The 60948-nt window shown below is 37.7% G+C and overlaps 2 protein-coding genes across 5 annotated transcripts; both read left to right on the forward strand.

Annotated features, from left to right (window-relative positions):
• The first annotated feature begins 5966 nt into the window (after positions 1–5966).
• On the forward strand, positions 5967–31478 carry LOC149812742 (indigoidine synthase A family protein). 3 transcript variants are annotated; one of them, XM_089991526.1, is made up of 14 exons: positions 5967–6105; positions 7883–7988; positions 8674–8784; positions 9619–9701; positions 12699–12758; positions 12856–12916; positions 13111–13217; positions 14802–14879; positions 25596–25664; positions 29639–29684; positions 29781–29901; positions 30429–30514; positions 31028–31111; positions 31216–31478. In XM_089991526.1, exons 1-13 carry the CDS (start codon positions 6049–6051, stop codon positions 31105–31107), a joined length of 1065 nt encoding a protein of 354 aa, XP_089847652.1. In that variant the 5' UTR covers positions 5967–6048; the 3' UTR covers positions 31108–31111; positions 31216–31478. The 3 variants fall into 3 exon arrangements, with proteins under 3 accessions (XP_089847652.1, XP_089847653.1, XP_089847654.1); XM_089991527.1 differs by lacking the exon at positions 25596–25664; XM_089991528.1 differs by lacking the exons at positions 14802–14879; positions 25596–25664.
• Positions 31479–38957: 7479 nt separating this feature from the next.
• Positions 38958–57525, forward strand: LOC149812743 (indole-3-glycerol phosphate synthase, chloroplastic-like). Of its 2 annotated transcripts, none has more exons than XM_089990775.1 (10): positions 38958–39251; positions 40277–40516; positions 40609–40785; positions 41789–41863; positions 41957–42001; positions 42083–42247; positions 42821–42899; positions 54299–54381; positions 55442–55510; positions 57338–57525. In XM_089990775.1, exons 1-10 carry the CDS (start codon positions 39093–39095, stop codon positions 57419–57421), a joined length of 1176 nt encoding a protein of 391 aa, XP_089846901.1. In that variant the 5' UTR covers positions 38958–39092; the 3' UTR covers positions 57422–57525. The 2 variants fall into 2 exon arrangements, with proteins under 2 accessions (XP_089846901.1, XP_089846902.1); XM_089990776.1 differs by having other exon boundaries at positions 38958–39236.
• Positions 57526–60948: the final 3423 nt, after the last annotated feature.

A 60948-nucleotide genomic window follows, 5' to 3' on the forward strand; every position in this document is an offset into this window, starting at 1 on the left:
TCTCTAAAGAAGGATTGGAAACGAGACGGGGTGGGGCAAGGTGAGGATGGGGTGGGACGGGGAAAGTGTAAGTCTATCCTTGCCTCCATCCCAGCATGGTTTTTTATTTTAACCATCATCCCCGCCTCCATCCCTGGTCCAAACGGGACAAGGAAGGGCACGGCCCCGTTTCCGCCCGGTCCACTGCCATCCCTAGCTAGTGCATCACCTTGTGTTGAGACGTTTGTGTTGGGACTTTGCAAGTTCAAATCTCATTGGCATCATTGTATAATTGGTAAGGGTCTGCCTAACAACAGCTTGCCTTTTAAAAAAAAAAAATTGCCCATAAGAGCTTCCCATACCTAACTAGCCAGGTGGTCAGCTATCAGGGCGGATCAGGTGCAATCACATTGCACACTTTGAATTCTTTGGTTCCTCAAAAAAGTATAAAATAAAAAAAATACAATTGTTGGCTTGGTCACCGTAATGACGGGTGTCGCTTTCAAGTGTTCTCAATGAGAGTCTTTGTGGGTCTCATTAGTGAAGCTCTCTCTCTCTCTCTCTCTAATCTGACATCTCACCCGAATCCGATTTTGTTTAGTCAGATTCAGTATCTAAGTCCGGATCCAATTAATAATCGAGTCTGGATTCATTATTGGGTTTGCATTTGAGTCCAAATCCAAATCTGAAAAAATCCGAATCTGATTATGTGTACTAGTTAGATATGGATTTGGTTTTGTCAGATTCCATCCAACACTGAGTCCGATTGTCACATCCGATTAGGTCGGACCAGGTAATGGCTAAGTCTGACCCTATTACATCCCTAAATGCAACTCAATAATATAGACCATAGTGACAAACGTTAAAACGGCAAAATATAGTTTTTCAAAAACTCATGAGAATTTGAAATGTTTTCATAAATCTTGCATTTTTTGGCAAAATCTATGCAATAAAAAAATAAATTAAAAAATATATAAATTATTTTTTATAAGAAGATATTAATAAATTTATTTAAAAATAAAAATATGCTGTTTTTCACTATAAATAGCCATTTAAAACATAAATATCGCATTTAAATCACAGTATTTACGTTTTTTCATAAATCACGCGATATTTTGAAAATCTTGCAAGAAAAATGTTGTTTTAAATTTTCAGGCAATTTCTCACGATATTATCGCGAGATTTTTCATAAATCTCACGATATTTGTCACTATGATATAGACATACAATTTGTACTTTTGTCACTATGCCCTTTATTTTGAATCACCCACTTGCAAGGTAGGAACATCGAGCCCTTCAATATTAACAAATGAAGTAAGGTGTTCATGTATCCTTTTATCTGCATTTATATCTTTGCTTCAATGATTTTCTTTTGACTAATTCAGTAATAATTCATTTTATTTTTAAGCAGTTTTGAGTGGTTGAACCTAACAAGCTCAGCTGCTCACTGATCCAAGCCTTTGGTATTCAGTTGGTCCACCAATCCATTAATGTTTTCTTCCTTTAGCCAACAAAATACCTTTAAATTGATTTGTTGATTATAAAGTTGCATGTAAAAAATAAAGCCTTTATGATGGCATGATGCCACGTGTAAAACCTTGGCTGTTTTTTCTTCCAAAACACATAACATTTTCTGCTATTTGTCTAAAGGAGTTAAAAGTAAAAACATGAGTCGGCATGACTTTTGACATTAACATACATTCGGGCTCAGCTCGCTTACCATTCAACCTACATGGGACTCGTATCCAATGTTGTCAGTATCGGTATGGACACATTTTTTGAAATGCCCCATAATTTTTGAAATCCTGCTCATATCTAAATTTACAAATGTCCAACTTCTTGAGGACTATTTTACCTTTTGCACAACTTTTTGAAGTTCGTGCGATATATCGCTACATTCTTCAAGTATCCAAAACTCTCACTTAGAGGCGGGTTCGGGTTGGGCTTAAGCCAACCCGTTTAATAAACGGGTCGACCCGCGTAACCCGTTTATCAAACAGGTCGGGTTCGGGTTGGGGGTATGCCAACCCGCCAACCCGGCTGACCCGTTTAATAAACGGGTTAGGCGGGTGGGTCAACCCGCCAACCCGATCCGTCAACCCACCAACCCGACCCGCGAACCTGAAAACCCGTTTACCCGACCCAACCCATTTATTAAATGGGTTGGCGGGTCGTGTCGGGTTACCCGTTTATTAAACGGGTCGGGTTCGTGTTTGCCACAGCCGACCCGTTTAATAAACGGGTCGGGTTCGGGTTGAGGTATGCTGACACGCCAACCCGACTCGATTGCCACCCCTACTCTTACTAAAAGATAGATTCACATATTTCTTTTGGCGTACCCAAAGAAATCTGCATAACCAAATCTATAAACTTTTTATACTAAAACCTGTCAAAACTTCACAAATATTTTACTAAATTCACATATATCGTCAAAATTATGATAATGTCACCATGAATGTGCACAAAAGCGCTTAACCTCTATTCGTCGGGCTGTAAACAACTCGATCAGGATGCAATTCAGACTGCAGATTAAGAATTGGTTTAAAAAATACCATTTTAAAAGAGTTTTATTTTTAAATATTTGAACCTTAATTGGATGAGATCTTACTAGATAGACCATGCGTCTAGTTGGAAAGTTTCTTAAACTAGGATAAGATCATCCAATTAAGGTCCAAATATTTACAAATAAAACTCTCGTTTGACCACCGATTCAGCTGTATAGGCTGATACCGATACTCAAGTGAATCGTTCCCCCAAAAAAAAATATGTGAAAATCATAACGTGAGACGTGTTAAAACCATTAAAAATATTTAAAATCAATTTTTATATTTATTAAAAAATAGCCGATTCAGGGGTGAAGCTACTTTCATCAGCCCATACAAGCCGATAGGCAGGCACCGATGCTGATAACATTGCTACTATTGGCATTTCTAACCGTCCTCATCGTATTGTTTTCTCTGACATATATTACATTCAAACCTTCCACAAAAATGACTATACGAGCTCACATGAGCCTGGCCAAGCTAAAATCAAGTGAATCGACTGATACCAATTCTCGAGTGAATCGTTTTGAATCTGCTAAAAAATAATTAAAAAATATTTCATATCAATAAGAACATGACATGTGTTAAAAAAAATCAAAATACTATTAAATAAAATTAATTTTAAGCATTTGTGTACATTTATTAAAAAATAGCCAATTTAGGTTAGTATCATATCGATTTTCTGCTGATACGATACGTATTCGCCGACACTGGCAACAATGGTTTAAGGTAAACGAGCTGCTTGTAGCCATATTTACAAATTTTGTATCTAGCAAGATTTATAAAAAAAATTGTGAATATATCGTGAGAAATTACTTGAAAGTTAAAAATGGTAATTTCTCATGATATTTTAATTTCTCACAAGTTTTTTTGTCAAAAAAAAATATTTTCTTGTAAAAAAGTATTTTTATATTTTTTATTTATTTTATTGTCAAGATTTTGCTGAAAAACCCTAGATTTTAAAAAACAATTCAATTTCTCGCAAGTTTTTGGCTGCCGATATTTTGCCATTTTTTAAAGTTTTCACTCTATGAATTATGACAAAGAGTAAAACATTTGTGTCTCGTATCCTTATCCGTGTCTGTGTGAAAACCAGGTAACTTGATCACGGCCATTGCCCAAAAGGCAAGTAAATAAGTGGAGGTACTGTTTCTGGAACGAGACAGCAGGGCCGATTCCAAACATAGAGAAATTCATTTTCCATCGAAGCTTACACATTTATTAACGGCCCCAATTTCATCGTGTCTCTCCCCCATGGATTCGGTGTCTCTGTCACTGCTGCTACCTTCTATTTCAGAGAGAGTGAACCATCGTCTAGAAAAATAAAAACTGAAGAAAAAAAATTGAAAATTTTAGCGGGTTTAATATGTGTGTGTTTTACTTTGGTGGTTGCAAACCAAATATGGTAGTGGTTACATCCAATCCGAATCGGAACTAGGGATGGCAGTGGGGCGGGGCGGGGCGGGGGACAAGGTTTCCACCCCCGCCCCGCCTCCGCGGCGGGGATGGATTTTATCCTCCACCCCCGCCTTCATCCCCGTTTCATGTCCTCCACCCCCGCCCCGCCCCGGCCCCGCCCCGTCCCCGTCCCCGTCCCCGTCCCTGCCCCGCCCCGGCCCCGCCCCGTCCCCGTCCCCGTCCCCGTTTGTCAAATTGCATCCCTACTTAGAAATCATTCACGTTAATATTTCAGTTAATGATAAATGAATTCATCCACATGGAAAACAGGATCTCCCCGCCTTCATAGCCCAGACAAAAATTAGATTTTACTTATGCCTAGTAAACTAATACATAACATCCATGGATCATGCTCTAGAAGATATTGAATGGACTCAGTTCCTCATCCTCCAATTTTTTCTGAACTGGAGAATATTATTTAATAATTAGAAAAATGAATATGCAAATAAGTTGATCTGAAATGTTAAAAAAAATTAAGCCAAATCAAACAACCACTATAAATGAAAAAATTAACCTATTGAAACCTGCTTTATAATCACAGAAAAATGTGTCCACTATATGAGAAGATTTGACAGCACAAGCAAAACCACAGAGTGCAACACAAATTTAAAACATGAAGGTCCAGAAAGAAAGCAGGATGGAAATATTGCCCTTATGCTTCTTCAGAATGTCAAGCAAAAGCCTAGTCCAGTAGCCACGATAACTTAGATTACCAAGATCGGAGAGTGGTCTCTCAGGTGTCCCAACCTTACATTCTTTTTTTGATAGTTCATACGCTGACAAACAAACAATGCATCAACCATGTCAAAAGTTGTTTTTAAGATCTCAGAAGATGTCAAACAATGCATCAGCCATGGAAGGAGGGAGAGATCGTGTCGGCCAACGGTGGTCGGTGTCGGCAAACGGTGGTCGGCGTCGGCCAACGGTGGTCGGCGACGGCCCAGCTCCAATGATAATGCGGATGGGGAAGGAAGGGGAAGAGGCGACGGCCCGGCTCGGCGACTCCAGGGTTAGGAAATTAGGGAAGGGAGTTAGGGTTAGTAAACATGTAGAAAAATATAAAGGGTTGGGGGCGGGGATGGGGCGGGGCGGGGTCGGGACGGGGATGGGCCGGGGGCGGGGCGGGGATGGGGGCGGGGCGGGGGAACGTGCTAGTCCATCCCCGCCTCCACCCCCGGACGGGGATGGATTTTAACCTTCGTCCCTGCCTCCATCCCCGGTCCAAACGGGGCGAGGTGGGGCCCCGCTTTCCCCCGGTCCACTGCCATCCCTAATCGGAACCGTTTACATTCCACAAACTATACTAGGAATGGCAGGGGCGGGGCACAATGTCTCCACCCCCATAGTGACAAATATCGCGAGATTTATGAAAATCTAGAGATAATATCATGAGAAATTGCCTGAAAGTTTAAAACGGCAATTTCTCGCGAGATTTTCAAAATCTCACGAGATTTATGAAAAAACATAAATACCGTGATTTAAACGCGGTATTTATATTTTAAGCGGCTATTTATCATGAAAAAATGTGTGTTTTTATTTTTAAATAATTTTTATTAATATTTTTCTTATAAAAATAAATTTTATATTTTTTAATTAATTTTTTTATTGCCAAGTTTTTGCCGAAAAAAATGCGAGATTTTATAATTTTTTTTTATTTCTCACGAGTTTTTGAGAAACAAGAAATTGCGGTTTAAAACCTTTGTCACTATGCTCCACCCTGCCCTCTCTCAAAATCCTATCCTCCATCCTCACAAGGGTTTTGATTTTAACCTCCATCCCCATTTCATGTTCTCCATCTCCAGTTAAAACGGGGCGAAGTGGGGTGGAGCCCCGTTTCTCTTATCGGGGCAAGGCGGGGATTGAGGTTTTGACTTTAACCTCCATCCCCAGTTTCAACTGAGCGAGGCGGGGCGGGGCCCATTTGCCCCGGTCCACTGCCATCTCTAACATGCACTACCGAGGACGATCCCTCTTTCTAATATACCGCGAACGCTGTTCCCTGAGAAAACCAAAACCCTAGAAAAGCCTCTCCTAGTGATTCCCTCCCAAACTGCGGAAACGCTCGGAAATGTCGTCTCCCGTGTCGAGAATCGCTACCATCAACGGCCATTTCCAACAAGAGAGGGTAAAATTTTCTCACTCTATTCCCTCTTCTCTCTTGTTCTTTCCTTCTCCCCCGAAATTCCCACATCTTTCTTCTTCTTCTTCTTTTTGGTTTGTCCTTTTTTCTCTGCACGATTTGATCACTAGAGGATGCGGATAAGTCTCCGGTAAAAACCGGGAAAAGTTTGGAATAAAAGAAGTTCCTTTTTATCTTCAGATATCTCGGGATAATCTTGTGACGTGATAGGATAGATCACGAACTCACGAACTTGGCCATGATAGACTATTTGATGTTTCCAGGATCTTTCGTTTCCCGAAAACTGGAGCAAACAATTATGAAGTTGTGGTATTCTCAAATTAACATAAAGTTGAAGGACATAGCGTACTCTCTAGCAAAAAATCATAGGCGTCCGCTTCAACTGATCAATCTGAACATGCATATGCCTTTGGAGTGGCTAGTTTATTAAGAATTGTACTTTGAATTGAGCGGGGTAAAATGTGGACAACCCCTATGTTGTAACCTCCCTTTTTTGCCGTTTTGGGCTACACAAGACATGTAGATCAAATCCATAGGGCTTGATCCACAGTCAAATCATAAAATGTAAAAAAAAAGTGGCTTCTACTTGAGAGTACTTATTCAATTGAGTGTGGCAATTCTCTCTCTCTCTCTCTCATATAAATGTAGTCATAGTCACTAGAATAGGAGAACTATGGTGGGAACCATGATTTTCATGTTTTTTTGTTCTTTTCTCTTAAATCTAACAGTACTTATGTGATCTACATGCTTGGTTTTATAAGCACCCCATCCTGCATAATCTGATTGTGTTGCATAAACACGATATTTTAAGGCTTTAAAATCAGCTGCTCATAATCTTCGCAAATATTCAAGCATAAACAAATCATATTTTTTATTGAAAATACATGGTCCGACAGTTGATTCCTATCAAATTCACCATGCTGAACACATTGACATGGATGAATTTACAAAAAAGGTGTTGGAAATGCCCAGTTCACATGGTAGTTCTGATATTCTAGTGACATATATAGATATATATTGGGTTTATCTAACATTAAACTAGTTGTATTTAACATTAGATAGATTAAGGTTTGTAAAAATAACTAAAATACCCTTAAAAGAATGCTATTTTGAAAAATGCATAGTTACTTTTTGAGGTAAAAAAGGTAACTTAAATAAATTCATAAAGTTACTTTTTTGGAAAAGGTGTTTGCCTTTTCATTTTCCTCCAAGTTCAAAAGATCTATAATACCTCAAAAAGTAACCATGCCTTTTCAAAAATGCCATTCTTTTGAGGGTATTTTAGTCATTTTAATTTAGTTAAATGTAACTAATGTTAAACATAACTAGTTTAATGTTAAATAAGCCCTATATATATGAAAAGTTGTAGTTTCTTAACACTTTTTTAGCCTACCTCTAGCCTATCATGAGAAAATGGGTGTTTTTAGGTTGTTTTTTGCCAATTTGACCATGTAGATGTGTTCAACATGATTGATTTGCTAGGAAATAACACTTGGATCATGTTTTTTTGATAAAAAATATGATTTTTAAGCCTTGAATATTTATGAACATCTTGTACTGTCGATTTTTAAACCTTATGAAAACATACATGCATGTCAAAATCAGACGATTCAAGAGTCGATTCGTATAAAATCAAGCATGTAGAAATATAACACATCTGGAAAAACCCTTCAAAAGCCTGGTAGGCTGGTGGTAGACCAGAAAAGTATATATATATATATATCATATATTTTTTTCTTATGGTGAATAATGACCTTGACAGGGTGTGGACATCAGCAGCATAAAGTTAAAGGTAGCACCAATAGTTTCTGATGCCTTATCACGGGGGCTTCCGGTTGTTGCCTTGGAGTCTACAATAATTTCTCATGGTATTTTTAAATAAATATATGACATACTGCTAGCATGCACTTAAATTAGGTTTTTCATTTCATGGGCAATCATAGGGGAGTAGCTTTCTTGATACTATGCTACTTGGCAAACTCAAAGATTCTGTTTGTTGTGGAAACTGAGGTTGAATCTGTTGATTCTTTCAGGTGCACAACAATTGAGTTTGAATTGTCTTTCAGCTAACATTCTGTTACTTTTGTATTGAAAACTATGAGAGTGAATGATCTGATTCACTAGCATGTTAGCCTGTAGAACCTTGCATTTATTATAAGAGTGCATGAACTTGCGTAGTTGTGTATGATGTCCTCAAACTTTGAAGCTATGGCAGTAATTCAATTCTGTTACGTTGTAGTGTTAGTTGTTAATGATAGGAACACGTCTTTATTGCTCCATATGTCTGGGATGCATGAAAGACTGAGGCTTGGTTTCAGTTAATGAAAGGGACAAATATTTATTACTCCATATTGGGATGCATGAAAGACTGAGGCTTCATTTTAGATCACATGTCTTCGTGATGCACAAATATGCAAGTTGTATGTGTATTCACTTCAGTTGCTGAGTATGTTGTATCATGAATAAGATAATACTAACATTTCGATTCTATTGACTGTTGTTTGTCAAACTCATTGTTTCATCACCTTGTCTTCTTGCTTTCTATCAATGCAGGAATGCCATACCCACAAAATCTGGAGACCGCACAAGAGGTTGAAAAAATTGTTATAGATAATGGAGCTGTTCCTGCAACAATAGCTATACTCAATGGTGTTCCTTGCATAGGTCTTCCCTGAAATCCTACTTACACAGAGTTGTATTTCTGTATTATTTAAAATATTTCTGAAGTGCTTCTTTTATTTTTTATTTTTAGGATTGTCCTTGTCATGATTTCTCTATTATTTTTTTTGCAATAGAGAACCATGATTTTAGTTCTTAATCCGTCTTTGTAGTCTCAATAAATTTAACTATCATTGTTGGTCACAAATCTGTTATTTTTTTGTGTGCTCTGTGGGACAACATGAAATGGGAAATGATATGACTTCTATTTTTATATCATCCATATTTGGGGTTCCTATTTTGTGCCATTTAATTTTGAATCCTTTGATTAGTTGAATATGAGTTTTGGCTAATATGTTATCACTATCGACGTCAAGATATTTTTCCATATGATTTCCATGAAACTCTATAAGTTTAAACTACCTTTGAGGTTTTGACAGATGTTAATTCTTTTTCCTTGAAAGCTAGGTTTTCTTTTATGTTCTTGATTTTTTTTATATGAAAGCATTGGAGAGCATGTGCTTGTGTGATGTGTCACCTTTTCTACTGAAGAAGTGCAAAATATTGTGGTGAGTTATCATCTAGACACATACCAGGTTTTGGTCTGCTAGTATACATGTTGGGTTGAGCTACAATGCTATAACTGTGTCTTACGTCTAACGAAAATGAGGAAAGTGAAGGTTGCTTTTGATGTTAAGATATTTAACTTTGGTTAACAATTTGAGCATCTTATCATCTTTAAGTTTATGTCAAACATGAAATGTCCTAAAATCTTGATCATTTTCTTTAGTTTTGGGGGCATTGGTATTGGTTGTTGATGCATTTATTCTTGCTTTTCAGGTTTGAATCATGAAGAGTTGGAATTACTTGCAAGGCTTGGCACTAAAGTTCGCAAGACTGCTCGCAGGGACATCCCCTATATCGTAAGTGGGTACAGTCTCCTCTTTCTATTTTTGTTGCATCTTTTCTTTTTGTCTATTATCTGGTTCAGTTGTATTACCAAAGTTTGGTTTTAATATTGACATGCAAAATGTAAATTTTCTAAAGTAACGTATTCTTGAACTAAGGGTCACTAGAATATATGTTAACTGAAGATATGTGAACCGGAGTGTGAACTAGGCATTTCTGACAATTTATTTGCAAATCCAACCCTGCAGATGTATTTGGCATGGTCCATTTGCTAGGAATTAACTGTTGGATCATGTATTTTTGATAAAAAAATGTGAATTTTGGATGCTTGAATCTTTATGAAAATTCTGAGCCATTGATTTTCAAGCCTTAAAAGGTCCTTATGCATCATAATCGGATGATCCAAGAGTCTGATTATATAAAACCAAGCATCTAGATCACATCCATTAGGTGAAATTTAAGAAAAAATAAAAAAAACCCATGAAAATCTCGGTGAAAATTTGTTTTTTCTTATAAGGAACTTGGAAGATTTGTTGTGTGCAGAGACATGAGCTATTTTCTAAGTGAATTACGAAAAACCATTTGTTTTATCACCTATTTATTCATAACCACCTAATTTTTCTATTATCATGTTTAACCATTTGAAATTTCCACCAGTGGTTGTTCAGTTGACCATGATTTGGTCAACTAAAATGACAAAAATCCCTTGTATGTTACTCAATTAGTAAAGTTTAAAAAGTTAACATCATGCTCTGGTCAGTTGTTTGAGGTGTATTATGAAAAGCCAGGTGATTAAATGTAATAATTGGAAAAGTTAGCTGTCATGTAAATATGTGGTAGGTCAGGTGGTCTTACATAAATTAGTTTTTCTATGCTTATGTGACAACATAGCATCTCTCCCATAGGGATATGTGTGTTTTTGTTGGGTAGAGACCTGCAGGATATGTAAATAGAACTGGTGCATAATCTAGTAGTAATTGGAATTTGACTACTGGCTGATAGGGGTGGCTTGGGTATTAAAAGGTTAAACCATGGTTGTAAGTATCGTATCGTTATCCGTATCAGTCGGGGCCAAAGTAACACCATATCATATCGTATGATAAACGTATCATAAATTTTTAATAAAAAAATTCCAAAAAATAAAAAAAGATCAAGAAAACAGAAAAAATTAACAAAAATTCTAAAAAAATCATAACACATGAAACAATGATGAATTGCACAAAATGCAACCATAAAATCACATTTATGTCTCTATTAGCTACACAAGACATCATAAAACATCAACTAATATAGAATCATAAATAATATTGCATGCATATCTCAGAAGAACAATGTCACAAGACTCATACTTTCATATTATATAAACAAAAACAAAATAACCAAGTTTATGAAATACGCTAAAAAAAAAGATACGTATCGCACGATACGGTACAATAAGGGGGGTGTATCGTACAATACACCCGATACAGGTACGGATACGAGTGTGTATTGTCTTGTTTTCCCCTAAAGTAATGATACTTACAACACTGGGTTAAACATCATCAATAAAATGTTATTATCATGATGGTGGTGGAGTTTATGCAAATATATCAAGCCGTGGACCAGAGTAATAAAAAACAAATATCACTTGGAGGATAGCCGAGGGAGATGGGTTCTGAATAGTATCTGGAAACAGGACTCTGGTATATGGATTGATTGGACAGGAATTTGGGAAGAATTTAAATACTCCGTCAAGCCTCAACTTGGCTGGGGTGGTTCCTTGAAATTTTGGACTGATAGGCAGCTTAATACCATAACACTGGTTGAGAAGTATTCTGCACTTTTTAGTCTGGCTAGATTTCCTAACAGAACAGTGAAAGACTGCTGGAAATGTGGCAAAGGTTCAACCATCCTGTAGTCACTTCTTGGGTGTCAGTATCGTCCTGGTTTGCAGACACAAAAAAAGTCTATAGGCCTCCCATAGTGGTTATGCTATTTATAAATATGGGTCAGTGATGATGTTTTTTTGTATTGGTTCTTTAGACTTATGGGGAATCACTACTATAATTAAATTATATAAAACACATCCATATACAAGTAATTGGCCGAAGAAAAATGAAAATGGAGATTGCTCTATGCAAGCATGTACTTTTCTTGTGTTGCATTAATTTTTCTACACATGTTCCAAGGACAAAGCACCCATTCGATCAGAGGGCTTGAACCCTCTAGCAACCTAGGCCATTCGTATAACAAACTTAGGTTGCAACTTGCAATGACATTCAGCCTATTTGACCAACTTGAATAGGTCCAGGTATGGATCTGTCTGGATAATTGAGTTAGGCATGATGTATAGGCGACCACAGGCAACTTTGCAACCCTTCACTAAACACAACTCATGTTACTAAGACTAACTTGATTAACACAAGAAAATTAAAGTTAGCATAAGGGGATTGAATGGAGGGGACTCCAACTCCCTCCCGAGGGTTCAAGCTATTCATGTAGAGGTGGGAAGGAGAGAAGGTGGAACTAACAGGGGCAAGAATCACCTGGAGAGGGGGAAAGACTTAACCCTGGGAAGGACTCCTATCCACATAGATCTCCAGTTCTCTATGTAAGGTTCTCATCCAATCAATCAAGTTTAGGCAGTTTCTTTGTGATTTTCACATGCTTGGACCAGAACTTAGAGAGGTTACCAATCCACATCTTGTTGGATCAGCCCTGACTAGGTTCAGTTCTAGATCTGAGCCAGCATGATTAGGGTCCTACTTTGGTGGATCCAATCATAACATCATATAAACTTCTAGAGCCTATCTATGTAGATGGGTAAATTTTCAGTGTTACGTGAAGGGATGTAAGAATATCTAGATGATGCCCTTGTTTAAATTTTTTCCTGCAGTTAGAGCAATGTGAGCTAATATTTAGTGACTAATATTTGACCTCAAGGTTCACTAGATTCTCTAAATTGGTAAACAATTCTGCGTTATGCTTACTTACTGGTTACATATTTCTTCGTTGTGTACATGGGCTGTTAGGTTGCAACTGGGGCTAATGGTGCAACAACTGTCTCTGCAACCATGTTTTTTGCTGCCAAGGTAATAACTAACATGTAATTGCGTCTTGTCCTTGTAAGCTCCCTTTTCCTGTAAATGTTTTCTTTTTTGTCGTGAACTTGGTCAAGCTTCTTTGAAGGCTGGCATACCTGTTTTTGTCACTGGAGGCATTGGAGGTGTGCATAGGCATGGAGAAAGTAGTAAGTGCTCTCTCTCTCTCTCTCAATTTAGGCGTTTATCAGTTTGATAACTTATGCTTTTAAAGTTGGAGGTTCATTTTTCCTAAGGCTGGCTTTTCTTCTGATATCAAAATAATTTTTGCTACCAGTTTATTATTAAGAAATTTGCAGAGTATTAGATCAAATTCATGTTATCATTTGTTACATGCATGTAGCAATGGATATTTCTTCTGACCTAACCGAGCTTGGAAGAACTTCAGTGGCGGTGGTTTCTGCTGGTATAAAATCAATTCTTGACATTCCAAGGACCCTTGAATACTTGGTATGTACAGCATTAGCCTGATCTGTGACTTGATGGTAATCTATTAATGGATATGCATAATTTCATAATCTCTACTGGAAATCTTTATGTTTTTCATGTTACTTATACACATGATTTGATATAACCTATCTGTGCAAACGCACACACACATGGGAAAATCTATTGTGGTTCTGAAACTACAATACCAAATGGTGGTCACTCTCTTGTTTGAATGGATCTTGACACCAAACGTTAGATCTAACCATATAGATGTGCTTAACATTGCTTATTTACTATATTTGTAGCTCTAATCATATCCAATATTCCATAAGATTCAATCTTGAAGATGGTAAAGAATTGATGGCTTACAAAACATAACACTGCAGGCAACTTTAACACATGAAAATAGTAAAAGAGCATGTTAAACATATGATCCAAAGGTTGGGTTTTGCTTTTGGAGATTAGATCTATGAAAATCAAGGGTACTACCATGCGTTTCAATACCATACTCTATATTATGTGTGGGTGTGGGTGTAATGTAAAGATTTGATGCTATTGAAGGCATGAACCTATTCAGCTAGAAATCATAGGTTCAAGCTTTATCAACTCAATGTGAACACATAGATATGTTCAGTATGGTTTGTTTGCTAAGGATCAAACCTTGGATCGTGTTATTTTGATTTAAAAATATGACTTTAAGTCTTGAAATTTTAGTGCATTGTGGGTCATTTATTTTTGAAGCCCTTAAAAACCTGCCTACATGTCACAATCACATGATTCAAAACTCATTTTATACTAAACAAACCTTGTAGATCACATCTATAAGGTCTGATCTACAAAGAAATCTAAAAAATATGAGAAGATCATGAACCATACTCATTAATTCCATGCCTTCAATAGCACCAAATATTAACCCATATGTATATATGCTATTTTTACGAGAACGTGACATGTGGCCCTTTTTCTGCATGCCCTCAAACATTAAATGCTAAACGTATCATATGTCATGGTGGGGTCATTTCTCATAACTAAATGCTGAACATTCAGCATTAAAAGCTCAACATACAAGAAAGTCACGTAATGAGTTTTTTGGAAAGGTGAGAGCTATTCTAGAAAATTGTACCAAAAACAGGTTGATCTTTCACTTATAGTTGTCAAAAAGAGAAGATAATGATTGCTGCTAGTACTTCCCTGAAATTGGAGCTTGCACAAAGCCCTTGCAGTTGGACACATTCTCCCCTTGGAAGACCTCAAGTTTATAGGAGAAATCAAGCCTTAAAATTAGTCACTGCTCTCAATTACCGCCCTCACAAGGGGACTCCTGCAATTGCTATGAATTGAGAGAAGGATGATAACAGTGGGATGTAAGATGGGTTTTGTGGTTGCAAGTCATTCTTTCTTTTCTGTAAATTAAAAAATTCAGGTATGCAGTAACATTGGAAGTGCATTCTTTTGTTGCAGATGCAACATTATAAGTAATGCATATGAAGTACAAACACAAAACACATGCACATGCATGTGCACCGACACTATAAATATATTTATGCAAATAATTTTTTCCCTTTTCTATTATATTCAGATTAACGGTGCTTCTTTCAACTGTAGGAAACACAAGGTGTTACTGTTGCTGCATATAAGACGCATGAGTTTCCTGCATTTTTTGTTGAATCAAGTGGTTGTCAGGTTGTAGTCCTCAAACCTGGTTTTTGATATTTCATTTCTTTTAAAACTGAAATAATATGGTGTTATTTGAAATAAAAGCAGGTGAGGAATCTATTGGACATTTCTATTGCCTACTGAATATGTAACTCAATGCTGTGGATGCCTGGCCAAGTTTTCATTGTATCACAATGAATAAAATGTTTATCATTATTGTTCCAGAGAATTTGAAATTTCTTGTCAAGAGCTTCATCTGATTTTAAATAATTTATATGTCCTTGTGCTTGTGATTATTGTTAGTACATTTCTAAAGTATCGCTTTTAGGTTAAAATAAGATGAAGGCCAAAGTGCTTCCTGTGTTAGACTTTTTGAGTCAATTGATTTAATAATTTAAAATGATCAATGACAATGGGAGATTTCAAGCCAAGCTTGAATTTACAAGTGGATTATATAAATAATCACAATGAGTAGTGCTTAAGATAGCATGCTTGTCCTTCATAAAGTTATTTACTTTTCTATATTGGATGTTGATCCACGGAATCTTGATAATTTCATCATGAATAATTTACATCTTTAGTTCATCCATATTTACACATGATGAAATTATTGCATTCTGAGAACCTCATGCAACTCAACCAGTGTTGTGAAAAGCGTTGAGGCGTAGCGAGGCGCTCCACCAAAATTCGAGGCGAGGCGCAAAGCGTAAGCCTCAATTTTTTTTTTATTAAAACTTAAAAAACTATAAAAATTATCTAAAATTATAAATAAATAAGAAATGCTTTATTGATGAAGCAACAACCAACAAAAAATAAAAAATCTCAAATAAATATGGAAAAAATATGAGATTAACATGTAAAAGTAACATTAATGCAACAACTTGATCTATGTAAGTATCTAGGAAATAAAATATGAGCATTCATTCAATAAAAAATTAACATTAACAACATCATGTTATAATTAGAAAATGCATGTTAACATTAATAACCAAATGTTAATATATTTATCTAAAACTCTTCAAAATGAGAGTGTTAACATTCATAATTACAACTCAAAGACCCCAAAAACATATAAATGGCCATAGCTCTATAATATGAATTAGGGCCTAGGCTCTTCTTGTGTCTCGTCATCATTAATATCTAAGTCTTCAATGTCCTCATTTGAGGAATCCATATAAATTGGTTCTCCTTCATCTTCATTCTTTGACTCTTCATCATCTGCACTTTCTTCCCCCATGTCCTCGGTAACTTCTTTTGCTTTTCTTTTTCTTTCAATAAAAAATCATGTATTAAATATTTATGATATGTAATTAAAAAAATGCATTTATATTCATAGCAAGGTAAAAGGAATATAGCTTTACCTCGATCTCTTGAAGACCTGACTTGCCTAGAACCACTTTGTGAATCATGAGGTGAAGTGACTTTTGAAAAGAAGTAATCACTGTGTATATGTCTGACCCGATCCATTTATATATTGGATCGGGTCCAGACCCAATTGGTGTATATGTAACTAACATGTTTAAAGGGGTATTTCTGTACCCTAGTTTTATTCACTTAATACATTTAATAGAATGAGAGGTGCATCTGATAATTGACTGAAACCCCTTTCTTTGAAATCTCTCTCTCTTTTTCTCTGTGACAGGTAAGCGTGGAGATCGAAGGCTCATTTCTTTCATGGTATCAGAGCAGCGTGACAACTGTGCGTGAAGAGCTGCCTTGGCTTCACGGTGGCTCAGTTTCACGGTAAAAAAAAAGGCAGATCCCTTTCACGGTGACAGTCGACCCTTTCTGAAAATATTCCCTCTGCTGAGTTCGTGTTTCTGGAAGTATTTCACTGTGAGTTCGTGATTCTGAAACGACCCTTTCACGATAACAGTCGACCCTTTCTGGAAGTTTTTCATGGTGAGTTCGTGATTCTGAAAAATATATTTCTGATTTTGTGATTCTGAAACTGCTGTTTCGTGGGTTCTGGAAGTATTTCTGTTGTGTATCTAAAGTATTTCACGGTGAGTTCGTGATTCTGAAAAAAAAAATATTTCTGAGTTCGTGATTCTGAAACTGCTGTTTCGTGCATCACGAAGTTTTTCTGCTGTGTATCTCCCATATTCTGTTGTGGAATACCTAAATGTCAGCCGAGTGTCTTGTCAGTCGAGTCCTCTGCTGTGATATACCTAAAATCCTGTTAGCCGAGTCCTCTACTGTGATGTACCTAAGTGTCAGTCCAGGTTTTCTCAAAATGGATTTCTCTCATGGGCAGTCATGTCTGTCCTCAAGCTTTCTCGGTCAACTAGTCTCTGAAAAATTGAATAACTCCAATTTCTTAACCTGGAAAAGACATATCATTCCATTTATAAAGAGTCAGGACCTCTCTGGTCATCTGGATGGATCTGTTCCACCGCCTCCAGAATTCCTCTCGCAGGAAAAGGCCGACGATAAAGGAGAACAATCTGTTGTTCTTCACAAGAACCCAGAATATGTTGCTTCGATGAAGATGGATCAATCGTTAGTGGCCTACATCACTTCAACTCTCTCACAAGAGGTCCTTATTGCTCTTTCTGATGATTTTTCGGCCAAGGAACTGTGGGATGAGTTAGTTCAAACATATTCACAAATTTCTGAGGCAAGAATTATGTTTCTTAAGCAAGAGTTTCAAATGCTGAAAAAAGATTCCATGTCTGTTATGGAATACTTGAACAAAATGAAAGGCATCATGGACCAACTGGCTGTTGTTGGGTGTCTTGTCAGTGAAAAGGATAAAGTACAACAAACCTTGAGTGGATTGGGGTCAGACTATCATGTTATGACGACTACCTTATTATGTTTACCAGAACTTCCAAAGTTTGAAGATCTTCGTGCGAAATTATTGCAATATGAGATGGCTCTGAAAGGATCTTCTGAAGATTCTCATGGGAATTCAGGAACACAAGATGTGCTAGCTATGAGAATGAGTTATGGCCGAGGACGAGGAAGTTCTTTTCGAGGAAAAGGAGGCTAAGGGAGAAACACCTATGGAGGTCGTGGCATACTTCCGACACCCAATATATAAGGACAAAGACCCATTCCCACTTGTTTTCTATGCAACAAGAAAGGGCACATTAAAGCAAATTGTTGGTTTAATCCTCAAAACAAAGGGAAAGCTCCACAAGCAGAGGTTAGGAAGGATGGAGAAGTAAATGAGTTGCTCTTGGCAGCCTTGGCAGGATTGAATATGAAGCAAAATGACAAAGGAATTTGGTATGTAGACTCTGGAGCATCTACTCATGTCATAGGTGATGCAGGTAAACTCTTGACTCTTACTCCTTATGTTGGTAAGAATAGCATAGTCACATGAGATGGATCTCATTACTCAATCACATACTGGAAATGCCATTATACCAATGTCAAAGTCCTCTCTTAAACTTCCAAGTGTCATCCATGCACCTAATATTCAAAAGAACATTGTTTCTGTCTCAAAACTTGTTGATGATGCCAATGCTTCAGTTGAATTTACTCCCTCTTCTGTTTATGTCAAGGATCTTCGCACGAGGAAGACATTCGCTGAAGGAAAACGATGGGGCAACATGTATATCTTTCAAGAAGATCCTTCCTCCATTCATTCCGACTATTCATCCTTGAAGCCTCACCAACGTCAATTTTTTGATCCTGATTTTATATTTAACATTTCTGAATGTAATAAGACAAGACTTTGGCATAGTCGTCTTGGCCATTGTGGTCGTCATTTTATTGAAAAACTTGTCTTGAATAATTTTATTCCTAAGTCCAGTCTGAGTTCAGAGGTTGTTGATACCAAGTGTTCTAGTTGTCTTTTATGTAAGAGTCATGTCTTACCATTTGCTTCCATCAATAAAAGAGCTTCAAGGCCATTTAAGGTCATTTGTTCAGATGTCTGGGGTCCTGCCCCAATTACTTCTCTTTCTGGCAGTAAATACTATCTTATTTTCATTGATAGTTATTCACGTTATACTTGGATATTTTTTATGAAGCATAAATCAGAAGTCTTTGGATTGTTCCAAAGATTTCATTCTTTTGTTCAAAATCATTTCTCTACCAACATTCTCAATTTCCAGTGTGATGGAGGAGGTGAATTCTCCTCGAGTGACTTTGTTGGTTTCCTTCGACATAATGGGATAAAGAGAAGAGTGTCTTGCCCACATACACCTCAACAAAATGGGATTGCTGAGAGGAAGCATCGACATATTGTAGAGACTACAATGAGCATGATGCACGGGAGCAATCTTCCTGTATCATTATGGACTGAAGCTTTTCACTCCACAGTCCATGTGATAAATCGATTGCCCATGAGTATCTTAGAAAACAAGTCACCATATTTCTCTTTTTTTGGCATACAACCTGATTACCATGCATTACGTGTGTTTGGGTCTGTTTGCTATGTTCACATTGACAACTCACTCAGACACAAGTTCCAAGATAAAGCCTTAAAATGCAGGTTTATAGGATATGCAGAAGACTACAAAGGGTACATGTGCTATGATCCTCTGAGTAAGCGTGTCAAGATATCAAGGAATGTAATCTTCGATGAGATGAACTTTGATGCTCAGGATGCTAATTCAACCCTTCATGCTGATAACTCAAGCCCCAACATTGAGGTATACTACCCATGGTTAAATTCAGAACTTTTTTCCAATGGTAAAGTAGACTGTCCAGAAAATTGCAGTCAGAAGGAGACACATGAGGAATCAGCAAATGAAACTCAAACGGAAGAAACTGTTCCACATGTCTTGGAGCCAGCAAGGTATAAAGGTATTGTGTACACCCGGCGAGAGAAAGAGCCCTCATTCGTCTCTTGTACAAGTACGGATTCATCTTCACAGACAATGGATATCAGAAGATCCTCACGGATTCGACATCCACTTGACAGGTGGGTAAGTTATAAAAATTTTTCATTGGATTTTCAGTTGTTCTTAACATCCATAAGTAAAGAGGATGAGCCCCTCATGTTCTATCAAGCTGCGAGCTCTAGAAGATGGGTAGAAGCAATGAATGAAGAAATGGAAGCTCTACATGAATGTGGAACATGGGAGATTGTACCGAGGCCACTAAACAAAAATGTTGTTGGGTCAAAATGGGTGTACAAGATAAAGTATAAACCAGACGGGAGCATTGAAAGGTACAAGGCTAGACTTGTAGCCAAGGGATTTACACAAGAAGAAGGCCAAGACTTTGATGAAACTTTCAGTCTTGTAGTTAAAATGGGGACCATTCGCATTGTGTTGGGTCTAGCTATTAAATATGGATGGACATTGAGCCAGTTGGATGTAAAAAATGCATTTCTGCACGGGGATTTAAAAGAGGAAGTTTATATGGAACAACCCACTGGATATGCAGAACGAGAAGCCAAAAAATATGTATGCAAGTTAAAGAGAGCACTCTATGGTTTGAAACAAGCCTCTCGTTCCTGGTTCGACAGTTTTTCTCTAGAGATACAACGACATGGCTTCTCTCGGTCCCTTCTGGATCACTCATTATTTATTCACAATGAACAAGGAGTCACTACTTTCCTATTAATATATGTAGATGACATCATCATCGCAGGGAACTGTAAAAGTCACATTGAGCAGGTGAAGAAGTTATTAAATCAGAGATTTAAGATGAAAGATTTGGGAGAGCTGCGATATTTTCTTGGGGTAGAAGTTGATAAAAGAAATGATACACTCACCCTTACTCAGTACAAATACACGTTGGACATTCTCAACAGAGCAGGCATGACAAATTGTAAGCCGTTAACAACTTCAAGTGTCATTCATCAGAAACTGAGTTCAAAGGAAGGGGACATATATGGAGATCCCACTAAGTATCGCAGCTTAGTTGGCATGTTGCAATATCTGACTTTTACTAGACCTGATATAGTATATTCGGTTAATCAGGTATCCCAGTTTATGCATGAACCTCATATGTCACATATGGAGGCAGTCAAACGTATACTTCGTTACCTGAAGGGTACAATTGGTGATGGGTTGGTATACAAGAAAAGGGAATTAGATCCAGGCGGGGGCCATGAGGGCCATGAGATCGTCACTTATGCTGATGCTGATGGGGCGGGTGATCCAGACGAACGACGATCAATATCCGGTTATTGCAGCTTCATTGGGCCAAACTTGGTATCCTGGAGCAGTAGAAAACAAAAGGCGGTTGCTAGATCGAGCACTGAGGCTGAATATAGATCCATGGCCACTGCCACGGCCGAGGCTACATGGATAAGACATCTCCTAACAAAAATGGGAGAATCGATTGCTCGGTCACTGTTGCTGTGTGACAATCAAAGTGCCATCAACATGTCCTTCAATCCCATCCACCATAGTCGAGCAAAGCACATTGAAATAGATCAACATTTTATTAGAAAAAAGGTTGAAGATAAAGAGATTGAGCCTATGTATGTGCCAACTGAAGAACAAGTTGCTGACATCCTCACTAAAGGGTTGACGAAGGACAAATTTTGGTTTCTGAAAAGCAAGTTGTACATGGTTCAACACCATGCACAACTTGAGAGAGGCTGAAAAGAAGTAATCACTCTGTATATGTCTGATGCGATCCATTTATATATTGGATCGGGTCCAGACCCAATTGGTGTATATGTAAACTAACATGTTTAAAGGGGTATTTCTGTACCCTAGTTTTATTCACTTAATACATTTAATAGAATGAGAGGTGTAACCGATAATTGACTGAAACCCCTTTCTCTGAAATCTCTCTCTCTTCTCTCTCTCTCTCTCTCCCCTCTCTCTCTTTTTCTCTGTAACAGGTAAGCGTGGAGATCAAAGGCTCCTTTCTTTCAACTTTTTCAGTAGGCACATGCTCAATGGCATTTATGTCGAAGTTCGGATCCAACCATGAATCCTCCAACCAATTGGGATCACTAGGCAACACTGAATCTTCCTTTTCCACAATCCACTCATCGTCTGAGTCTATATGATCTAGACATATAAGGTCTTTGGTAACCCTTCTCTTTATATTTCTCTCTCTTAATTTCATATTTTACAATACAAAAACCAATGCATTTATCTTCTCTTGTTCAAGTCTATTCCTTCATTTTGTATGTACCTATAATTTCAAATCATTGATAATCAATTATAAGATAATTAAACTTATAAAAATGTATTTCAAAAATAAAATATAAAGTCACAAACCAATGAGAAAGTACTCGAATTCCTCTCACAGCCCGATGCACTGCACGTTAAACTTCGAATTCGAATTGCAAGATTCATCAACTTAGGATTTTTGTGCCCAAATAAACTCCACCAATCAACTGCATTCAAATAAAACAATAAAAAATTGATAAAAATATTAAGAATATCATAATTAAAAAAAACATAAAAAAATATTGACAAATAACAATATAATTGCAAACTTACAAGGACTTTTTAATTTTCTTATTGTAACAACTACCTCTCTACCAAACAATCCCTTTGCCTTTTTAAATGCATTGATTTGTGTTGTAATTTTCAACCGAATATTTGCATCAGAAACCAATTTTTCAACACAATCATAAAAGTCACTCATCACTTCTCTATCCGGGTTGAAATTGTCAGCATAATGAAAATGTGGATTTAAATAATAGGCAGCTGCATGCAAAGGCTTATGAAGTTGCAAGTACGTCTATCAATGATATCCCAAATAGGTTTATTTTTTCTTTCAACCTTGTCAAGGTTTGAAACAATTTCTTCCTTTGCTCTATCCATTGCCTCATACAAAAATCCTATAGCAGGTTCATCTGCATCAACTAATTGCAACACTTTCATGAGAGACAGTGTAACTTTAATTGCATATGATATGACAACCCAAAACTTATGATCATTAAGAACAATATAAGAAATGTTTTTAGCATCAGATTTCTTATAGTAATTAGATGATCTAAAATTTGAAGATAAGAACATTGACTTTAACTCTTTCTTATAATATTCAATACTATGAAGCGTGAGATATGTTGTGGCAAAACGAGTGACGGCTGGACGTAGAAGTTCTTTCTTCTTTGTGAACTTTCTCATTAAATTTAATATCCATGCATGACTATAAATATATCTTGTAATTTTTTTTGCCTTTTCCACTGTATCTTTAAAAATTGATATCTTTCCAATATCTTCTAACATAAGATCCAAGCAATGCGTTGCACATGGTGTCCAAAAACATGTTTTTTCTGCTGTTAACATTTTCAGCTGCCACATAATTTGGTGCATTATTTGTAATGAATTGCACCACATTACTTTCACCAACTTCTTCAAATAACTTACACAAATTTGCACCAGTTTTTTCCATGTCGCTGATGTCAACGAACTTTAAAAATACTGTCCCAGATGAGTTGTTCACAAGAAAATTAATTAAGTTTCTTCCTTTTCCATCTGCTATAATGCTGCAACCAACCTTTGGCCATTCATTTTTGAACTCTTTTAAAATTTTGTACGGTGGTTTAAATCCTCGCTCATAATTTGCAATAGCTTCTACCATTGCACCAAAATATGCGTTATTGCAAAGATTAAATGATAAGGCATTTGCATAAAAAAATCTACCAATGGCACGACATATATTTTTTCTTTCATCCCTTTTGAAAGCAGTGTTTATTGTGGTTTGTCGTGCTTCTTTATTCACAAAGAGGTCCATAGGAGTACCTGTGTTTGTTTTTGCATCACTACATGATCCACTAGTTTCTTTATTCATATTATCGCCGGTTGATGATCCAAAATAAACACTTCTCTCGATATCCAACTTGTTTTGTTCTTCCTCTTGTTTCTTTTGCTTCTGATCCTTTAGTTGATTCTGAAAAAATCTTTTCACATCAGGTGGAACTGCTTCGTACATGCTTACACCATGTTTTGTGCCAGCTAAGTGATGCTTTAACTTATAGATGCCTCCTGTAGTCTATTTATGACAGTAATTGCAAATTACATGTCCTACGAGTTTGGGATCTTTAGTGTGATTTGAAACTTTAACTCCATGATCCCATCCTACATCTTTTCCCATTGTTCAATGGCAAAAATACATATAACAAAATATATATTAATACAAAAAATTAGATTCATATTCAATAAGAATCAATATATATAAATTGAAAACTAATGGAAACACAAACACATGAAGTCAGTGAGAACTAGAAAATTATTAGTTTAAATTTTTTTATTTAGGAACCAATTTGAATTGCTTGCCACTAAAAGGAGAATATAGAAAAAACTAACAATGTATTCAATGTGAATGATAAAGCTAAGTAAATGGGAAAAGGTTCAATGTTAATGATAACAGATCATGGGCTGACTTACAAAGATTCAATGTGAATAATAACAGATCATGGGCAAAGCTAAGTAAACCCTACCAGATTACACATGTAGTAAGCATTGAAGTTGCAACTCCGACCTCAATGAATGTGAATACATAAGGTCAATTCAAATATAAACAAATTTTATGAAATAAAAGACATAGTTACAATGCAAAGATTCAGAGTTTTTCCCCTTGCAGTAAGGGGGTCTGGGGGCTCCTTGCTGCGCGGGTCCCGTTGCGCGGTCAGCGGGCGGGGGGTCGTAGGGGGCAGCGCCCCCCGGAATAAATTTTTTTTGGGGGCTGCCGGCGTTGTGTTGGGACGTTGCAAGTTTGAACCCCAAATGGTTTCTAATTTGAGGTTCGAACCTTTGGCATGCTGGAGAGATTGAAGAGAGGGAGGCAGGGGGTCGGGGTTACCTGGGGTCTGGCAAAGGTTGCCGGCGTCGCGGCTGCTTCCGGCGAGAAGGAGGAGGCCGAGAAGGGAGAGAACGTGAGAGACGAGAGAGAGGAACTGCGAGAGACGAGAGAGCGAGGGAGAGACTGTGAGAGAGAGGGAGAGACTGTGAGAGACGAGAGAGAGAGAGAGAGAGAGAGAGAGAGAGAGGGGCTGCGAGAGAGAGGGAGAGACAAAGACGAGAGAGAGGGGCGATAGATAAATTAGGCCCACCAGCAACATGAGGCACGCCTTACCCTGAGGCGCGCCTCGCCTCGCTTCAAGGCGTATGCCTCAGAGTGTATGAGGCGTACGCCTCGATGGTTTTACGTTTTATGCCTGCGCCTCAAGGCACAAAGGCCCTCGCCTTGAGGCGCGTTTTAATAACATTGAACTCAACCAATCCCCTTCTTCCTAATACCGCTTGCTTGACGAATCTCTAATCTTATTCAGGAAGAGGCCTATACGTTTCACAGCTGTGCTCAGAACCAAAACTGTCTGCCTATGTCCTCACCTAAACTGCTTGGAAGCATTTCATTTATGGTGATTTTGTTAGAGTCCACGCTTCATAAACTCAAGAAACCTCCATGTCTTACTACTTTCACAAGTCTGAACCAGGTTGCAAAAACAACAAAAAAGACCACACAGTACCTTCAGAAATACCCAAATAATGTATAGCTTTATCACCACTAAATATTTGAGAACATTGATGGTTCAAGGATGTGGAGAATGCAGAAGGCCAGGGACATGCTATTAACTGTTTTTCTTTAGCCCATGTCTCCTTAGTGGTGTTTCTCCACAAAGGGTCTTTTAATACAGTGTCGTGCTGGTTTAGTTAAATTAACCTCATTGTGTTCTTTAAATTTGATGTTTTCTGTTCGCTTAACAACATATAACCATTTTTTTCTGAAGCAGTTTAAAACCTTTTATTGGCGATGTATTGCATATGATTGTATGATTTGGCACAATTTTTATATATGCTGGCATCCTGCACGTTCATGTGCTTGTGTGGTTGTTCTTACCTTATCTACTCTTTGAATGTGTAGGCACCTTGTCGTGTAGATACGCCTGAGGACTGTACAAGTGATGCAGCGAGTTTCACTGCCTCGGTTCATGTACCAAAACTGAAGTATTCGAAGAATAATTTTTAAGAATTTTCTTAATTTTTTGTATAAATTTTACCTTTTTTTTTTTAAATTCAGTTTCAACAAAACAAAGTTTAGTTGGATTTAGCCTTGGGTGGGTCTAAGATGTAACTCATGTTTGTTAGGTCCATTAAGAGCTTGAAACCATGGTTGCCAGTCGAGGAAGCAGGAGCGGGAAGCGATACGGGAAGCGAGGCACTTTCAAAATTTTAGGAAGCGGGAAGCGTGGGATGACTTAGAAGTGAGTCACGAACCGTCTCAGAAGCGACCTAGGAAGCGAACCTGAAGTGAGAAAAGAAGAAAAAAAGAAGAAGAGGGAAGCGTGGGGGAAACACACTTTCCATAAATGGGAAGCACGTTTCTCATAAAAGGGAAGCACACTTCCCATAAAAGGGAAACATGCTTCCCATAAAAGGGAAGCACGCTTCCCCAAAAAAAGGGACGCTTTCCCACGCGTTTCGAAAGTGCGACGTTTTACGCTTTCGAAATGCGTATCAGGGAAGCGCGTTTCCCCTGCTACATAGGCGCTTCCGGTAACTCTGTTTAAAACTAAGGACCCACCTCATTGGCCGCATGGTGGCGACACCTTATATTCCCAAGGAGGAAGAGACGAGTCTCTCCTCCTTCCAACGTCTTTCCAAGTAGAGAGATAGGTAGGTTGGTATGAATAGCTTGAAAATAGTTAGTTTGACTTTAGTTGCTTAGGTAGTTTGTTGTTTTTAATATTTTATTCAATATTTTAATTGAGTAGTAGTAGACATTGGATACTTGGTGGGATTTAATTAGATCCCACATTCATGTTTCTTCTTCTATAAAAACGAATCCCTTATAATAGTTTATGAATGAGTTTAATGATTTTTTTTGGAAGGTCTTCTTTCTCGTGCATGTTTTCTTGGTGAGAAACACTACAAAGAATGAGAGAGCGTGGATTGCTGAACTGTGGGCTTGGGTGCAGGCCGATTCGAGCTCACTACCCATGTTGGAGCTACTTCGTTGAGGAAGCCCTGATCGGTGCCCATCGTGCCACGTGCTACCAGGTTGTTTTAACATGCTGGCTAGCGATTTTGCTAACGAAGGATCACCCTTCGGCATTAGTCACATTATGTCCAACTACTTATTGTTGCACGCTCTAATGTTGTCCGTTGCGGCTTCGACGTTTGCTATCATTTGATATTAAAGCATAGGCTGTCGAGCTTCTCAGTTCGACACATAGAGTGAAGATGGAGCTAAAATTGTTCCAACAGTTTGCATTTGACCTTGGAGGTACTGCATGGATTACGTGCTTCGAGGATGAAGCAAATCAAATCAAATCCCGGGAGTCTGATGCGGCGAGTTTCACTGCTTCATTTCGCGTAAAAAAACTGAAGCCTTCTAAGAATATTTTTTAGTTTTTTTTTTTTCATTTTTAATGTAAAATTTACTTTTTTTTTAAATTCAGTTTCAACAAAACCAAACTTAGTTGGATCCAACCTTGGGCAGGTTTGAATCCAACTAATGCTTGTTGGGTACTTTTAAGGGCGTGAGATTAAGGACCCACCCCATTAGCTGCATGAGGCGACACCTTATATTTCCTAGGAGGCTCTCTTCCATCCAAGTAGTGAGGTAGGTAGGTAGGTAAGAATAATTTTAAAATAATTAGTTTGACTTTTAGTTGCTTAGGTTTTTTTTTATTCAATATTTAAATTTAGTAGTAGACGTTGGATAATGGTTGGGCTTTAATTAGAGCTTACGTCCTTGTTTATTCTTCTATAAAAATGAACCCCTTATAATAGTTTATGATATGAGTTGTTTAATGAAAAATAAATATTTTTTTTAGAAAATCTTATTCTTTCTTGTGCGGTTTTCAGGTGAAACGATAGAGAGAATGAGATTGTGGGTTGTTGAATTATGGGCTTTAGGTGCAGGCCGGTTCGAGCTCACCATCGAGTGCTATCGGTTGATCGCGTGTGTGTTGACAGACATATGCTAGAGCCACTTCGTTGTAGAACCCTTGATCGGTATCTATCGTGTTGCGTGCTACTAGGTTGTTGTTTTAACCTGTTGGCCAGTGACTTTGCTGAAGGACCACCCTTTGCCATCATTAATGATAGCGACACTTTAGATCCACAATGGACAATGTTAGATCACTCAACAAGTAGCTGACCGTAATATGATCAACGCCAAAAAGTGGTCTTTTGTTAACAAAATCGTCGACCAGTAGATTAAAACAAGAATCTGGTAACACACAACACGATAGAGACCGATCAGGGGTTCCACAACGAAGTGGCTACAACAAGGGCCGACCAACACACACGCGGTGATCAACTAATAGAACTCAGTGGTGAGCTTGAACTGACCTGCTTCCATTCTCATAGTTTAACAACCCACACTATCTCATTCTCTCTAGCATTTCTCACTCGAAAAACACGCTCAAGAATTTAAAAAAAAATGTTTTTCATTAAACTCATATCATAAATTATTAGAAGGTATTTATTTTTATATAAGAATAAACAATGATGTGAGTTCTAATTAAAGTTCACCCACTATCTACCATCTACTGCTACTTAACTAAAATAGTGAATAAAAAAGCAAACTACCCTAAACAACTAAAGTCAAACTAACTATTTTAAAACTATTCCTACCTACCTCTCAACTTGGAAAGACGCTGGAAGGAGTAAAGACTCGTCTATTTCTCCTTGAAAATATAAGGTGTCACCCTATGCAGTCAGTGAGGTGAGTCCTTAGTCTCAAGCCCTTAATGTTATAACAAACATTAGTTGGATCCCAACCCGCCCAAGGCTGGATCCAACTAAGCTTGGTTTTACTGAAATTGAATTTTAAAAAAAGGTAAAAATTATATAAAAAAATTAAGAAAAATCCTAAAATTTATTTTTTGAAGGTTTCAACCTTTGACACATGAACCAACATAGAGAAACTCGCTGCATCAGACTCTCAGGGTTGATTCGCTTCATCCTTAAAACGTGCAATCTATGCATCATGCCTGGGGTCAAACGCAAATTGTTGGGGCAGTTTCAGCTCCATCTTTGCTTCACACTGTAGATCATGTCAGAAACTCAACAACCTACACTTTGATACCAAATGATAACAACAATCGGGACCCATAACGGACAACGTTAGAGCGCGCAACGACAAGTGGCTAGTCGTAACACAATCAATGTCGAAGGGTAATCTTTTGTTAGGAAAATCGTTGGTCATTAAAACAATCTGGTAGCACATATCACGATAGAAACCGATCAAGGGTTCCACAACGAAATGACTTTAGCATGGGTCAACCAACACATGGATGATCAATTGATAGTACATGATGGTGAACTCGAACGGTCCTGCACCCAAGCCTACATTTCAGCAACCCACACTCTCTCATTCTCTCTAGCGTTTTTCACCAAGAAAACACACAAAAGAAAAATAAGACTTTCCAAATTTTTTATGTTTTTTATTAAACAACTCGTATCATAAACTATTAGAAGGGGTTCGTTTTTATAGAAGAAGAAACAAGGACGCGGGTTCTAATTAAATCTCACTCATTATCCAACGCCTACTACTAGTCAACTAAAATATTGAATAAAAAAGCAAACTATCCTAATAAACTAAAGTCAAACTATTTAAAATTATTCTTACCTATCTTTTTACTTGTAAAGACGCTGGAAAGAGGAGAGACTTGTCTCTCCTTCCTTGGGATTATAAGGTGCTGCCTCATGCAGCTAATGGGGCGGGTCTTTATTCTCAAGCCCTTAATGGACCTAACAAGCATTGGTTGGATCCAGACCCACTCAAGGATGGATCCAACTAAGCTTGGTTTTGTTGAAACTGAATTAAAAAAAAATTACGTTGAAAAATACAGAAAATCCTAAAAATTATTCTTTGAAGGCTTCAACTTTGGTACATGAACCGAGACAATGAAACTCGCTGGTTGTTCTTACCTTATCTGCTCTTTGAATGTGTAGGCACCTTGTCGTGTAGATACACCTGAGGACTGTGCAAGGCTCATAGGTGGATGTCCACCGGCTTGTATTTTGGAAACTAGCTCCAGTCTCTTTTTCATTCTTTTATGTTTTTTCTTTTTAATCTTTGAATGATGGACTGCAGATGAAAATAGCAAACTTGGCATGGGATCTGGCATTTTGATTGGTGTTCCTATTCCCGAAGCTCATGCAGCTTCAGGCACTCTGATAGAGTCTGCGATAAAGAGAGCGCTGGAAGAAGCTAGGTACTTCTCTGTTGTGGAGTTTGTCCTCCACCTAGTATTCTTCTGCTATGGTCTACATCACAAGGATAATCCTTGTGCATTTCTGTAACATATCCTTCTATAGTGTTCCTGAAAATATATATAATATCACAATTTGGCCACCACTGTACCTTACAGCTACTGTTTCATGGTAGAGTAGATGGAAATCAGTTGATGAGTCAAGGATGGTGTGTGTGTGTGTGTGTGACTTAGACTGGCCCTGGAAAGCAAAAAGATGTGGGAAGAGGCAAAAAAAATCTGAAAATTGAGAAATGAAAAGGGATCAGATTGGTTTTGTACTGGACATAATGAGTGAAAGGAAGGGAAGTAGGGACAAACAAAAAAGGAATTTGTGTGTGTGTGTGCGCAGCGTAAGCATATACAGCAATGTGCATGATGCAGCTTGACATTAACTTTTTTTGGTGGTAGCAGTTACGGCGTTTTTGACATTTAAAGAGGTTAAAATGAAGTCTTACAGTTTCTCTTCACCCCCTTCCCCACTCCTACAGGGACAAAAACATTATCGGCAATGCAGCTACACCCTTCTTGCTTGCTCGAGTAAATGAACTCACAGGTGGAGCTTCACTGGCTTCAAGTATCCTTTTCATCACATGCTTTTATTCGACTGATGATAATCAAAATGAGGTTAAAACTTTAAAGTCTTATCGAAATTCTGTAAGATGATCAAAAGACCCATTGAAATTCTTTGACCTAATTTCTAGTGAACATGCATTGTCTTGCTATTTTATGGATGCCTTAATGAAAAGCTGGGACATTTCTCTGTCTAGCAAGAGATTGCCACTTGAGCTATATTCTAATCTAATGGATTATCATGGCCATCAATACATCAGAAATTTTAGTAGTATAATTCTTATCAACATTGTTTTTTGACAGTGACAACTTGCCACTGACAAGGTTGCTTCATCATGATATTTGCAATTTTCTTTTATCTGAATAACATGAAAAGTCATGCTGTCATAATTTTGCATTCAAACTTAAATTACTAATGGGTATTGACTTTGGTAAAAAAGGCCTGAATCTTCTTTGTTAGCAATCTTTTTTCCTTTATTTCTTTTTCTTGTGCTGTTTCTTTAACTAAAATTGACAGATATTGCACTTGTGAAAAACAATGCTTGTATTGGGGCAAAGATTGCTGCTGCCCTTGCTAGTTTAAGAAAGGGATGCTAGGATGGTATTCTTTCTTTCACCTCATCCCTCTCTCCACCGCCACAAAGCTGCTCTCTCTCTCTCTCATGGGTGTACTCATACATTATTCATAATCATGTACGTTTTCAGGAACAGGTTTGATCAGAGAGAAGAATAACTGGGAAGGGTTCTGGATTCATTGAGGTTTGACTCAACTGTTAGAATCTCCTGGGAAGTGTTACATGGTTTGTAAACTGAGGTATAAGGAACATAGTTCAAGTAAACTCCATATTTTGTTCTTTTGTGCGAGATTCAGCTTTACATAGCTTGTGACTTGGCAATATAAGCCTGCATCTTGAGTCTGTGTACATGGTTTATAATTCGATAATCAACTGTCTTGACTTGAAAAGAAATGTCAACTGTAAATTCCTCTCTCTCTCTCTCTCGCCCAAAATGTGGTTCTTTTGACTTCAACAAACATTAGCCAAGTTTCAAGACTCTCTTTATCAAGTCTCTGTTTGAAACCCTTGTATTCAGATGGAAACACCATTTCCATGTGTTGCCAAAGTTCTGCCAAAACGTGGCATTAAGGATGGAGTTACCAAATACATCCTCTTGTGAATGGTGTTGAAATATGGTGTTGGGGCTGTCAATTCTATTCCCAACCACTGCTCCCTAACAACGGAGGGATGAGAGCACTGGGGAACCACAACACACCTATGATTCAGATGGAGCCTAATTTGCTATCCTCACAGGCTTGAAATTCCTAAAATGTGCAGAATTTTGCAATTTTCTGGGAACAGCCAAACATGGCTTCCCTATTGTTTCTGCTAATTCTGATAAGCAAAGATAACTCTCATAGGATTCTGACATCAGACCCTTCCTTATGATAGTGTGACCTAACCATCTAGCTATCTCATTCTACCATTTCCTTTGATTCAACGTGGTCACCAAAAAGTAAAGCTACTAGATACCAAACTCTTCGACAATGGTTCTGGTTTAGAAACTTCTGTTGCCGAGCATGGACAGGATTCAATTGGATTTGTTAAGACCCTATTGGATTTGGAATGGAGTTATGTCTGAAACATAATATCTGAAAATTCAAGATTTGATGAGGTCCAATATAAAGTTTGAATTAATCTGACAGGTTACACTCAACAAATAGATCTGATAAAGCAATCCAGCTCCAAATCTACATCACACTGACACAGTCGTGTAAGAGCATCCTTGTGACAAAGCTCCAAATCCATATACTGTAACGCCCCAAAATTTACCACGTGTGATTTTGAAAACATTAAAACAAATCTTTTTATATTTTGAAAACATCGGCGGAGGAAATTTTAGAAAAGGAAAACAAGTGGATGGATTCTGAGTACGTTAGCTCAAAGACCAACAAAAAATAACTACTCAAAATAGTAAGGAACAAAAGCAATCATTTATTAATAGACTTTGTTGTTTAACAAATAAATATTTTTTCACAATCCAAAACCCAACAAAATCCCAAAACTCTGAGCCAAGACGCCAACAGAAAGAAGGAAGGCTTGAGTCATGTTGCATCGCGCCACCGGCTACCCGAAAACCCTACTTCTCACCTGCCCATGAAATGGGTCAGTTTTGTGACAAACTAGTAAGGTGCACAATTAGACAATGTAGAATAAAATAAAGCAGGATATGCATGAGATAAGCAAATATTTCATTAAGTATAGTGACAACATGTGTAACTAGAAAACAAAAGACTTAAATCTAATTCAATCATGATTATCACTATACTTCACAGTGCATGCATCATAAGCATAAACAACAACTAATGTAAATCTACAACTATTATGAGCAGGATATTATTTAAGTTCTGATATTAACTGGCCTGTGGGTATGCACAGACATGAAACGTAGAAACAATCGAGACCGATCCAGGGGTTTATTATGTCAAGTGTTTTTCATTAACTCGAATGGCTGACTGAGTCCGCCCCTAAGAAGACGGCCAGTGACCAAAAGAGTAAATCTCAATTTTTCCTAACTCCGATGACCGGGGAAGCCAGATCTTTTGCCCGTAGGGTGGTTGTTAACAACCTGTCCATCAGAGTTTTTGTACCATCCATCTTCTCCCTTGATGAACTGTGAGGTCGAAAGAGCACGACGAGGGTTTCTTAACCGCCGCCCCAATTTTCATGCTCTGGTCTAACAACTCACTTAAGCATCTTGCCTGTGAAGGCGAAAAGTCACCTGTATGTGATCTCAACAATATGCTATAAGCATAATTCGAGGTTGCCGCAACATCTTCATCGTAACACCAATATGACGTACTTGTCTAAAAGTATGATCGTACCCGTCTGAAGGTACGACTACGATGAGAGGAAAAACAATTGCAATTTATTTGGTTTAAATATACATGTTTTGCTCTTGTTTGCCTATGACGGTGTATATCATTATTTTTATATGTTTCAATCAAGTGCTTATTGCACGCTTCGAGGTATTCATCGACCTCACCTCCTACTCATCGTGGTGTACAAGCAATCCCTGTCTAGAGGTCCGACTACGATGGGAGGTCATGGGTTTTTTAAGGGATAACCCGACACTGCGTGATATAGCATAAGTAAACAAGCTAGTTCTACGAACCAAGAACACAATGTACATATAGTCGCAACTAGCAACTCACAGAGAGAACATTTGCTTTACAATTATGCTTTTGAGCTCGATAAGTCAAGCCTTGCACAAAGAAGGCCCTTTCATCGGCACTACTGTGCCTATACTCAATTTCGCACCTCTTTCGAACGGTTGCGAAATATTGTATGCACAATTGCGCACCCTACGAGGCTTGCTCGAGGGCGGCACTCAAAACAAAGGTGTGATAGCAAAATTAAGCATCCACAATGCAATAGCAATAGCTAACGAGTACAAGAAAGCAATAACGACAAAGTAACATGGTACAAGCTCATGCATGCAGGATACAAGGAAAACACGAAAAATCTCAGATGTACCAAGACAACAAGTACGAGATAAACATGAATAAGTCATACTTTTCTATACAGGCATGCAATATCTTAGAATCCAGACATCTTTTTAATTCATCCAAAGTCCTCATGCGATTTTTTCCTACCTCAGAAGGTCACGTCGCTGCAAGTTTCTATGAGTGTAGATGATGCGAGGCTCGGGCCGCGGAGCCAGAGCGGGGTTTGATGCGAAGTCTGCAAAAGTGTGAGCGTCTAGGGCTATATTATATATCATGCGGAGAAAATAAAGTCAGGCAGGGCATCACCCTTTGCCTGTCGGTCGAAAAAAAAAGAGAGGCGGCAGGGGTGTGCCCCTGCTTGCAGACATCAGAGAAGCGACAGGGGGCAAGCCCCCACCTGCCGACAACAACGAACAACAGGGGCCTCAACCCTTGCTTGACAGAACAGTGAATGGCAGGGGCCTCGACCCCTGCCTGCCAAAACAACGAATGGCAAGGGCCTCAACCCCTACCTGCCAAAACAATAAACAACAGGGGCCTCAACTCCTGCCTGACAAAGTAACAAATGACAGAGGCCTCGACCCCGGCCTGACAAACATTGAATTGCAGGGGCCTCGACCCTTGCCTGACAAAACAACCAACGGCAGGGGCCTCGGCCCTTGCCTCACGAAAGCAACAAATGGCAGGGACCTCGGCCCCTGCCTGACAATACTGAATGGCAGGGGCCTCGACCCCTGCAAAACAATGCATGGCAGGGACAGCCCTCCTGCCACCCTTCAGGTAGGCATAGAGGGAGTGGGAGGGCACGACAGGGGTCGTGTGTCATCTGTCGACCTCCCAGCAAACCCTCAAGGAGAGGAAAAAGAGGGAGGGCACGACAGGGGCCATCGGCCTCCTGGCGAGATGATAGAAAGAGGGAGGAGAAGGGAGAGGCATGGCAGGGGGCCGACAGCTTCCTGTCGGCCTTCCAGCAACAGAGGAAGAAGAAGAAGAGAATGAGGGGGGGGGGGGGGGGGGGGAGGGCATACCTGTATCGACGACGTTGATGTCGTGCGTAGGGAACGAGGAGAGTGATGAGGACAAAGAGAGGAGAGGGAGCGATAGGGAATGCTCCCTCCTCCCCCCCTCTTCTTATAGGCTCGGGAGGGGCGTTACAGGAGGTGAAGAGGGGTGACACAGGCGTTACGAGAAGGAGAGAGAGGAGAGGGAGTGAAACAGCATGGGCGGGGTAAGACACACAGGGGAGAGGGTTTTTCTCAAAAACCCTTTCTCCTGCATCGGGTTTTTAAAACCCCAACGGGCCCGGGTCGAGTCCGGCCCTGACCCGGGTCCGAAAAAACTTTTTTTTTAACGTGGGTTTTACATATACGTTACTGCTGTATGTGACTGTGTTAGATATGGTTATGTATATAATCATCAGAATCCCATCCTCTGCATCACTTAAATTTTGTGAATCAACCTCTGTCATTTCTACGACTTGGGGATTAAAATGTGTAGGATCTAGGATGGAGGTTTTGCAGTTTTTGATTATTTTAGATCCAATTCGGATCCGACTTCTCATGTATTTAGCTGTTTTGGATCTGACCCATTTGCATCCCTACTATGATTACACAAATTTTGAGATTGGAAGGCCATTATTGAGGTTTTCATTACTTCTTTTCTCATGTTTTGGTCTATAGTCACAAATCTCGTTCTCAGGAAAATGTGTGTAAGGGAAAATCTCTCGCTGTTTAAAAAAACATGGGTCCAAAAAATCATTAAAAATATTGGTATATGTTAATATGAGAGCACAATTAAAAATCATATATAAATAAAAATGAAAATATTAATAAAAAAAAATGTCAAAAACAATTTTATTATAAAAAATGACTAAAACAAATTTGTGTTTCCTGAAATGCTTCATAATTTACCAAATCCACCAAATGAACAATTATGCAAGTTTTTATTTTTTTTATGCTTTTACCCTTCTCATATGGGAACCTCACAAATTTTGCAACCCTCATGTGAGTTTTCTAAAAAATCTTTATAATAGCCTCTGTTCTCAAATCTATATCTCAGTCATTCGACACTAAAAACCAACATTCCTATAGTCGTTGAAAACTGAGACATGGATCTCAAACTTTTCTATTTTGAGTCAAAATCGAAAACCCTTCTAAGGTTCTCATTTCTAAGATAAAAAATTGGAACAAAAAAATATTCTACAAATTATTACAACCAAACAGTTTGTATTTCAAAAGGCATTTTTTTTAAACTGTTGATCATTTCAATGCGATCTTGGTGGCGTTGAAAAGTTAACATCTTGATCTTCTTATGTTATTTTTTCTGTTTCTCCAAAATCTTAGCACATGTAGCCAAAAATGTTCTCGGGGTTGTATCTCTATGCTCTGTCATTGTTTTTTAGTGAATAAAATATCATTAGAAAGATATTTTCGTCTAAAATTTTTGTTTTTTTTTGTGTTTTTTGAATTCCTTCATTTTTTGGGTAAAAAAAACAGCAACAAGATGAAGTATCGCCAATTTGTGTTTCACCGAAAATGAAATGTCGCATTTATTGCGGCAGTAATTTCGCATGTTGATTTTTTTTTTTGCATCACCGCATGCGAAACTTTATAAATTTCACAAATATTTCAGGAATTTTGAAAACTCTTGATGAACTTCACAAGTGGTATTGTGATTTTTTTTACTATAGATGCAAAAATCGTAAGGAATTTTGCAACCCCGTGCAGAATTGCTAAAAACTTGCAAAATTTTAAAGAAGTATGCATGGGGCTTGCAATTTTTTTTTCTTGCAAAATTTGTTATTCACCTCCACCATTCCTAGGAAATTCTTTGAAAAATTGTTGGATGAGAGCTGAAATTCGGGTGTGTGAAAATAAGGCATCTGTATGCTAAAAAGGGGTTGAGAAATGAAGTGTCATCCTTTTACAAAATGAATTCGCTCATACATTACATTAATTTCCACATATCATCATAATCTAACACATCTTAAGGGATTTCATAGTTTATTAGAGCGGAGGCCTCTCATCGATTCTACATCATCATTCTTCACATTTTCTATTATAAGAATGTATTTTCAGCTTATCAACTTTTGTATTCATGAACAACTCACGTACTTTTGGTTTTCTATCCTACTCATACCATAAGATCTCATCATCGATGTTTTTTTAAAAAACTCACCGTTGATGAAGTATCATCATCGTCGATGCTTTTATCGAAAAAACTCATCATCGGTGAAGTGCTGCCGATCTTCTCAACACTAATACTTTTATCAAAAAAACTCATCGTCGATGAAGTGCCGCCAATTTTTTCACTGTTGATGTTTTTATAAAAAAACTCACCGTCAATGAAGTGCTGTCGATCTTCTCACCACTAATGCTTTTACCGAAAAAACTCACTGTCGATGAAGTATTGTCCATGCTTTTACAGGAAAAATTTATTGTCGATGAAGTGCTGGTCATTTTTTTGAGGTTATGAACCACCGTCGATGAGAAATTTTTGCAAAACCGAACTATCACTTGAATGCCATCGGAATGTTGTTGAAAGGATTGAAGAATACTGGTTGGGGACCAAAAGAACCCTAGGGTTGCAAAAATAGGGCATCCATGTACGAATAAGGGTTTGAGAAACAAAACATCATTTATATAGATAAAAATTTTATAAGAAAAAAGAATTTCTTAATACCATTGTGATACTCCTTGAGAATTTCACAATATAGGACTTTCACAAGTTTTTAGTAATTTTATAATATTTCATGCAATCCTCTTTGAGAATTTTACGGGGTAAAGGATTTTTGCAATAATTTTTAGAATATCGCAATATCAATTGCGATCTTGTTGATGATTTTTGCAAGTCCATCAACTTTTAACGTCGTGACCTGTGAAAATAAAAAATTCACACTTGTGAGGGGTAAAAGCCTAAAAAAAATTTAAAAACCTTCGAAAATGTCCATTTGACGAATTTAGTAAATTGTGGGGTATTTTAGAAAATAAGTCAAATTTATCATAAGATATGATCATTTTCCATTTTATTATGGTTATATCAAGTTAAAAGCACAACATTTTTCAATGGGAGGCATTTTAAAAATAAGGCAATGATCCTTTTAACTGCTTATGATTTTCAGCTTAATAGTTTTCTTCCTTTTCCGATAATCAGGAAAAAACACCCCATTCACACCGAGGTCATTGGTGTAAAAACTCCAGTTCACCTTCCACCAGAAAGTACATCCAGCTTTGACCTTTTAGCAAGGTCTGCACAATGGTGGGTTTCAGGCCGTGTTTGCATGCGAGGACAAATGCCACCCGGGGGGACCAGTGTGTGGCGTTTGTTCTGGACTTGCTAATCGTATGTGAAGCGACTGCACAGGACACCATTTGGGCTGTCATGAACACGGTTCACCCTGTGTATCAAACGCGGGACAGCGCTCGGGCAGGGACCGGTCGGTTCTGTACGGTTGTGTCCCGTGTATCAAACACCCTCAAACTTGGTGACTTTCACAAGTCACTCCTATCAGATGAGCCTCCCTTGTGAGCAACTTAATAGTTTCATTCATTGACTAGTAGCTGAATAGTTTCAAATCTAAGCTGAAACAAGATGCCTCCCTGAAGCGAGAGGTGCACCCACCAGTTTTACACTACTGGTAAGTCCAGCGCGACGAAGTCTCTGACTTGGAAGCTTTACATACAAGTGATCTTGAGCCTTGATTACCACAAGAGCAAAACATTCGTGTTTCGTATCCGTATTCGTGTCCGTGTAAAGATCAGGTGACATGATCACTGTCATTGCCAAAAAAGCCAGGACATAAATGCAGGTACTGTTTCTGCAACGAGACAGCACAGCAGGGACGATGCCAAACATAGAGAAATTCATTTCCCAAGGAAGATTACACATTTATTAACGGCCCCAATTTTATCGTGTCTCTTCCCATCTCTACCCAATGGATTCAGTGTCCCTGCCACTGCTACTTCCTTCTATTTGAGAGAGAGAGAGAGAGAGAGAGAGAACCATCGTCCAGAAAAAGAACGACCATCGTCTTCTTCCCCCTTCCTAGGGGCAGAAAAATTGGGGAAGAGACCATAGAATGGAGGGGATAGGCGTGAAGCCTGCAGCTGGCCTTCGCTTCTTCAAGGGATCAGCCATTAAATCTCGCGAGGTTCTCAACCAGAAGACGATTCTCTCCGGAGGTTTGATGGCAGCCGATTTCAGGAAGCTGTCTCTCTCGAATGTACGGGCTCAGCAGGCGAGTGAAGAAAATAACTGAAAATTTTAGCGGGTTTAAATGTGTGTGTGTGTGTTTACTTTGGTGGTTGCCGTTGTTGTTGTGGAATTTGTTGAATTGGTGGATTTTTTAGGTTTCTTAAGTGTGGGTTTTTATTGGGTTCTCGTCAAAATGGCTTTTTGTTACTCTTTTTCACTTTGTAAATCGTAATTTAAATTGGATTTTTCCCATTTTCGAAATTGCAGTTGATTTGTAGTTTGATTCTTTTTTATAATTTGGCTGATTCTTGTGGGTGTTGAGATTTGGAGGTTTGTTCTGAGGAATGGATTTGTGTTTTTTGTAGTTTGTGATGGATTTTGCATGTTTAGTTTTGTCACTGATATGGGTTTTAATTGTAGCTTTATGTACTTTTCCTTTGTGCAAGTTTTTTTCTTGTAGATTTTGTATATCCGTAGTCCTACAGGATTTTGAGCTATTAGCTGCTTGTTGAAAGGATCATTTTTTAGTTGTTGTAGTACATACGGTTATGAGTTTGATATTAGTATTGCTCATTATGGTGCCTTTTCCTTCGGTCATAGAAATCTTATGCATTCTTTGGGGCTGCTATTTTGTGTATGAATTTCACATACTTTGGTGTCCGACTATAATTTTGAATAATTTGTAACCCTCACCGAGTCAGTTGATATCTGTGATAATTTCTGAACGAAACATTGAAGATTTGGAACTTCAAAAGGGGATTAAATGGTATGATTCATTCATTTGTTGGTAGCTTGGTACGGTCGCGCTGAATGGAGGTTGCCTTTAAAAACCCCTTGCTGCTATACCCATGGAACCGACTACATGTCTGATTCCAGTTTGGGGTTGGATAGGCTTATGTTAGTTTTGCTGCGGCTTTGGTCTTTGAATTGTTCGATTCGAACTTGGTGACGGGTCCTTGCGTGTTTAGTTTGATACAACCATTGTAAAGGGTCTTAAAGCAATTAAACCATCTGGTGTTGCTCGTTATCATCTCTGATATTGATAATTTTTTGCTTGGTATTTTGCAGTCTAAGGCTGGACATGCAACTCTTACTTCGGCTAGTGACTTTGAATTGACCCCTGCGGAAATAAAAGAGTGGCAAGAGAGTTCCGAACGAGGTGATGTGTATGCCAACCAGGGGATCAGAATTAGAAGGCATCCGCCAACTGGTCCTCCATTGCATTATGTGGGTCTGCAGAATGAGGAAAATACTCCGAGGAACATTCTGGAAGAGATTATCTGGAACAAGGACATGGAAGTCTCACAGGCCTGTCTCTTGTTCTGTTTCTGCAAAGAAAGTATTTGATTTATGTGTTCTACTGAGTTGTAGTTACCGTCTTCTTTATCTTCTTTTTCCAGTTAAAGGAGACTAGGCCTTTGGAGACTTTAAAGAAGGCTCTTGGGAATGCACCACCTGCTAGAGATTTCGTAGGTTCTCTGAAGGCGTCCCATCTGCATACAGGATTGCCAGCTTTGATAGCTGAAGTGAAGAAGGCATCTCCTAGCAGAGGAGTGCTGCGAGAGGATTTTGACCCGGTAAAATTGTAATATTTGTCTTTTCACCTTTGGCTTACTTGCACCTTGTAGATCTTCTTTTGAGTTTTGAAGCTACAATTCAATTTAATGATTGAAAAGAGTTCATTGTTTCCCTTAAGGATATCTATTATATTTATCATGGTGCTAGGCTGTTGCAACTTAGTGACAACAGGCTAGGCCAATTAGTTTACAATTGTTTCAGGTGCCTCTTCCCTCCTCTGATGGCTGTTTTGGGTTATCTTACTTTCTGGTCTTAGTTTGATAAGTCTTGATAATGACAATGGCATCAGGTTAGTCTATCTCATAGGTTGCTGATACCTCTCCAGAATGAGCTCGGTTTACACCAAGGCCAGCTCCTGTCAGACGAAACCCCATGCATTCCAAATTTTATATAAGAGGTCTGACCTTATCTGGTAACATAAAAACTTGGTTTCAAGTTGGAGGCCTGATCACAATCAAGCAGGCCATAGGCACGGTCTGGTAACCTACCAGATTGAGCTTGGTTTTTCTGCCCAGCTGGCTTTTGCACATTGAACTTGTGCTCAGGCTGGCCCCAGACCTCATGCCCTTTCCTACCAACAAGTATATACAACAACTATTTGGGTTGCAGACCACCATACACAACCTGCACTGTTTGGGTCTAGTGTACTCACCTTGCACTTGTGTGATCGTATTTCTTTCTAATTATTAGTTTTGATAGTCTTGCTCATACAATTAGGAGTGCTGAATCGATTGGATCTCAGTGCCTGCATGGCCCCTAAATTGAGTTGCTTTTGCGAAGTTTGATTCAAATTGTCTTCAGCTGAATGTGCATGTAGATTTGTAGAATGCAGTGTGCTACTTTTATTTCAAATAGCAGTCCATTACCTGCAGTCTATAGTCTTACTATGTTGTCATGTTTATTGAAGTGCATCCACTGGCAAGTCCGATAGTTTTGGCTCCATGTGGTATAGTGTTCCTTCATTTCTTTTTGATCCATTGATTCTGAATATATTTGTTATAGGTGAAAATAGCACAAGCTTATGAAGCAGGCGGTGCAGCATGCCTCAGTGTCCTGACAGATGAGAAGTATTTCCAGGTAAATGTGTTGAGCACTATTTGTATGAAGAATAAATTTGTTCATACTATTATTCACTATTCCACATACTGATTGAAGTTGTTCTTTCTGAAGGGAAGCTTTGATAATCTCGAGGCCATACACAATGCGGGTATAAGGGTCTGTCTTACGTGAATGTCTCTCCTTGCTTATTGTAAAGTTTCATACACGAACGTTGCTAACATGAACATGAATTGCCAGTGCCCTCTCCTCTGCAAAGAATTTGTCATTGACACTTGGCAAATTTATAATGCTCGAGTAAAAGGTGCAGATGCTGTTCTGTTGATTGCGGCTGTGTTGCCTGATCTGGATATCAAATATATGACTAAGATATGCAAGTTACTTGGCATGGCGGCACTAGTTGAGGTTTGTATGGTATTCCCTGATCTTTTTCATTTTGTGACGTCCCTTCTTAAAGTGGGTGAACTTTTTTAAACACTAAATAGTGTTTTATAAATATTGACTTGGGAGTATCTGAGCTGCTTTTGAAACTAACTTGGCCCCTGTTTCATCAGGTAAAAAAAATAACTTTTTTCTTTTGTTTCATTATTATAGTTTCAAATTGAATTTTGTTGACCATGATGATGAGTTAAATACTAAATAGTTTTGGTTTAAATATGGATGAGATTTCATCATGTGCTGGAAAGTGATATTTCCAAACTAAACACTAATGTGAGTATTTAAATATGGATGTGATTTCAAAAGAGTGGATGAAACTGCACAAACTATTTGTAGTTCACTCTGGTTTTTGTTTCTTATGATGTCTTTGTGTCTTATTAGTTGGATCAGTTGTTCAGCAAATTGTCACTTGTTACTGTTAAGTTAAAATTGTTATTTTGGGTTAATGGTAGTTTTTGACTCAATGTATATGTGTGCAGTTAGCATAATATCAGCCCTTGAGAATGATAGCTAACAAAATACTTCTCTATCTTTCTTTAGGTGCACAATGAAAGGGAAATGGATCGTGTTTTGGGAATAGAAGGAATTCAACTCATTGGTATCAATAACCGTGACCTTGGTATGTGCATCTTTGTCACCCTAAAAGAAGTAAACTATATATATATATATGACTAAATTTTTGTGCATTTCATAAGGCCCTCTCTATGTTTGAAAAAATACTACTTTTGTTTAATCACAAAAGTTAATGTAAGGTTGAAACTTGAAACAACATCTTGGTAAGTATATGAAAGATGAGCTAAAATAAAGGAAAAGAACAGATAATAAGAATCTAAAAGCAACTGGTAAGAAGGGAAGTTCCATATGAGACCATCTCCTGGTGTCAAAGCAGAATAAAGTCTTGCATATTCAGCTAGAATTTTGTATTTATTTCGACTTCTGATGTGATCTTAAGAAATTAACATAAATTCTACTAATACGAGAATTCCTTCCCTTGAACTATCTCTTCATCCAAGGTGGCTAAGTTTTGGTTCTCTTACCATTAAACTATAGCTGCTGGCTTCCTTTGTCCTGCGCAAAATATAGCAATCTTTGTAATGAAGTGCCAAATGAAAGGGCAAAGTCTCCACGCGAAAGCACGGAAGCACGCACATACACAAGAGGCCACAAAAGGGTAAAATAAACCACAAAAGTGGTCAAGCACAAAAAGAGGTAAAAAATATATTTCACTTCATAGAATGCTTCACAAGAAGCTTAAGAAATACATGGGGCTGTGCCCCTTATTTATACACAGCAAGGGACCCAAGAAGGGGCTCCCATAGAGTCGTTGGAGCCCCTCCAACGGTCATATTTATGACCGTTGGAGGGGTCCAACGACTCTATGTGGACCCCTCTCAAATGAATAAAAAAGAAAAACTAAAAAACAAAAAAGGAAAAAGAATAAAGGAAAAAGAAAGAAAAGAAAGCATATCAAAGATATGCGTGTACATGTGAAATGACAGAAATACCCCTATCGGGTTTTACAAAATAAATAAATATATATATATATATATATATATTTATATATATAGATAGACACATAGACATGTATATATTATATATATGTGTATGTGTCGTAATCTATCTATATATATATATATATATATATATATATATAAATATACATCATATTTTAACACCCCCCTCAAACACATGGTGAAATCACCGAGAGTTTGCTAAGGAGGAAGTAGAAGCGAGGCGAAGGCAAAGCTTTGGTGAAGAAGTCCGCCAACTGATATTCGGTAGGAACATATGGGAGTTGAATGGTGCCTCGTAAGAACTCATCTCGAACAAAATGACAGTCCATCTCAATATGCTTCGTTCGTTCATGAAAAGTGTGATTGCTAGCAATATAAATGGAGCTCTTGTTGTCACAACACAGCTTTGAAGGAGTTGAGAATGAGACACCCATATCTTTAAGTAAGCTTCTTAACCATATAATCTCAGTTGTGGTAGTGGCCATCACACGATATTCTGCTTCGGTAGACGAGAGAGAAACTTTACGCTGCTTCTTACACCTCCAGGAGATAAGCGACTCCCCAAGAAACACACAATAGCCTGTGGTAGAAATACGATCATCGGGGTTACCCCCCCAATCAGAGTCAGTATACGCAAGTAAAGTAAGAGGTGAAGAAGAGGATAAGAATACTCCCTTAGTTATGGAATTTTTTAAGTATCTGATAATCCTCATTACTGCTGCCATGTGAGTAGTGGTAGGAGCAGTCTGAAATTGACTTGCACTATGAATTGCATGAGAAATGTCAGGCCTGGTGATAAATAAATATGTTAAGGATCCAATCAATTGACGATAAGGCGTGGGGTCTGCTAAGGGAGTGCCATCATTGGCTCTCATCTTGGCATTGATCACTTCTGGAGTCTCCACCCTTTTGTCATCTGTCAGCCCAAACCTAGCAATAATGTCAGAGGCAAGCTTCATCTGAGATAGGACATACCCCTTGGGGGAGTATGCAACTTCAATTCCTAAGAAATACCTTAGGAAACCCAGATCAGACATATCAAAATTTTTCTTAAGAATATTTTTAATAAGATCAATACCTTTCTTATCATTACCTGTGATAATCATGTCATCAACATATAATAACAAAATTGTTATGTATTCATTAGAAGATTTAACAAACAAAGCAGTATCTGTGTAACATGAGGAGAAACCATTATCAAGAACTACTTTGCTAAAAAGATCATACCAAGCTTTTGGTGCTTGTTTCAGACCATAGAGAGCTTTGTTTAATTTTAGAATATTACCTTTCCCAATTTCAAGACCCGGCGGAGGGTCCATAAGAACTTCTTCACACAGAGTTCCATTTAAAAACGCATTTTTAACATCAAGTTGATATATCGGCCATTGTTTGACGGATGCTAAAGCAATTAGGGTTCGTACACTAGTCATTCTGGCTACAGGAGCAAATGGTTCTTCATAATCAATCCCATATTCTTGGGCGTAGCCTTTTGCAACCAAACGAGCTTTGTATCTTTCAAGAGACCCATCACATTTGGTTTTGACTTTATATACCCATCTACACCCAATTGCTTTTTTTCTTAAAGGTTGAGGAATAATGCTCCAGGTTTGGGCCTTGTTAAGAGCCTCTAATTCATTTTTCATAGCTTCAATCCAATGTGGGTGATCTTTAGCTTCCTTGAATGAGGTAGGCTCATGATACAAATGTATTAACATGAGACAGGCCCTATAATTCGGAGAAAAAGATTCATAAGACACAAATTTTTGTGGTGGCCTACTAGTACGAGAAGATCTCCTAGGTGGATTGTTATCAATAGATTCTTCTAAAGAGAAGTCTTGAGAGTATCTGTCAATAGCAGGTTGATGCTCATTTCCTATCCGCCGGGTATATACATTTATATCATTAAGGTTTTCATTTTGGGAAGTATTATCATTATAATGTAAAATTCCATCACAGCTAGTATCACAAGTAATTGCCTCAGGGGATTCAATTTTAGGAGCTAAGTCGAATAGAAAAGAATAATTGATGTCTTCCTTAGATGTGTGGATATCGAAACCATTTTGTTCTTCAATAAAGTTTACATTTCTCGACACATATAATTTATTGTTTCGAATATCATAGCATCTATAGCCTTTTTGATTCTCACCATAGCCAATGAACACACATTCAATAGCTTTAGGTGACAACTTATCTTGTCTTAGACTAAGTACAAAACATTTGCATCCAAAGATTCTTAGTCTATTAAAATCTGGAGTAATTTTAAATAAATTTTCAAAGGGCGAAACATTTTTTAAAGAAGAAGAGGGCATACGATTCACAAGATATGTTGCGGTGAGAAGAGCTTCGGCCCAAAAGTTTTTAGGAACATTTTTAGACACAAGAAGAGTTTTTGTGGTTTCGATTAAGTGTCTATGTTTCCTTTCTGCAAGACCATTTTGTTGCGGAGTTTTAGGACAAGATCGTTGGTGCAAAATTCCATTTGTTTTAAAATAATTTTGAAAATCTTTAGACATGTACTCTCCTCCTGAGTCGGATCTAAAAGTGGCTATATTGTGTTGGAATTGATTTTGAACAAGAGCGTGAAACTCTTTAAAATTAGTGAAGACATCGGATTTATTTTTGATAATGTAAACCCAGGTGTATCTAGTAAAATCATCAATAAAAGAAACATAGTAAGAGAAGCCCCCTTTGGACATAACGGGTGCCGGTCCCCATACATCGGAATGCACAAGTTCAAAAGGCCTTTTTGACACAAAATTGCTATGAGAATATGGAAGAGAGTGAATTTTCCCAAGAATACAATCATTGCATGTAAATGTATTTGTATTACAAAATTTTTACAAAAACGGAAAAAGGTACAACTTGGAAATACTAGGGTGTCCAAGTCTCTTATGCCAAGTCTCAATATCTTTGGATTGAACATGATTACAAAATGATTTGGATGGCAAAGACAAAAAATCCATATAGTAAAGGTCCCCTCTTCTATGGCCTTGCCCAATCCGCTTCCCGGACCGGAGATCCTGCACATAGCAATGGGTTGGTGAAAACGAGACATTACATTCAAAATCGGTAATTTGAGAGACCGAAAAAAGATTTAAATTAAGTTTTGGAATAATTCGGATTTTGGGAACAAAAAATTCTTTGTTTTGGTCATAAGTTTTCTCAAGGTTTCCAATGCCTTCAACATTTAAAGATGTTCCATCGGCGGTGGATACATATGATTTAAATTTATTGAGACTTGGTTTTGATAAAAGTGATGCATTTGGAGTCATATGGAAAGAGGCACCCGAGTCAAGAATCCAAGAAGTCATACATGGAAAAGAGGAGATGGTGGCACCGGAAGTGGAAGGTGAAGAGGATGATGTAGAGGCGTATTAGAAAGTGACTTGGAATACATTGGGTTCAATAATGAACCCATACTTATGCACGTGGAGTGCAAATATACCCATTAAAGGAAAACAACATAAGCACATAATGTGCTAACACATAAAACCCATAAAAAGGGAAAAATATGACATAAAGTCATAAGTTGCATATCATTGAAGAATAATGGAGAAGGGGTAAAAACCCCATTACAATGAGCATAAGCTCCCTCAAGAATTAAGAAATACAAAGGGGAGAGCCCCTATTTATAACAACAAAAAGGAGCCTTGGAGGGGCTCCACTCATAGACGTTGGAGCCCCTCCAACGGTCACAAATGTGACCGTTGGAAGGGGCCCAACGTCTATTTGAGTGGGCCCCCCAAGGTACCTTTTGGTACTTGAGAAAAAAAGAAATAAAAATAAAAGAAAAAGAAAAAGAAAATAAATTACAATCACATTCATAAAGTGAATGTGCGTAAAACAGAGGAAAAGACTAAAATACCCCTACGGCTAAACAAAAGGAAAATATATATTTTATATATATAAATAGGAGGATACATATACATATATACCATATATGTATATGTATCATCTTTTATATATATAAAATATATCTAATTACAACAATTGATGGGTACATTTTAACACCCCCCCTCAAGCTTTGCAGGGAAACGAAAAGATTGAAAAAAGGGCAAAACTCCACGAGGCTTCAGTGACTCCAAGAGGCTTCGGCAAGGATGCAATGAAACTTGAAATAGCCTTCCTCCAATTGTCTTCAAATGATGAACGCATTTCCCGAACCATCCAGGGTACTTCCCTTTGTCCTATCTCCAAGATCCTGAGAAAAGAAAGCAACAAAGAACAAGTAAACAATATCTTTGCACTTTACTCAAAAAGGAACATTCCTAACAAAGTGCAAAATTTATGCATAATATGATAGTTACTTTAGTATGAAACAAAAAATTTAGAAAACCAAAGTTTCTAAATCATACATTATGTTAAAACAAAATGAGCGGAAGCAAATTATGCAAAAATTGCAAGAATGCATAATGCATTCATAAGGTCCACCATTGGACAAATATAACCCCATAATGGAGAATAACAAAAAGATCCACTAAGGGATACCACAAGAAGCCTACGAAGAGGCATAACATACATATGCTTTATTGAATGAGAGCCCAAAAAAGGCCATAAAGAGCATATGCATATACGAATCATTATATGAATTAATACTCAAAGAACTAAAAAATGCTTCAAACATGTAGTGAAGTTCCAAATAAGAGAAACGAAGTCTCCAAGCATACTTTAGGCAAAATAAACCCAAGAGTTCACAAGGTTTTTTTTTTTAAAACATTTATGAAAGTCACACTTAATTGAAAAAAAAAACATTTTACATATAAGGGTGGCAAAAACCATAAGCACTTAATATATAGATTAAATGCTAAGAAATCAACTTGATATGCATATCAAAAAAATGATTTACTTGAAAAATACAAGTCATGAATGGAATTTTGCAAATTTCAATAATAGTTTATTCATTACAAACAACTTCCTCATTAGTCCTCCAAAACTCATAAATCAAGTGTATAAGCTACTAGATCAAGAATATAAAGCCATTAAAGGCCAAAGACACACACAAAGGTGTGTAAACGAACCTCTTGTCTACATATAATAATACTTGAAATAAGTGCATCTACGACAAGAGCAAGAGAATACATGCCAACATGGACTAAAAAGTATCGCTTGTCTACGTAAAAATACACTTAAAACCAAGTATGTTCAGCTACTAGAACAAGAGTAATAAGCCAACCATGGGCTAAAACATAATACATCTCTTGTCTACATAAGATGACACTTGAAATGAGTGAAATAAGCCAACCATGGGCATACATCTAAGCGACTAGAACAAGAACACAAACGCCAACATGGACTAAGATCACACACGATGGTGTGAATCAACGTGTCTTGTCTACATATAAGATCACTCAAGACAAGTGTGTTCAGCTACTAGACCAAGAGAGCAAAAGCCAACAAAGGGCTAAAAACACACGAAGGTGTAATAAAATTCTTGTCTACATATGATGACACTTAGATAATGGACATAAAAGGAAAAGACTTTTGAGGCAATAAACTTGTAATGAAAAAAAAAAACCTCGAATAAAACAATACTCCTTTTAAAATGAATTCTCATAACAATAACATGCATGTAAAAAATATCTTCAACAAGATACTATAATCGATAAAATAAAATTCTTGAGAACAAATGTGTGAACATACACACACCAAGAACACTTAGAATACTTGTGCAAAATCACAAGAACACAAAATCATAAATGTGCAAATGCACTCATAAGATTCATAAACAAGAAAAGGTTGGGCAATAATCCCAAAACCCTTGATTTTTAATATACCTTAAAACATTTAAGGTTTTAAAACACCATATGTCCATCACATTTACATAGAAGCATCCATAATATCAATGGCCACAAGAGAAAAAATGAGTGACACACTCATAATTAGAGATCATACAACAAATCATTTTAGAGTCCCAAGGTGCCCATAACTCACCTCAACAACCATCTATAATATGGAAGGTGGACAAACTAAAATGATATAACACGAGGTGCCCATAACTCACCTCAACAAACATCTCTAATATAACAATAATAAGGCCAAATAAGAGATGCATTAAATAACATGTGATAGACAAATATAAATACCACAAAAAGGCAATAAACACTTAAGGAATCATTTTTCAAAGAAAAGAGGACCGATTAAAAAATTGAATCAAAAGGTCCAATAATCAATAATGTGCTTTATAACAACAATTTTGCATAAACACAAATTATGCTTAATCTTCAAACAAGTCATTTATACCAAAAAGGACTTATTAAGCAATAAACACAACAACATAAAGAATTCATCAAGACAATCAAGCTTTTAATCAAAGAAATCATAAGAACCGTAATGGTTCACAAAGAAGGCTTTAATACAATACTCAAGGAATGAATATTTAAAACACTTGAAAATTTATAAATTTGGGATTAAATCCCATACAACAATTTTTTTTAAAAAAACCTTTGATTGTGATGAGATATGCGGAAACATTCAAAGTGCTAAAAGCACTTACAATGATTTAAAAATGACTTAATATCTAAGTTCATTATATTTTTCCCAAAAATAAATGTGCATAAAGGCTCCATAATGCAAAAATGTCTACGAAGAGACAATACACATGTGAGCACAAAAGGCTTTATAAAAGATGTGCACGAAGGCACTCATACAATACTTGAACAAATACACACCAAGGTGTAAACAAACATGCACAAAGGCATGTATTTCATAAAAAAGAGGGAATGCATACAAGCGCAAATATTTGAGAAACAAATGTGCACAAAACACAAAAATACACAAAAGTGAGCAAGTATGCACTTTATAAAAAGAGCAATGCTTGAAATTCTCAAACTTTAACAATTGCAATTGAGGACAAAGAAAACCATATTATGGCCAATGTAGGCATTTTTAAAAGATGTTATTAAGAGGTTTCGAAACCTTATGAAAAATACAAACCAACAAGTTTATAAAGATGAAAAATGAAATCATTTATACCAAAAGGATGCAAAAGATGAACTATGCACTCTATGTAGTGTGAGAAATTCCTTTTTTAAAAAATCTTTCCTAATGGTTTATCATAAACAGTTTTTCAAAAAAGAAACATTGAAAAAACTTTTAGGAGTTCTTATAAGTTATCATTAACAAGAACTACTTTAGGATTCAACAAAGATTTTTAGATGTGAGAGATTTTCATATAAGGATTATATCAAATTTTTCAAAAAAATGCACTAAAATTCATAATCAAAAGAGGAACTCAAATCAAATTAGGGTTTATATGAGAGTTAAGAAATTTTAAGCAAAGATCATTACTTTAGCAAGAAATCATATATATAATTTTAAAAATTAATTTATAGGTGAATCATGAGATAGTTATGTAAGAATTATAAATCTCACATAATTGAAGGTAATTTTAAAAAAACATAAATTGCTATTATATGTGATGAGTAGTTCGATAAACACAAATTATATATTTGAACAACAAACAAGTTCACCAAATTTGAGGGAGATAATTTTAAAATATACGAGCACATAAAATGTGAAAAGACATAATTCAACTATCATAACTATTAAACGAACAAACTATATGCAAGAAACATATTTTCAAATGCATAATATTTTAAGAAAAGGGATACATACCGAATAACTTCAAAGCAAAAAGGAAGAGCAATGAATACTTCACCATTTCTTGAGCGACACGCTTTCCGTTGCACCAAAGGACAACCCCATCGTGACCTCGCTCTGATACCATGTTAGAAAGTGACTTGGAATACATTGGGTTCAATAATGAACCCATACTTATGCACGTGGAGTGCAAATATACCCATTAAAGGGAAACAACATAAGCACATAATGTGCTAACACATAAAACCCATAAAAAGGGAAAAATATGACATAAAGTCATAAGTTGCATATCATTGAAGAATAATGGAGAAGGGGTAAAAACCCCATTACAATGGAGCATAAGCTCCCTCAAGAATTAAGAAATACAAAGGGGAGAGCCCCTATTTATAACAACAAAAAGGAGCCTTGGAGGGGCTCCACTCATAGACGTTGGAGCCCCTCCAACGGTCACAAATGTGACCGTTGGAAGGGGCCCAACGTCTATTTGAGTGGGCCCCCCAAGGTACCTTTTGGTACTTGAGAAAAAAAGAAATAAAAATAAAAGAAAAAGAAAAAGAAAATAAATTACAATCACATTCATAAAGTGAATGTGCGTAAAACAGAGGAAAAGACTAAAATACCCCTACGGCTAAACAAAAGGAAAATATATATTTTATATATATAAATAGGAGGATACATATACATATATACCATATATGTATATGTATCATCTTTTATATATATAAAATATATCTAATTACAACAATTGATGGGTACATTTTAACAAGGCGTTCATCTTTATAAATTGTTGAAGAGTTTCGGTTAGATGAGCGATGGACTCCTTTATGTCACCATCCTTCTTTGAATCTTCATTGATGATTGGAGGAGTTTCCCTCACGGAAGCCACCTTCTTTTTGAATCTAGGGCAATCGGGACGAATATGGCCCGGTTCATTACAATTATGACAAATGATTTTTCTTCCTCTACCACCATTATTCTTCCAAAAATGTGGTGGTTTATATGATCTTACATTGTTGCCGGGTCTAGACACGGCATGCACTTCATCAACATCTTTTTTCAAGGCCAAACGGGTTTCTTCTTGACATAAATCGGCCAAAATATCGCTTAGAGGAGTAGAGGCCCTATGAAGTAGAGATCCTCTAAGTTGTTCAAATTCGGGACGAAGCCCATGAATAAATTGAAAGAACCTCTCTTTTTCCATTTGCTCTTGTCTCATAGCAATAACACTTCCTTCCCATTGCGGTTCGAGAAGGACAAGTTCATCCCATAAAGAGGATAGGGCACTATAGTAGTCCCTAATGCTCATATCACCTTGCTTGGTAGCTCTTACCTTCTCTTGTAGAAAAAAATGCCTAGCAAGGTCTCTTTGGGTGTACATGCCTTTCATAAAAAACCATGCTTCATTAGCCTTTTTGAATTTTGTAAGGTTTGCACAAATCTTCAATTCGACATTATTCATGAACCATGCTAAGATTTTAGCATGTTTACTTTCCCAAGCCTTTTCTTTTTCTTCTTCGTTCAAGGCTTTTTCCTCACCTCCTTCAAATTTAGTTAACTTCAATTGTGGTTCCGGAATAGTTCCACATACGTAACCCCAAAGCCTTTTACCTTTGAGATTATTCTCCATAGCGGCCGCCCACATGCGGTAATTGGTCCCATCCAATTTGAATGAGAGATCGATTTTTGCATCTTTGTTGGCCATTTAGAGAAAAAGAATTTATAAGACAAGAGAGAGGAGAGGTATTACTTGTCAAGGGAGGATCCGATGAAGCCTTCTTAACCAAGGCTCTGATACCATGTAATGAAGTGCCAAATGAAAAGGGCAAAGTCTCCAAGCGAAAGCACGGAAGCACGCACATACACAAGAGGCCACAAAAGGGCAAAATAAACCACAAAAGTGGTCAAGCACAAAAAGAGGTAAAAAATATATTTCACTTCATAGAATGCTTCACAAGAAGCTTAAGAAATACATGGGGCTGTGCCCCTTATTTATACACAGCAAAGGACTCAAGGAGGGGCTCCCATAGAGTCGTTGGAGCCCCTCCAACGGTCATATTTATGACCGTTGGAGGGGTCCAACGACTCTATGTGGACCCCTCTCAAATGAATAAAAAAGAAAAACTAAAAAACAAAAAAGGAAAAAGAAAGCATATCAAAGATATGCGTGTACATGTGAAATGACAGAAATACCCTTATCGGGTTTTACAAAATAAATATATATATATTTATATATATAGATAGACACATAGACATATATATATTATATATATGTGTATGTGTCGTAATATATATATATATATATATATATATATATATATATAAATATACATCATATTTTAACAATCTTTTGTGTGCTAGCCACTCCTTTGGGTACTTTCTACTCTAATAGATTTTCCTAGGACAAACTGACTTCTCTTGCCATGTCCTTCATCACTTGGGAAACAAGAATGCTGAATGTTCCTCAGTCCCTCTAGTTGGCTAGGGCAGGCATAAGTTGATCCTTGGATGACAAAGAGTTTCATAATAGTACTGTGATGGAGGGCTTCAGGTTGAAACTGGTATCTCCAGTGTACAATATCCTTGTGCAGTTTCTCTTTTGGAATGGACAGCTCCCCACTCTGGCTCCTATGCGCACCAGCTTAATTTTGAAGCCTGAGATGTTATCTAAACATGATCTAATTCTTAGTGGTGGGCATGACCCTTTGATTGTTTTTGGTACTACCGATATCATTCACCTCCAATCTGAGAATCCTGACTGCATCGTTTCCTAGCACATTTTTTTTTGGCTGCTGTATATGTCTGGAGATTTGGAGTTTTTTTCCAAGTTAAATTTTTAGTCGAGTCTAAGATGAGCTAAAAATTAAGCTACACCTAAAGTTCTCATGTTTATGGTTTTTACCTGCAGAAACGTTTCAGGTTGATATCAGAAATACAAAAAAACTTCTAGAGCGAGAGCGTGGTGAAGTCATTCGTCAGAGGGATATAATTGTGAGTTGTGTTATAATGCTTTTGTATTCATATGATTTAGTTATGTGCTATGTCACACGGACTCGGCTAGGGAGGTGCCGCACCCGAGTCGACACGCCCCGACACGGGTGCGGACACGGGTGCGGCCTCGGACACGGCCTGGACTCGGTCAACGCCGAGTCAGACTCGGTCAACGAGTCCAGGCCGAGTCCGTCTTAATTTTGGACTCGGTCAACGTTGACCGAGTCCAAAAATGTCCATTTTTAGTACAAAAAATAAAAAAAAAGATCTTTTTATATATTTTTTAAAAATATATATATATAGCATGAGTCTTAAACATTAGGCCCAGAAAAAAAAATTATTCTTAAATATTATCATTTAATTCTCTCTCTCAATCTTAAAAGCTAATAAATTCTCATCCACGAGTACCAACACTTTTCATCCACCAAGTTCTCTCTCTTATAAAAGCTAATAAATTGTCATCCACGAGTAGCAACACTTTCTCATCCACTGAGATCTCTCTCTCTCTCTCTCTTTTTCAAATCTAGCTTTGAAAAATTAAAAGCTTTTAATGCTTTTAATTAATGTTATGAATTTTAGCAAAAGATATTTAATGCATTTACCAGAACATGCTTTTAGTTAATGCTTTTAATTAATACCTTGATGATGTTTTATTCCCATGGTAGCTAAGACTCGGCTGAGTCAATGATAAACTCAGCCTAGTTTGGTTCTAACCCAGTTATACTACTATTTGAACTCAGTTAGTTCAGGATCTGAGACAACTTGGAAGAGTCACGAGCCGAGTCCAAAATTTATATAGACATATGCACACACTGGATATATATATATATATATATATTTAAATATATATATATATATATATAGCCGAGTCCCCGTGTCCAAAATTTTTAAAATTGCGCCGCACCCGTGTCGCACCCGCACCCGCACCCGCACCCGCACCCATGTGACATAGGTTATGTGCATTCTAGCAATCTGGAATGGATGCAACTGAAAGGAAAAATACTTTGATTTTGTGAAGAAATGTACCAACCTGCTAACATGCTTTGTGCTCATCCTGTAGGTTGTTGGGGAGTCTGGACTGTTTACCCCTGATGATATTGCATATGTGCAGAATGCTGGGGTTAAAGCCGTATGTATTTCTGCATCTGTTTTATCTGCCTTTTCATTATTAATTTTTTAAAGTCTAGTTACAAAATGTACACCCCTGTGGGACAAATGAATCAATTTTAGCTGTATCTGGGGGCTTATCTTTCCATGAGATAAGCTCCCCATTTTGTACAGAATGAAACAACAAAAAACAAGTGTACAGGGGTTGTTTCTAGTTAAAATAAATCCTTTTATCAGATCAAGTGATCTCTGCTGTACCGTTCCTTACCTTAGTTTACCCTTTATCACTGCCTTAATTTTGGCCATCCAGATTTTGTTGAAGCAGGATAGTGAGATGCCACAGTTGCTGTCTTAAATAGCATCCTGCACCCATTCCAGCACTAGGTTCTCCGGGAAGAGCATATCATTGGATACCTGATTTACTCCTGCACGTATAAAGATGCCTTCCTTTGATCCGAGCACGTATGAGACTCAAGAGTTCCAACTCGTGTGCCTAGATGCCACTTGCAGGTGTAGCTCTTTTATACTTGGTGGAGGCCACCCATCAGGAATGATTCCAAATTGCATCCACACTTAACCATTCTCTCCTCCTGAATTTAATTTTGCAAAGTTCTCTCACAACAAACACATAGCTCCCTCTTAAGCCTGCCCAGCAAGTACTTTTGATCTTCGTGAATAATTCTTTCTGATTCCCCACAATTTCAAATTACCAAGGGGAGCACCTGCCTCCAACAAAGTCCCAATCAGTCATATCTAAACCTCTGCCTGTGCAACCACTGAAGTTCTCACACTATGCTGGTGTCAGGAACCCTCATTTCTTAGGCATCTCTTTCATCTTAACCAAGCTGGATACAAGTCTGCAAGCAACAGATTTTCATGAGCCCTTCAACCCTTTTGATTTCGAAGTTATCAAGAGCATGTGTCTCTCTTGAGAGGACTCTAGTGGTCTAGTTAGTCCATTTAGGTGCAAAACATAGAGTATCAATATGTTGGACATTGTGCTCATGCTGTTGGAATATTTACCCTTGCCAATTCTCACGTTCTCCAGGATGCATATATCACATTTAGGGTTGCATAATGAGCCAAGCTAGCCTGAGCTCGGCTTGTTTAAGTTCGGCTCGAGCTTGTCCGTGAAAATAAATCAGCCGAGCTTGAACACATGACCAAGCTCGGCCTAGATAAACTAGCCGAGCTTGATCAAGTCGCTGAACTCTATTAAGCTCGATTAGGCTCAGCTATGTATTATGTATAATTTTTGTTTGCTATGCGACACAAGACCCCTTATGGCTTTAATGTGTAGGCATTACACATTTTTTTAGAAGGTGACAGGTTCGAATCCCTGCAGCCAACCAAAAAGTTCTTTTATTTTTTACAATCCAGCCACCCATTTAAGATGTGTGTTTTCTGTCTTTTTTATAACAGAAAAAGATGGCCTACCCTCGCGGTGAGTCATTCTACCATTTTTTTGAAGGTAGCAGTATCATATACCGCCCCCTTCGGAAATGATAAAACAAAAACTTTTTGTGGATTACGGTCAAGCTCGGCTCAACTCAGCTCAGCTCGAGCTTGGAGTTGAGCCAAGCTTGAACAATGCTGTTCAAGCTCAACTTCGAGCTCATGTCGAGCATTTGTACTTCTGGCGGAGCCGAGCTTGAACAGCCCAGGCTCGGCTCGAGCTCAGCTGGTATGCATCCCTAAGCACATTTATGTCTGCTTGCACCCATGTATGCCAACCTACAGTCACAGACAGGCGTGGAGCCTGACTTCTGTGCAGCTACATGAAAAAATGCACAATTATGGTATCATCAGTTGCAAATGCCTAAAAATTAGATGTATTTTGAACTTGCAGGTTTTGGTTGGGGAATCAATCGTGAAGCAAGCTGATCCAACCAAGGGAATTGCAGAGCTTTTTGGGAAAGATATTTCTCTATGATTTCAGTTATGGTTTTCATATATCCATTGTGATAAGGTCCTTAGTTGCATTTTGTCGAATCAAGCAATATCATATCAATAAATTTTATTGGTTTATATGTCTTAGAACCAAAATATGCAGTTTAATTTCTAGTGACTTAAGAGTTCGTAGAGTTGAGTTGCCGTCTTCCTCAGTCTAAGAACAAAATTAGCCTGGCATCCGTTATTCTTTTTGGCATTGTTCTTAATGGAAACGTCTAGTTTGCTTGACAAAAACAAAATGTATCCCATCATTTGACATAGGATGAGTTACATCCTACATTCAATGCTAACTGTCCATTCAATGGCTAAGATTGGTCCACATTTTCACTTGGATGTGGACTTATCCTAGCCGTCCAGATTCTTCAGCTGGTTAGGATTGGCATAGGATGAAACCCATCTAGACAAAGGATGGGATCCTCAGAAGGATACAGATTTTCCAACGGCAAATGTCGTTTGCCAAATTCATGAAAAATTGAAATTTTATATTTCTTGGCAAAGTATAGACAACAAGTTAATTTAAAGATAATAAAATAAAATTTAAAAAATGGAAAAAATCAAATTCGTGTGACTTGATTAACGGTTCTGATTGTCAGTATACACCCACCATACACGCCCAAATCAGACTAAATCGGTCAATTTGTATCGCATTAGGCTTATTTTTTTTAAATTTTTAAAAAGGGGTTAATTTTTTTAATATTTTTGTGACACGTCATTTTCTGGATAAAAGTTGGTCGATTGGGCTTGGACTCGGAATCGGCCCATTCACCTGAATCAGTTTTCAAAACGATTAAAGGTTGGATGTGATTTTGACGACACTGTAAAAAACTCGAGAATGCTTGGCTTGGTGGGGCATGATCAAAGTGTTCCAATAAGATAAGAAAGATAGGATACATAAGGTGACTTTGCCATATTTGGATTCAAATATCTAGATCCTAAAGGTTTCTACCGGGTCTAGATTGGTTATGATAAGTTGAATCAGTAAGGCTGCCAATGTGTCGGCCTTCATGGGTCCCTGGTGGGTTCAATTTATATCTTACTTGATAGTGCTGATACCTGGTCTGCGTCAGAGCCAGAGTAGACTTCATATCCAGAACCATACTTGAGGCTGGATATGGATAACATAAACCAGACCCGGCGAAATATTACTTTTTATGTTTTATACATTGGAAAATGTGGGTCTTAGTTGAAACTTAAGTCGAACCCAGCTCTGGCATGGAATTTCATAAACCAGACATGGGTCCATATATTACTTGAACCATGTCGGTCTGACCCACATGGCTAATCGGACCTATTTCATTATTGCCTATTTTATTGTTGGTCATATGTGACCATGTTTTATGCATGGATTCATGGGTTGAGAAGAGAGTTGGGCCCACTATCTCTCCAAGAAACCGCCCAAAAAGTGGGCTTTATCCAAATGAAGCACATTTGAACGTACTTTATTTAGATAAGCATTTGGTGAAACTAGTTACTGATTTTTTTTCTTTAGAAAGAAAATTGGTAAGCCCCAACAGTTGAGTAAAGACTACCCAAGAGGGTGAAAACAATCAACAGTCTCTTATAAGGAAGAAGTCCTCACTTAAAAACATACATGAGAAAATGAGAGAACACATCCCGTCTTAAAGAAGGCTTGTTACGACAATACCTCTCTGCGGACATCAGGTCCTTAGATCCTTTCGGACTTCATATCTAGAAACCATATTGATGCTGGATATGGATAACATAAACCAGACCCGGCAAAATATTACTTTTTATGTTTTATACATTGAAAAATGTGGATCTTAGTTGAACCCAGCTTTGGCATGTAATTTCATAAACTAGACCGGGTCCATATACTACTTGAACCATGTCGGTCTGACCCAAATGGTTAATCAGGCCTATTTCATTATTCCCTAATTGGGTCCCTAGCGGATCTGAACCACCAGAATTGGGTCATATCTGACTTGTTGGCAGGCCAATGAATCACCATGAAAGCAATTGCTACTAACAAAGTGCACAACTTTGAGGCTGTATTTGGGAGGGAGCTTTGTACTAGCTAGAGCTGGGTTGTATAAACTGTGATGCATAGCTATGTGTATTTGTTTTATTTACATGGATAAACCGCCCTAGGATCAGAGACCTAGCCGCGCTGACTCTGCATGTTGCGCTTACGATCACTGTTCTGACTGAGTAAAACTCCATGAGCTTACTCCTTATGCCACCAGAGAGTCGCCGCCATGCTTCAGCTTGCGCAAGGAAGGAGAAGTGTTTTCTAAACAAAATGACAATGGAGAGGGCATTGACACCTCCAACACCCTCCCCCAATGCAGTAATATAACACTAGCCTCTTGGGGTGGGTTTTGTGGAAGCTATCAATGAACGCCATCCTTGGCATCTGATCCAATGCATGGACTAATTCAACAACCACAATTCATATAGACACATATGCATGCACAAAATATGCATGATAAATATACATGCATTGGCCCATATTCAACTACATGCAAATACATACAATAAGGACACATGCATGAAAAAATATATGCATGCACACGTACACATGGATAAATACATGCATGAAGATTTAAAAGCAATACATTTATGAGTAATATGTAAATACATGCATGAACACATTCATGGACATGAATTCACACACATACATGTAAATGCATGCATGGACACATATGCATGGTATGTATGAACATATGCAAACAAATACATGTAAATACATGCAAATACACATAGACATATATGGATAACAAATACATGTAAGTAGGGATGAATTTGTTTATGGGCCCATAAAATAGAAAGGTAAGGTTTTTTTTTTTTTTTTGAGAAATGTAAAAAAAAGCAAGAATGGAGGTTGTAATGGCGAAGTGATAGTGGTGGCGATGGTTGTTTACCCTTAATATGTTTAAATGAATCAAATCTCTCTCTCTCTCAACCCATTGAGATTCTAAATGGTTGCCGACCTTTCCTATGATTTTTTGTCCCTGTTCTACCTGCCATTGGAGTTTCCTTGTCACTCTCAAGTTTGTGTTTACACAAAAAATGAAAAGAGGTAGATGTTGGTGTTAGTGCTTCTAAAGGCAGTAGAAGAATGTTAATAATGGTGATTGATGTGTCTATCTGATAGCCACCGGCCGGCTGGGGTTGCCTGCGTGGCCAGTGGGGTGGTTGTGAAGGTGCTGAGATGAAGGCACCATATCAAACCCTACTGGCACATGGGTGTGTCTGTAGCTTTCAGAGGTGGGTCATGTAAGGCAGGGAGGTTGCGGGCCCCACCCTAAATTTTCCTGGCTTTGGTGAGAGTTCTTCATCATGAAAAAAAGATGTGTCTATGTGAGAGGAAAGAGGGGAATGAAATATATATGAACAGTGATAGAAGAAGAACTTGTGGTAAAAGGTGATGATTGCAATATAGAAGAAAGGGAAATTGAGTAGGGAGGTCAGTAGTAGTTGGTGTGAAAGAATGAGATGCAAGGTAGTGTGGTACACAGTGGTAAAAAAGTGAAGAACATGAGAGAG

Source organism: Nuphar pumila, chromosome 16 (genome assembly GCF_984573655.1).
Source record: "Nuphar pumila chromosome 16, dmNupPumi1.hap1.1, whole genome shotgun sequence".
Taxonomy (NCBI): Eukaryota; Viridiplantae; Streptophyta; class Magnoliopsida; order Nymphaeales; family Nymphaeaceae; genus Nuphar; species Nuphar pumila.

Bases quoted from the DNA above. Each gene is read 5' to 3' on its own strand.
- LOC149812742 (XM_089991526.1), top strand. From the start codon at position 6,049: ATGTCGTCTCCCGTGTCGAGAATCGCTACCATCAACGGCCATTTCCAA. The intron at 13,218-14,801 runs GTATGTACAGCA...TTTCAACTGTAG, and splicing joins CAAGGACCCTTGAATACTTG to GAAACACAAGGTGTTACTGT. The intron at 30,515-31,027 runs GTATCCTTTTCA...TAAAATTGACAG, and splicing joins TGGAGCTTCACTGGCTTCAA to ATATTGCACTTGTGAAAAAC.
- LOC149812743 (XM_089990775.1), top strand. From the start codon at position 39,093: ATGGAGGGGATAGGCGTGAAGCCTGCAGCTGGCCTTCGCTTCTTCAAG. The intron at 40,786-41,788 runs GTAAAATTGTAA...TATTTGTTATAG, and splicing joins TGCGAGAGGATTTTGACCCG to GTGAAAATAGCACAAGCTTA. The intron at 54,382-55,441 runs GTGAGTTGTGTT...CTCATCCTGTAG, and splicing joins TTCGTCAGAGGGATATAATT to GTTGTTGGGGAGTCTGGACT.